Below are 60,000 nucleotides of genomic sequence, written 5' to 3' on the forward strand. Positions count from 1 at the left end.
GAGAGAGAGAGAGAGAGAGAGAGAGAGAGAGAGAGAGAGAGAGAGAGAGTACTGAATGAGGGATGTGGTATAATCTAGACGGGGAGGGAAAGAGAAAGAGTGAGAGAGCAAGTGACAGTGCAAGGTTGAGAGAGAGGGAGAGAGAGTGAATGAGAGAGAGCAAGCGAGACAGAAAGAGAGAGTGATCAGCATGCCTTGGAGATTAACTCCTTGCACGCCCTCCTTCTCCTTTTTAAAACAGAATTTACAGCTGATTAGCCCCCATTGTAAAGACAGGCACCAGCTCCCAGAAGACGCGCTGCTAAACATTTATGTAAGGCCAGATGCACAGAGCAGATGAAAAACACATGTCCAGGGGACCCCTTACAGAGAAATCTGTGAGGGGTCTGTGTGAAAAAGGCCACTGGCTGGAATTGAAGAGAATATCTTGAATGTCTGGGATATATATATATATATTTATATATGGAGATGTACATTTTATACATTGTTGATGGGACAGCAACATTAATTTGTGTTACTTACTTGGGGAATTGACCAAACATCACAAATAAGCTTTATAGTGTAAACATTTTTGGGGGATGGGAATTGTTTAGTTTTCTAATGAATAAACACAATATACTAGCAATGTTCAAGCTTATATAAATTCACCTTGATAGTGTAGTAACCAGCTAATGAATGTTTGAGACTGAAATTCATAAAATCCCTTTTTCCATCTCTTAGGGAAGTCAAAAGGAGGATTGTTTCAATTGGTAATGAAGAAGGGTGTTTCCCTTAATGAGTTTGCCATCAAATGAGGTCAGAATAGTCCATCCCACACCCACTCAGGACTGAACCGTAATATTTGATGTACAGGAAGATGTGACGTGATGAAATTGTTCCTAGTGAGCCTAAAAGATGTGTGTTATTGCCATCAGTGTTGATAAACCAACTATGACTCTTTCAATGCAAATACACTTTGAGAACCATTATCTATGCTACGCACTGATGATTCTTCCCGCCAAGGTGATGACTTACTTCCTTTCCGGAACAGGGTTTTAAGCAAATTAGTGCAGGACACGTCATCGTCTGAATGTTTCCTTCACAATTTGATTAGATCCTGCAGATTGGACCAAACACAATAGCAAAAGAGCTAGTGTTAGCTTATTTCAAGCTTTGCAATATAGGAAATGAGGCTCAGCAGAAGCTTGTTATGAAATAATGAGCTGCCTTCCAGCGCCGAAAAGTTAACATCATCACAATATTTAGGTTACATTGATTCGATTTGGAAGTAAATGAAGTAATATTTGGAACAAAATCTTTTTCCGTTGGCATACTTGAATTTTAAAGATTAATAGTATGACTGAAGTGGAAATTAGCTCACAAGGTTAAAAAGTCATTTTTCGTGTCACGTGTCATTAAGAATATCCGGGCAGATTTATCTGGCTTCAGCTGATGGCAGGAGGAACTATATAAACTATAAGCTGTATTACAAATAGGAAACTCAGAAATGAACTTCTCATAGCCCTCGTCTCACTGTGGGGCGACAGAGTGGTTCATAATCTTATCAGAGACAATTCTCATTTTCTTGAAGTTAAAAGATAAACAAACAAAATAAATAAATAAAACGTAACCAAAAAAAAATGCACATGATACAAATAAAGAAAAGTTCAACGAAAGGAAAACAAGCTAAGATAAGCTTTTACGGCTAGGATATTTCCGATGTGAAACATTGAAGAGGGTAACAGGGCTAGCAGGCCTTTCTGCTAGCCTCCAGGCCCCTTGTCGCCTGGCGATGTGAGTCGTCCCAGTATATCAGCAACGGGGGCCAAAGAGTAAACACTTAAAGGCCACAGGTATACCCCCTCACCCCTGGGTGACGCCTTTCATTGCTGGGCTTGCTGCCAGAACCTATCGGGGATCCTGTCAAGCTAACAGGAGGTGACTGAGTCTCTACTCCCAGAAAAAAAACAGCAATTACTCCATTCAAACTTCAGGGATTCACAAAGACTTCTTACCTCCCTGAGCGCAGTGTATTTTCACATTCATATTTACAGTATGCTTTTCTGGTTTCGCCGTTGTCCGTCTCTCTGGTGATCCGTTGTGTGAGTTCAGATTGTGCCACTTTGCCGCTGTGGAAAATCATCAGAAACTGTCACATGGTTACCGTTCCCTCACACCGTGGATGTGTGTATGGGTGTGTGTATGTGGGTGTGTGGCTATGTGCATGCGTGTGTCCTGACCATCTTCGACACATGGGGTTTGGTTTGGCCGACAAAGAAGCCAGTAGTGTATAAGGTGAATAAATTGCTGAGCTGTGCTCTTCAGTGCAGGCAATAGATTCAAACTGTCACTAACAGCAGGCAACGATATGAGTGGTCTGCGGGGGCCTGCCAAAGCAATCATCTATTACTCTATCAGTCATGCTGAGAATAGTGGAACTGGAAAACATGGATCGAATCTTGTGGGTGTTCGAGTATATGTGTGTGTGTGTGTGTGTCTGTGCGTGTGTGTGTGTTTGGTTGAGGGTATGGGTGCCGATGTGAATGTAAGCTTTCAACTAAATGCTTACGGAAATGTGGACAAACAATTTCAGCATTTTTTTTCTACGTTTTCTTGCAATAATATTCATTTAGTAACAGGAATAGAGTAACTATGAATTGAAAAAAAAAACATCAAATGATTGGTGACTCATTATAGTACCATAAATGCTGAGGAAAAAAATAATCATCCAACGTACATTATTTAAAGATTGCGATTCCGTTTTCAAGACAAACAGAAAAAGAGATGGGAAAATGAGTGTGGTTGAATGGTGTGTGTGGTAATCCATTCCATTCTCGGTGTTCCACGTCATCTTTTTCCCCATACTTTGGGTTCCCTCTTAAGGTTAGCTACGAGGAGCTAACCTTAAGCGTTGGCTCAGGGTTCTACAGTACTGAAATTAATCCATATCTTCCTGAATCTTTTTGAATAAACCCATATAACACTAGATCAGAATACGCATCGCAGGCCTTGAATAAACCCCAACCCGGGGGTCCTTTCTGGGGGTTCAGTTTCATAAAAAGAGGTTTGGGGGGGTGGTTAGTCTTGTGTTTGGATGTAGTTGAAGAATTGCTTGAACAAAAGTCCTGTTAAAAGATACTTCTAGGAGTATCTGGACTGGATCCTTCTAGTTAGCAGGCTGATGAAATGTATCCCATTGTTAACCTTCCATCCGAGAAAAAATCCACCAGCGAGATTTACCTTTTGACCGCAGCACCTTTTATAAACATGAGCGAATCACCTTCTGTTCACTTTGCTCTGATTTCCATCCTGAGAGAGAGAGAGCAAGAGAGAGACAGAGCGCGAGAGAGAGAGAGAGAGAGAGAGAGAGAGAGAGAGAGAGAGAGAGAGAGAGAGAGAGAGAGAGAGAGAGAGAGAGAGCGAGAGAGAGAGAGAAAGAGAGAGCGAGAGAGGCCTTGGCTCTAACAGAGATCATGGGTGGCTGGAGGGGCTGGAAAGGGGTTAAGGGGGCTGGCTCTATAGCAACCAACGCCAAAGTAAACACAGCAATTCCTTCCCAATTAGAAACGGTAAATGCATTGGATTCGGTGCTCTGCCACGACCGATCTGTGCAATTAATGCTAGCCGGGGTTTCTTTGCCGGGTCGGCCGCGGAAGGCTGAGATGGTTCAGATGGATATGGTTTCAGTTCAAGGCCAGGCAGGGGGAAGTCTGATTGGGCAGGTTGGACTCATCATGGAAGTATAAACAAAGAGGTTGGACGGAGGCTTGGTGGTCGGGGTTTTCTGTGGGTCAACCGTGAAGGGGGTGCAGGCCGGCAGCTGACCACTGAGATCCCTCCAGGAGAGGCTGCACTTTTTTTGGGCCGATGAAGGAGAGGAGGAAAATCGTTGACTGTAAAATGAATTATAAAAAAAAACACTTCCGTATTGGATATAAAATAGGGTGGAGTGCAATCAAAAGGGGGTGCAATGTCATAATGTATCATACCCCCAACATACCCCATAATTCTAAAACATGAGATTCAGTGGTGAACACAACATGTAGTGAGGCATACTACTGGATCTTTAATAGGAATCGTTGAGCAACACGCCAAACCGCTACCAGCGACTTAATGAGTTCACTGCAAGTCGCTTTGGCCAAAGGTTTCTGCAGAATGATACAATGGATTACACTTTGGGCACTCCATTTGTGACGTCATGATCAGAAATTGTTATGCTTATTTGATTAATTTGATGTACTTACATGATTCTAGCATTTTTCTGGGTTATATTTCATGGTTCAATGCACTTTTTGTAAGTCGACTTGGACTAAATGCTAATGAATATAATGTAAAAAAAAAACATATCATAATATTTATACATATAAACACGCATGCAGCAAATCATTAAAAAACATGTGTGGTGTCTTCCAATTACTGATCATTTGATCAGCATGTTCAGTGGAGATCCCATTTTGAGTAGCATCTGTTAGTTAGGGAGTGAGGTTTTTTTAAGTGTTGAGCTCCTTAAGGTAGGTGCAAACGTGTCCCTGGATCTATTGGCCCTTGAGCTGGAGAATTTCATAATAAACTGTGACATAAGCAAGTGAAGAGCCAGCAGAGTGCTGATGGAACAGGTGTTGCTGTTTCCCTGTTCTCATACTAACCAGTGGTCAGCACTGTTCTGAATACACTGCAATGCTTCTTCCGATCTTGTGTGAAGAACCCGGCTTGAAGACCAGAGACTGTGGTCAAACTTGCCGCCTATGAGGAGACATTTTTAAGGTAGATTTGTTTTTACCTTAACATTTTTTACTTCTGGTTCCTGCCAGAAGTATTGTGATCACCAATGTTTGCATCAAGTGCATCACACATACACAAATACTTTTGATTTCTTTGATTGAAACTATTGATAGAAAAAATGCTTATTACAGATGTGTAGCCTGCTGGAACGATCGGCACACCTGACCCCTGGCTGCTCATCACATGCGTTCTTTAACATGCAGAATGGCTTGAGTAAAACAATGGTAATAGGTAATACCTTAGATATAGAGGAACCAAAGAATCTAAAGCTTTGGTCCACACGGCATTGAAATCCCAAGTTGTAGCTTCTTTGGTAGAGAGTTTAACAGTGTGTTCAACATACTGTTGCTGTTGGTGGCTTGAAAGTTAATTTGATTATAGGTTAAATTGAAGTCAAATTCACCCAACCTTTTTTTGGCCTACAATAAGAACTTTAATTTAAGATGGATGAAGTCTACAGTATTTTGGAATGAGAAAGTACATTTTCTCCATAATCTAAACCTTGTAAGACTTGGTTACAGGCAGTGGTGCAAAAGGTTCAGATGCTGTTGATTATTGGCTGACATTAATATACACACATGGTGATTTTTGTGCTTAAGGTTCTAAAAAATAAAAGATCCTGTGGGAAAACCCCAAAGCATTTACAATGTGTGGTGGAAAACGATTGGTTGGAAGGTCCGAAGAAGGTCAAACCACATACATCAAACACAGCAAGAAGATCGGGAAATAGCAACAAGGAAGTGAAGCTAGCCATAGGCTTACATCAACCGGTTATTGTTTATTTTCAATGATTTCCATCGACTTTTTATATTATACTAATTAGTGGGGTTCTATTTTACCACCAGGTGTGATGTGGGAGAGTCACCTGGATGTATCTACCAGTGTACCCAGCCTACTCAGCCAATCATACATCTGGAGGGATACTAACAGGTGTGATGTCACCATAATAGGGTACCTTTTGAAATGGTTTGTGCTGGCTCATCACACGTTATTAACATTTCCTCTTATATTGTACCATGGTTTACACAATATACAGTGAATGCTGATTTTTTGTCACAAATGTAAAAATAGATTAACAAAAAAATGGCAACATAATTGCACTTTCTCTGACACAGCAGGAATACATAGAATACATTGGTGGCCCTCTTGTTTTTCCGTATTGGAAGGCCTGTTATCTCTGTGTGATCTTGTGAGCCATATCTCAGATCATCAGAAGCACTTTCTCAAACAAAGTTTACTAACACAACTACCACTCCATTTGTTCGAATGAAAATCCATACTAAACATTAAGCTCTGTGTGAGAAAGGGGGGAAACTCAATAAGACGCATAATACAATTTATAAATTACAGGAAGACATAATCGAACGAATGGCAACACAAAGGAGCAATGTGTGCATGGCTAAAGTCGTCCATCAAAATTGTTGCATATAACAGCAATGTGTTGTGACCAGAGGAAACAATGGAAATTCATATTTTTTTTATCCCGAATGGTTGATAGACGTTCAGTTTCAACATGTTTTCCGTGTAGAGTGTTAGTCAGGCCGCAACAGAGGTCTCCATTGAGGTGCCATTCCCCAAACTAATGGTCGCTCTTTGACAGGGACGTCGATGGTAAACTAATCTGCAGACCGTGAGGCACAGGAAACAGATCTCATTAGAACGCATTGCTGCTATCTTCCAAGGAAACGTTCATCTTCAGACCACTCCGACATAGGCTAGGAAAGCCATGAACTTTGTAATGTCACTTACCTTTTTGAAAGGTTTGAAAATGTATGAGCTTGTATGTGTATGTTTTATGGTTTTAATAAATATTAAATGCAATAAACTTAAACATTTCGGAAAAATATGTTGGATAAAGATTATCTAAGGGACATTGGTTTGACATTTCCCACAAATTACATTTGATTAAAGACACAACTATGTAGATATTACAATTTCAAACAGCATGTCATTGTTCATGTTCTTAGTTTCTGTATTTGTTAAGGCAACCTAAGTGTGATAAAATTATATTGATGAGCTGTCCTTCTTGTCTTATGGGGATGCCTCCGCACAGTGGCAACATCCTGAAATGACACCATAGGAAAGGAGGTAGGAAATAAAAGACACATACAGCCACCAGGGGGCGATACAGAAATAATTTAACCTATTTCCGAGTTGTACGCATTTCTTGTTTGTTTACTAACTCTGGACTTCCTGCTTGACTGGAGTTCTTCTCTTTATCAACAAACTAACCCTAACCGGTCAACAATAACCTTTTCAAAATGGGATGTGATGGTGGCACTATCCCTAAAAGACACGAATTGGTGAAAGGCCCGAAGAAAGTGGAAAAGGTGTTCGTTATTATGTTATAGTTATGAGGTTACGTAGATTGTGGACTGATGCTAGCTAATGCTAAGCTAGGTCAGTCATGACAAACTAACGTTACTTTAACTAAGTTAATTTGGGTTCTGTTGTATATTCATTTTGCTAACATTTTTGAATATTAAGCTTTGCATGTGATGTTACTAATTATGGCATTATCACTTAGTCTTAGGCTATAACATTATCACTAAGGCTAGCATTGCTATACAATATAATAACAATACAACTTACGTTATGCTAGTTGTATTTTTTTGCCAAACTGTTAACCCTTCCATTTAGCTTCCTGGTAACATACGCTGAAAATGAATGTGTAAGTTAATACTTCTATGTACCTTGCCTGGCCAGGTGGACAAGAATGCAGAACTATTTGCCAAATGGAAATATTGCGCCCTGACCCAGGAGAAACTCAAACGGCCCATCATCACGTGTGAACTGGGAAGGTAACACCACTCTAGGTTTTTCCTTTCCTGAGAAGAATGTATCAATATCATGACAAAATGAATCAATAATCAATCAAAATGAATCTTATTGGGCATGCCCAAAAAGTAACATATATTTTTTAAACATAATAATTGACTTTCCTGTAGACTCTACAACAAAGATGCTGTCATTGAGTATCTTCTTGATAAAACCGCTGAGAGACCACACGCAGACGTTGTTTCTCACATCCGTGGGATGAAGGTAATGTTTAAAGCATAGCTTGTTAAATTTTTTTTACCATTTACCAAATCCTAGAGGTTTCCTTTTATGTAGTCTATACCCCTTGTATTCATCAGGATATCCAGGAGCTGAATTTCACAGATAACCCGGAATGGGAAGGCGAAGGTAGAATCTCTAAAGGAGACCGTTACGAGGACATGCACCTTGCCATGTTCATTTGTCCCGTGGTGGGCCTGGAGATGAGCGGCAAACACAGGTCAGTGAAGATTGAGGAAAAAATACATACATTTGAATGTTTGTGGAATATATTCTCAATTATATATGTTCCATCTAGTAGAGCTGGCCCAAATACATCATTTCAAGCTTTGAATATAGCTGTTACGTTTCCAAACGAATATCCTTATATTAGGTCAAGAAAAACATAAAGAAACAATGTACATTCACAGAAAGCAGGTGGAGACGACTTCTACTGAATCAAGTTTTAAAGGTCCGCTGGCATGAAAATCCCTTTATGAGGTTTTCTAACATTAATATGAGTTCCCCTAGCCTGCCTATGGTCCCCCAGTACCTAGAAATGGCGTTAGGTATAAAACGAGCACTAGGTATCCTGCTCCGCCTTTGAAAAATGAATGCTCCGATTTCGAATTTGGCCCCATATGTCGTCATGAGGGGCAAAGGCACCTCCCCTTTCTCTGCCTAGCCCGCCCAGAGAATTTGGCCCGCCACTGAGACAATGAGCTACAACCGTGCAAGTGCCACATATATGTGTGTGTGTGAATACACACAATGTAAGGCAAGGGTTGTACACTTCTTTGTTAGTTAGATAACCGTTCTGCTGTTGTGAGGGCGCCTAACACGTTGCGATTGTCTCCCACCGGAGCCCCGCTAACCCCGCTGCCCGCTGCTGAGGCACCACTGCCGCGAGGCACCACCGTTGGAGCCCCGCTGTCCGCTGCTGAGGCACCACCGCCGCGAGGCCCCACCGCCATGGGGCGTTGGTGCCTCGGCAGTGGGCAGCAGTGCTCCGCCGGGAGACAATCGTGGGCAACAATCCCTTTCTCCTCCATGTCATGGTTCAGTCTATTCAGCTCGATTGATGTGGAAGTGGAGGATTATCTCAGCCATGGTTGAGAAGGAATTTGGGGGAAAGGAACTTTGGCTTTGGCTTTGATAATCTATATTATATGATATAGATATCTATGTATAATATGATATTATTTAGATATTGAGCTCCAGGACTCCCGCCGGAGCACCCGGAGTGTTCTAGATATTTACCGAACACGGCCAAAAGCTGTGTGGGCCTCGCCATTACGATACATCCACTATAAACACGAGCGTATGATACCGTGGCCCCAAGCTGCTCAGGGCCACACCCCCACCCTCCACCTTGACCTGCCTCTAAAACACGGCACTTTTGTGGAAAGCTCATTGGGGGACTGGCTCGTAGTGGCTGTAATCCTGCACCAAGTCTGAATTTCTTGAACGCCTTCAAGTACTGTATTAGGGGCCCACTTGCACCTATATAAAAGCATCCATAAAGTAGCATGCCATGGGACCTTTAATCAGCTGATAGTTTTTTCCATTTTTATTTCTAAAGTGGTTCAGTTGGATTCAAAAAACAAATGTGTTATTTTAATAATGCAGAATAGCAAAACAACAATATCACGTCAGTGGCTTTCGGATCCACTCATCAGGTCGCTCCCAACGTTGTGCCTCAATGCAGCCGAAACGTTTCTGACCACACATTTCCGTATTATGAGAGTAGGCCTACTTTCAATAATCACAAAGCAGAAGCTGGTTTGAGCATTGTGAAAGGTTTTGAATAAATATGACGGATTGTGTGATATAATCACACAGGTGCTACACTGCCATCTGGGGGATGGATAGCTAAAAAAGGAAAAACATGGCTACCCGTTCTATACATATTTACTGAATAACCAACACGTTATTATCAGTAGGTAGATCTTTTTGATGTGCTTTGGACTCATTTGAACATCCTCATCCTCATCGTCATCCGCTTATCCGGGGTCGGGTCGCGGGGGGAGCAGCTCAAGCAGGGGGCCCCAGACTTCCCTTTCCCGGGCCACATTGACCAGCTCTGACGGGGGGATCCCGAGGCGTTCCCAGGCCAGTGTTGAGATATAATCTCTCCAACTAATCCTGGGTCTTCCCCGAGGTCTCCTCCCCACTGGACGTGCCTGAAACACCTCCCAAGGAAGGCGCCCAGTGGGCATCCTTACCAGATGCCCGAACCACCTCAACTGACTCCTTTCTAAGTAAAGGAGCAGCGGCTCTAATCCGAGTTCCTCACGGATGGCTGAGCTTCTCACCCTATCCCTAAGGGAGACGCCAGCCACCCTTCTGAGAAAACTCATCTCGGCCGCTTGTACCCGCGATCTCGTCCTTTCGGTCATCACCCAGCCCTCATGACCATAGGTGAGGATAGGAACGAAGATCGACCGGTAGATCGAGAGCTTTGCCTTGCGGCTCAGCTCTCTTTTCGTTACAACGGTGCGGTAAAGCGAACGCAATACCGCCCCCGCTGCTCCGATTCTCCGGCCAATCTCACGCTCCATAGTACCCTCACTCGCGAACAAGACCCCGAGGTACTTGAACTCCTTCACTTGGGCTAAGGACTCATTTCCTACCCGGAGTAAGCAATCCACCGGTTTCCTGCTAAGAGTCATGGCCTCAGATTTAGCGGTGCTGATCCTCATCCCAGCCGCTTCACACTCGGCCGCCAGCCGATCCAGTGAGTGCTGAAGGTCACAGGCCGATGATCCAATGAGGACCACATCATCTGCAAAAAGCAGTGACGAGATCCTCAGACCACCGAACTGCAACCCCTCCCCACCACGACTACGCCTCGATATCCTGTCCATGTATATCACAAACAGGATTGGTGACAAGGCGCAGCCCTGGCGGAGACCAGCACCCACTGAGAACGAAACTGACTGGCTGCCGAGAACACGAACACAGCTCTCGCTTTGGGAGTACAAAGATTGGATGGCCCTGAGGATAGACCCCCTTACCCCATACTCCCGCAGCACCTCCCACAGTTTCTCCCGGGGGACCCGGTCATACGCCTTCTCCAGATCCACAAAACACATGTAGACCGGATGGGCATACTCCCAGGCCCCCTCCAGGATCCTTGCGAGAGTGAAGAGCTGGTCCGTAGTTCCACGTCCGGGGCGAAAACCGCATTGTTCCTCTTCAATCTGAGGTTCGACGATCGGCCGAACCCTCCTTTCCAGCACCTTGGAGTAGACTTTACCAGGGAGGCTGAGAAGTGTGATACCCCCACTCATTTGAACATATAACTGCTTAATTAATGTAGTATTAAAACCATTAACTGGCTGGGTGCTTCATGGATTACATATCCTCACGCTGGATGGTAGTCAAAGTGCTACCGGAATATTTGAATAATATTTGAATGGCTATCTACAAATCTAATGCTGTGTCTGAAATCACGCACTAACGTAAGTGCACTTGAGTGCAATTCATTATCCCTAGAGTACAATTTCTTATAGGCGCAGTGCTCTCATTTCTACATTACACTGTCAAAACAGCCATCGCGCACCTACCGGTTTGCAATTTTACGGTTCTAGCTTGGAATCGTGCGCTTCTTTTCAGATTCTTTAAATGTTACACGCAGTACTTTTTTAGATATTCTACTCTTAAAATACTATCTTTTTTTTAACATGGGAGAGCCGTCCTCCCATACGTCAAACTGTTTAAGGCGTAACTAAATCAATTTTCAACCGTTTATCATCGTTCAAACCATTATACAAATCTGCACACTTGTGTCTTCAATAATATCTATTCAATAATAACAGAATTTCGATATCATTTAAACTTTCTTCAGAATCACAGTTTTAGTTTCATAACGGCTTAGTTTTCAGCTGTTTTCATTGAAGACGTCTGCCCATTCTGACACTCCTACTTCTTAAGACATCATAACTCAATCATTTTTTTCAACCGTTTACCTTTGTTCAAACCATTTAACAAATCTACACACTTGTACTTGAATAATATCCAAACAGAATTTCTATATAATTTAAACTTTATTCAAATGCATTTTAGTTTCATACCGGCTTTCTTTTCAGTTGGTCTCATTGATTTACGTTGACGCTGGAGCGTGAGGACGTTCAGCAGTGTTGCCAGATTGGGCAGTTTTTCATTCAGCTGTCACTTTATTTGTTTTCGACCATTTATACTTTCTTAAATGGTGTGCATGTTTACATTGTTTACTCCATTTAGACTTTTGAACTTTTGTTCAAATTCCTTCACTTTATTTTTTTTGTAGGCCTAATTCAGCACTCACCGCATTTTCTGCAGGAAATGCATTTTCTAGTTATTATTATTAATCAAGTTATAACTTTTACCTCTAGGTTTTGCTACCTCCAGAAATGTGGCTGTGTGTTTTCAGACCGGGCCCTAAGGGAGGTAAAGTCAGAGATCTGCCACAAGGTAAGAAAAAGCTTTCTAAAACCAAAATTATGTTTTTTATCAAATGATAAACAATGGCAAAGCAATATTGTACAGGGACTGTCAGGTGCCATCTGCGGTAACCCCTTCATGCTGATGATGATTACGAGCCTTTATTAAGTTATAATTCAGTAATTTTTCCATTTCCTCATTTAGTTCTTATAATTATATTCATTCGTCATAAAGAAACGCAATGGTCCCCCTGTGGCTAGGACACAGTGTACAATGGAGGTCCAGCTTTTATCATGTTTGTGCATCGCAGAAAAATAACATCCTAGCTTAATTGATGCTCTTTGTCTGCTGATGAGATGTGATTGTCCTTGCATGGTCAGTTTGTGGCTAAAATATGGAGTCTGGCCAAATGCATAAGCCCAACATTTACCCTGACTACCCACTTGTAACACACCATAAAATGTATCGACCTACACATGCATTTATATTGCAATGCTGAGTAATGATAACTGATGAATCAATGGGCCACTAATTGATAATAGATCGACGTCCAAAGCCAATACAGTTTGCTTTTGTTACTTTTTTAATACCCCTCTACAGCATACAACAGTTTGTACACAGTATGTACCCACTAATTTTAGGTCTTCATACAACTTTAATGACATTCTTTAATTAAATTAAACAAAGATCTTGAGCAAGTAATGAATAACTTTTGTCCAGGCATGATCAGATAATGGTTTCGTGCAGTGCATGACATGTCCAAAAATAGCTATAGAACCTTGTTCCCTGAGCTTTTTGGGAGAGAGAATGTCTGGTCGCGTTTCTTTTACTGTGGGAAAATTGAAGAGTAGTAGACCGCTAAATCCCTCATGAATTGTTGGGTAAAACAAAAACAACCAAACAAAACAGAACATCGGCACCATGGGAACCAGATAGCTTGCTCTACATTTGGTCTGAAGATACTATGGGTTTCATTTAAGAGCTGACAGGAAGCGGACTATCTCCTATATTAGAGTACAGGGATTAGAGTACAATCCAATGGATCCAATACATTGACATTAAATTAACATAATATGACTCATTCCCAGTAACTAAGCAACCTCTTGGTACACAGGCAATTTACAGTGTGCATAAAAACCAAACGTACATACATATATGGAGGCGTGGCATATTATGTTGCGCTGTGGATATCCCAAGCCAACATATACCACTTAGAGCATGGACATTTCCGGCAATCACCCAAGTGCCGATACCATGCTCTCTTATTCTTTCACACAGAGACTATTTTTAATAGTTCATGCAGCTGATGAGAAACAGCTGTGTGTGTGTGTGTTCCTTGCACGCTCCATGCAGGCATTGACTACAGGTTAAGTGCTCCTCTCTGCCAGGGATTTTCCGGCAAGTGTGGCAATACCAGTAAATGCTCTGACTCTCGGATAAGAAAAATCTGTTTTCATCCAGGACCCCAAAAGCCTGGATCTTAAGGGCTCTTTATAGTTCAGAGATCATGCAACGCAAGGGGGTTACGGACCCCTTGCGGACCCTCCTTGCGTACACTGCAAGGGCTGGACGTGCGCCTCCCAAAAATTTGAACCTTCCGTCGAGGCGACGCAGCAGCAAGGGCTGTGATTAGTCCGCTAACTAAAACACGACGCAGATGCATATACGTTCACGTCTGTGCGGTCATTGCGTTGCGGGAACGTGGGACCATAAAAAGGCCTTTACTTCTCTCCTGAAATTTGCATAATCCAAGTTGAACACAGGCTAACCAGTTAAACCTGTACTCTGCAGGGTATTTACATCTGTGGTTGCAAGTGGTGTATGCATCTGCATCTTGCAGTATTGTTGGTGTATGGCAGAACAATATTTGTTTCCTTTTGTTAAGGTGAAAACATGAAGATGTTTTTCTTCTTGCTGATGTGGAAAATGATAAATCTTGGTAAATCTTAATATATGGTATTTATGAAAAATAGTTCACATTTCATGTTATTTCCCCCCCTGTTGGGTATAAAGCAGTTCAACCAAATGATAGTGATAATAATGTGTTAAGTTGGAATGGTTGGGAAATTTTCCATTTTATTACAATCTTTTTAACGAAATTTTAAAGAAGAACATTTTACATTTTAAAAGGGTAATTTTAGTGGCCAAAAAGTGTGTGTGTGTGTGTGTGTGTGTGTGTGTGTGTTCCTTGCAGCCATTGACTACAGATTAAGTGTTTCTCTTTGCTAGTGATTTTCCGGCAAGTTTGGCAACACCAGTAAATGCTCTAATTTTCGGATAAGAAAATATCTGAGTTGTGACTTGCCTTTCCCACATTTCATCCAGGACCCCAAAACCCTGGAAACTAAATTGCCAAATTTGGATCCTTCATCTCCCCTGATAAAAATTTAAATGCTAATTTTAGTGGCCAAAAAGTGGTGTGTGTGTGTGCTCTTAGGTGCATGTGAGGGAAGTAAACGCGCATGCATTCCTGTGTGACATACAATCTGTATCACCAGCACATTCTCTTTGGCCTTTGTGACACATTCTTCAGGCTATTTAAAGACTTAAAATACATAATAATATAATAATATAACGTTGAAACACAGGACACAAAAACAATATAATTTATTAAATGACATGAAATGTAATTAGTAATGTTTTATTAAGTATTGTTACAGCCAGTACATGAGGAGCAATTAGGCCACAGGGGTTGACACTAACGGTTGCCCGCTTGCCCGGGGCAAGTAAAAAAAATGTTTGGGCAAGTTGAGATTTTTTCTGGTTGCCCGAACGGGCAAGTGGATTTTGGGTGGATGTTAATATAAAAGCTATTTTTTCAAATGTTTTTAAAAACTGCAGAACAACCTTTTGTTCCGCAAAACCACACAAAATAGAAGTATTTGCAATTGATCAGCGCGCTGTCTTCTCTTCTCTCGGAAAGCGAGTTAACAGACACGCATCGCTTCAGTGCGAATATAGCCCCGCCTTCTGTCACTCACTCGCAGTGCGGTCTCTGGCAGTGATTTGCTAAAGGTTAGCCAACACAGCTAGCATCTCAAGTGCAGCACCTCCGCGAACGGTTTAGGTAGAAGTTAAATGGAGTGGTGATGGAGGAGTGCAGTTTGGAAGTACTTTGGATTGAGGCAAATTATCAAGGAAAGTCAAGAACACGGTTTTTGGTTTCATAACTGTGCACATGCACACAGCAATAGCGATCTTTTTCACGAAATTGGACCCTCACAAACTACTGTAGGCCTATATATTACATGAAAGCTGAGCCTCCACTTATTCCAACAGTCCAAACCATATCATTCTGTGACTAAAACTCGCAAATAACAACTTAAGAAACGTCCCCTTTTCTTTTAACAACCAAAAATGAAGTATTACCTTTGTGATTTGTGTCCACAAAGTTGGTTCTGATCGAATAAAACCACCATAAACAGATTATCCAGTATCTGGGCCAAATTTTGCAACTTAACATGGTGTTTTCAATCAATGAATAAGGGAAGGTTTCTTAGGAAATAGGTAAATTGCCTTCAATCAGAAACCATATTCTTCAGCGCAATCTAGTGGCCATTTATTTATTTGCGAGTTTTTGGCTTGGTGCATTCGATTTTCCTGAACTTTAAAGAGAGGCGTCAAGTGTCAAAATTGTAAGATATCTACCTTTATTTGTGTCTCATAGTAAGACAGCGCTCCCAACTGATACTGATAATTATTTCAGGTGGAAATGTTATCTTCCACTTATGCTGTGTTCCATGGCTTTATTCACTTTAACCAAGTATCATCCCCATTGAATATTTCACTTGCACAACAATCTTTCTTTTGGCCCAAAGATGACATTATCGCCCTTGCAGTTGTGGAGATATAATCTATTTACTTTGGGTATGTTCTTTCCTGAAAAAATCTTTTCCCCTGATACCGAAAATGGTATAGAATATCGATCTTTTTCCAGGAATAGTGTTGAAGTTAGAAAATCCAGTATCGTGACTGACAACCCTACTAGAAACGCGATGGTGATTATTCAGTTAGAGCTACAAGAAACTTGAAAGATAAAAAAGACATATCTTTGCTACTACCTCTGACATTTAGTTATGTACATTTGCATCAAATCATGCAGGTCTACATATAACTTGGCGATAGCTTTAATAGGTTGCAACTGTGGACTGAAATCACTTCATGGCACGATGTGACCGCTCGATAAATCAGTAAACAAAGAGAAGTTTGTTATTTTTTAAATACAACATGTGTCGAAGCTAACATTCAGCTTCCGTCTGAGCTAGGATGATTTTTCTGAGCCCCCCCTAAACCAGGCCGGGTGCCTGGCAAAAAGAGGCCCGTCCACGATTCTGATTATAATTTGGGCAAGTGAACATTACATTCGGGCAAGTTGAACCTGACCTGTACTTGCCCGATGGGCAAGTGCTTTTGAAACCTTAGGGTCAACCCCTGGGCCAAACAGAGTATAGTTATTCCAGCAACCGAGTCGGTTCGGTCTCTTTTTTTCTCTCTCTGGCTAGCTTACAAACTGTTTTTCTGAGATGCGCCTATACTCCTTGCATCTTCATTATTATTGAGGTGCCTCTCTCTTGGCCTCCGGTTTAGGGGCCTCTGTCTTGGCCTCCTTTGGCTCAGGGCCCTCTGCAGGCTTGGGAGACCTATACCGCCTCTGCCTTAGGGGCCGCCACACCACACAGTTTCTTGGCCATTTCTGAATCCGTTTGAATGAAGACACACCCTTTTCTACTAAATTGTTCTGCTTATCTAGAGAATGGAACCTCGGCTTCTGAGTTGGAATTCTTTTTTGTAAATTCCTCTTTCCTGCCATCAAGTTCAGACTCAACTGATGCCTATTCGTCCGTTATGTTTATTAGAATTCTCACAAGCTTCCACTTCAGCTTTGTTTGCTGTCTCTTTGTCCAGAACACCAGAAGCTGTTCTCTCCAGTGCCTTTATTTCCCATTGAACCTTGTTAATACGTTTTTATTTTTTTTGTATTTTCTACACCAATGCTCGTCCCCCCTGACTCTAAAAACAAAACCTACATCGAGGCTTAAAGGAATATACATTTCAGTACAATATAACTGCAGAGAAGGGAAATGGCAGCTTGCTGTTTTAAGATTGCTGAACCAATGCTATCAACACAATCCTCTATACCGGGCTAGGGAAATTAATCTGGAGCCTATTGGCTCCCCCCTCAGCCAATAAACAGCGGGGACTTCAGGGGTCAACCACAGCACTGTGCCAACTCCCTTAATGGTGACGTCAGAGTTCCCGTTGTACGGTAATTACCGGTCCTTGACCGGGAAAAAAATGAGGAGGACCGAAAATTCTAAATGTCTCCGGTCAGAATGAACGATTGGATATAAGGCCCCGTCCACACGGAGGCGAAACGGGTGAAAACGTTCCGGTTCGTTTCATGCGGAATATTCAAGGCGCTGGTTCTTTCACAGAAAAAAGTGGAGCGCATCAACCCTGCGCGCATACAGCATGCGCGCTGTATACAAACATTCAGTCACAAAGGAGATTCAACCTTTTAAATTGAGCAGCAATACTTTTGAATGTGTTCATTTGAATTGTGTTTAAATATGCTACAGTGGTCATTTGTTTAGCCAATTCATGTAAAACAATGAGGATTTTGATTGTAGCGTAGCCTGTGTGATAAAATAAATTTGTTGAAGGGTTGAAAAAAGTTGTTACATTTCTTGCACTCGTTGAAATTGATCGCTATAGACTACCGTAGGTTTATGAACTAAACGGCGGCAAGCTAGCGAAAGCCGGCGGCAAGCTTTGCGGAGTGCCGGTATTTAACAACCATGGCGACTCAAAATATGATCACACACTTCTTCTTCTTCTTTATATAGCCTGCCTATCAATTCTTTTAAGCGCAATAAACACAGACAATATCCGACCCATTTTTTTTCCAATTTCACCGGTAAAATGAAACCTTCCCGATCACATGACCGGCACCAATTTCTTCTAGTGGAAACACTGGGTGACGTAGTCAACTTCAAGCTAACGTATAGAGAATGAACCAATTTAAAGGTCCCCTGGCATGCTACTTTATGGATACCTTAATAAAGTTATTAGTGGGCCCTCAACACAGTATTTGAAGACGTTCCCGAAATTCAGCCGTGGTGCAGAATTACAGCCACTACGAGCCAGTCGCACATTGAGCTTTTCCCAAACGCGCTGTTTCGGTGTCTGTAGCTTTAATGCAAGGAGGAGAGAGGCGGGTCAGGTGGGGTGTGTGGCCCTGAGCAGCTTGCTGCAATGTTACCAGCATGCGCTCTGTTTACAGTGCATGTATCGCAATGGCGAGACGCACACAGCCTCAGCAGCAGTCAGCGCTTAGGCACCACCTTCTCCTGCAGCGGGCAGCACCGAGGCGGTGGTCCCTCGGCAGTGGGAAGCGGGAAGTTCCTTTCCCCCGATTCCTTCTCAACCATGGCTGAGAGAACCCCCACTACGAGTCTCGTTGTGGAAATACCAGAGACGAGAGTCCGACGTGTATTGCGCCATAACAGCAACAGCAGAACGGTTATCCAAATAACAAAGAGGTGTGCAACACTTGCGTAACAGTGTGTGTAATCACGCGCACGCATGCACACATGTGGAGCTCGCACGGTTGTATCTCATTGTTGGGCCAAACTCTCTGGGCTGGCAAGGCAGAGAAAGGGAAGCCAAAACGGCGCGTCTGAGCTTCGTTTTTTCAAAGGCGGAGCAGAATGCCTAGTGAATCAAGGACCCATCTTCCGCCACAGGAATCCCAGAATTGCTCAGAGCCAGGGCTACACCTTACTCTCCTAAACAGCTTCCACCTGCTCAGGTATTGCAAGCAAACCCTGAGCCACCAAACCATCCATCACACTGACTCGGATCACTCCTAAGAGAAGATTTAGGAATGTTGTAATAGGCTGCTATTAGATACAAATCTAGCCATCCAACAATTCTAAAGTTGGACTCGCAAAAAAACACAAATTACACGGTGCAATCCAAGGCACACACTACCCCTTTAGGATTGGGACTTAACTAAGACGAAACTCAGTTAAATTATTCCTGGACAAGCCCCGAATATGTTACGACCCTAAATGGGTATCAGACATGGTAGTAAGGTAACAAAGAAGAAATGGATTGAAATGACACTTTTCAACCAGGCACTGTTCAAAAAGCAAAGGGTTTATTATACATCGGCTGTATAGAATACAGGAACAAATACATTAATTAAGGATTGCTTCGGGGTACCCAAGGCCAAAATAATAACCAATAAGACCCCCTGACTTTTTAAACAAAACCCTCAGCCTAGGCTTGAACCAAAATACACTTCTAAACTATCTCTAGACAAACAGAAGAAAAAACATGAGCAGAACAAGACAAACGTGACCTTACACACCTTATCTAGGCTCTCTTCAAAAAGGTCTACAACCTGAGCTCTCCAAAAACAGAACAGCCTGTAACTAGAAATAATTTGTTGGATTTGTCAACAGCCTACTAAGGTTGGATTTTAATTTATATCTTTATCATGGCGGCATTTTATATATTGAAATTTGCATATAATTAATATGATTGATGAATAAGGAAGATGAATTTTAATTAATGATTGCTATTTTTAACAATTAATGCAAAATAAAATGTTTGGTTGATGCTAGCATTGATGATATATAGTAAATCTATGAAACTGTAATAAATAGCTGAATTCCCATGCATTAGGGACAATGACAACCAAATTGACTGGACGTTGACGGTTGCGAAATGTTGAATGAAAATGTACAAGTTAAAACAACACCTGAAAATATTTAATTAAAATATTGTTTTTAATAAAAACTGTACAAATGAAAACACAAAACAATTTGACATTTAATTTGATCGACAGTATCTATTGGCAGTGTTTGGGCTTGGTGTGGCAAAACTAATCCCCTATGGAATGTAAGAATAGCTTTGACTCTGCATTGTCAGGGCCCACTTCTTAGTAGTCAAATCTCTTCTAATATGTTTTCAGTTGCCATAAGCCTGTACAAGACATTTACAAATCCTATGAGTTTTTGACATCACAAGTGGGAGTGTCTACCAAGCTTCAACACCCTGGTGGATGTTAAAAGGGGACAGATTTCTTAATGAATAATTGTCCTCAAACCTTTTGAAATGGTAAAAGATAATCTCAAATACAAGTTTATTTACTAAGCATTTTCAACACAAATTCTATCTCTTTTCTATCCCATTTTCTTTCAGGATAGGGCTTAGGTTGACCCTGCAAATATTTGTTTTTATTCATGGTTGCAGGCAACTCATGCAAAGTTCCTGCACCTCCGAAAAGCCTAAAGCACACTCTGCTTGGTTAGTAGAAAATGTGGTGCTTAGGCGGTCGAGCGTTTTTTGCTAAAACAACTAAATGAAACCACCCTTTCAGAGTGCCATTATGAACCATCCTCATTTGTGAGATGTATACATTTATATTTCCGTTGTTAAACTATTAATCCACGTACATCTTCATGTTCGCTGAAACTTCGATTCAATGTATTTCCCTGTCCACCACTGCTGTTGGTCTTTGAAGTGGGTATTGGATACGGTACGGCCAATAGCCATTCCGGATCTATGGGTACTGTTGCCTGCCTCAGCACCTTTCTTCTGTGCCACTGCTCCAGACAGTCCAGGGACTCGGGAAATGTACTGCTCTCAAACTTGTTGGCAAACATGCTGTTCCTTTTGATGATCCATGGAAGATCTTCTATTCCATAAATGCAGATGTTTCTAACATAACGTCCTGTGAGATGATAGAAGCATATGTACAACTTTCAACCATAATGTTAAGAATAACAAAACAAAAAACAAATTGGTACTCTTTATTTATTTGATACTTTGTAGCTGGGCTCTTGGATACATAGGGTTTCCGTTTATTTTGGGTGACTACCTTTAAAAACTTATTCTTTATCCCCTGTTGAGTAAATATCATATGGAAGGTCAGGTCTCATACATAACACATAACACAGCCAAGAGAATAGGGACATAATCTGTTCTGTCGCCTAGATGATGAAATCAAAGGGTCACCAGGGGATTAGTTTTCTCTGGCGTAACACATATGTTGGTACTACTGGATGCATTTTAGTTGAAACAATACTAATATCCATTTTACCTTTGCAACCACTATGTACTGTTCCCTCTTGGTCTTGCCACTTGATTGCTCGTATATCGCCTTCCCATCCTCCATCAACGTGGTTGCCAGGAGCTTCTAAACACAACAACACACCTGAATTAATACTGTGACAATACATTCCTCAAGTTATAAAAAAGGAAATGCTAAAACCGTATCTTAAAATATTAAGACTTTCTCACACTTATGACAATTTCCAATGATGCACCACATGTTCCCACGCTTTGTTAAATGTAAATGACGATTGGAATATATACTGTCTTTGGTGTACAATATGACACATACCTTTTAGATGGTTCAATGTTGCCCAGTAATGCTCATCTGGACTGTAGGTGTCTTTGGACCATTCCAACAGGTCTTGGGCCACTCTGCTTTTCAATACAAAGTTCACAAACCCTCTTGTGAGAGCATAGTAGGCTGTGCCAAAGTATAGTTGCATATTTTGGGGGGGATGACCCTTCTTCTTGCCCCACCCTTTGAGGCCCACATGGGACCCTGTGATTTCCTTGTGCTGGAGTTGTGTCCGGTGCCTCATGCTCGCAGGCTGCTTGATCCCAGGGGTCATGTTCCGGTCCTTCCACATTTTGCTCTGCATGTAGCGCACAAGCTCAAGGTTGCTCTGCACCGGGAAGTCCTGTCCGCACAGATTGATGAGCTTTTTCCAACCCACCTTGGAATGCTCTAGGTCCCTCATGCAGTGTATGTCCGCTTGTAACCGGGAGAACCCTGCGTATGTCACCGTCTCACTTTGGCTGGAGAGGAAAACGTTTGGGAGGCAGGCAACCAGCCGTCGAACCATCTGTTGATAGTCTTGTGGGGCCTTGGCATCTATGTGAATGCAGTAGACATTTTGTGGGGCATAGATGGCTCGCAACAAACGGAGAAGCAACTGTAGTTCCTTGTGGACAGTCAGAATAAAGGCTAATGGGTAGTCTAGCTCTTCCTGGCTCAATGGTTTTGTGATGAAGTGTAGATCAGCAATCAATTGCGAACAAGTAAGATGGTTATTATGAATGTAACTGTCCACCTAAAGATGAAATAAAAGAATTGTTACTACATTTATTTATTTTTAAAGGGAGAATATTTTAGCAATAATGATCGATCGGCTTATTGTGTTTCCAGACTAGGCTTTTATTTGAAAAGTAGGTAAACGTATAGTATGTAAACAGTATGCTAATCTATACAGGGTGTGGGGTACGGTATTTTTTATTTAATCAATGCAAAATGCCAACATAGCATGCTCAACACAATGATTACCCGAGTAAATCAATTACCTAAATGATTACCTAAAATCAACACTAATGCAAAGCTTACCATTAGTGCTGTATTGTACACAGTACTCGTAGCCTTATCAAATATAGATTGATTGATTGAAAACTTTTTTGAATTAACAGTTTTGTTCAAAAGGATTAGAAAACACAATAAAGCCCAAATGCTTGTATCCATTGTGGTCCTTTTGGTCCTATGGCTTGGCACAATCTGGAAACGTCATCACAATAATAGCATCGACAGAATGTACCCTTTATTAGCAGAACCTACCGCATCATAATGCATGAAATGACATTTGTAATAATGACATTTAATGGTTCTGATTTGGTAGGGCACTCCTATATATGGATTTGACTTTGAGTTCAGTTGCTTGTCAATATGAAATCTTAATGGAGACATAGGGATTGTTTCTGTTTGCGGACTCCTGGAGCTCTATATAATATAATATAATATAATATAATATAATATAAATAATATTATGTACAGGTATTTCTATTAGGGATCGACCGATTATCGGTGCCGATATTCGGCCTTTTGATGCATATCGGCATCAGCCTTTTTTTTTGATCCGACGGCCGATAAGAGATCAATTTAAAACGGGGTTACTTTGGCTCTGATGCAGCCGCGCCTCTCTGTCTGCTGTCTCTACGCTGTCTCCAGCATTGTCCCTACCACAGCACCATCTGATTGGTTACACGCTCTGGTTACATGCAGAGCCACAACGGGTATCAGCCAATCAGCAGTGAAAGCTGTGCAACTGCGTAACCACGGAGCCCCTCGAGCCCTTATTGCAGGGAAGCACGATGAGTGGATGGCTAGAGGGTGTGTGTGTGTGTGTGTGTGTGTGTGTGTGCGTGTGTTTGTGTGTGTGTGTGTGTGCCACATGAGAAGTTGCAGAAACTCACAGCAAAAGACTGTCTGAGAGAACTGTCAGGCAATAACGGCTGTTTAACTAGGGATCTATTTATTTATTTAAATGTTCAGTTAATTTCATTAGAAAACCCTACACTTTTTGTTTTTGTTTGAACTTAAAAGAAATGTAAGTTAAAGATTAACTTTTCAGTTCAGGAAAAGTTTAGGGAGCCATTTATTTGTTTGAATTGTGTTATGTTGCAAATCTGATAAGCTGTTGTGTTTATTATACATATGCTTAAAGGCATTTAAATGAAGTTAAGTGTTCGAGTTTGTATTATTCAATAATATGTATTGAATATTTTCCCTTTTTCTGTAAATTAATATCGGCTCCAAATATTGGTTGTCGGCCCTCTTAACTACTAATAATCGGAATCAGCCCTGAAAAAAACATATCGGTCTATTTCTAATTTCTATTACTATTATAGCTAATGTCACGGCCAAAAGCAATGTGCGCATCAGATGATATTATGAATCATAAAGACTGCGTCTAACGACTCTGGTACTTCCACAACAAGTAAAGACTCGTAGTGGGGGATATCTCGGCCATGGTTGAGAAGAATTCGGGGTAAATAATTGGGGGAAAGTAACTTTGGCCTTGACTCTCCGAAGTCCATGAACCGCGACTTTGAGGAGAAAGCTTCGAAGCTTCGGCGACAGTCCGGCAGCTCCGGCGGTGTTCTCCGGGAGCTGAAGTGCCGCCGAAGCTTTCCGTCTGCTCCGGCGGGTGTCCTCCGGGAGCTGAAAAGTCCGGCGGGGGTACCTCGGCGGCAGTCCGGCAGCTCAGCTCCTTGAGTACTTCCCTTTCTCCTCCATGTCTCCTCCTCCGGACTGCCGCCGAAGCTTCGGTGGCAGTCCGGCAGCTCCGGCGGGGGCAGCTCGGCGGCAGTCCAGCAGAGAAAAGGATTGTACTCCCGGAGCTGAGCTGCCACCGAGTTCCACCCGCCGGAGCTGCTCGTCCGCTGGTCCACAAAATCTTGGCTATGCTCTGATTGGAGGGGAGTAGGGAAGTGGGAGGTAACATTCAACTGTGCCCCCTTCCTACGTAGGAGGGGGCGTCGAAACTGACTCGCTTGTTTGGTAACTAGGTGGGGTACTTTCAGAAATGCATAACTCGCTCAAAAAATCATGTACAGACTTTTTTCAAAGTTTCTATGCGTGTGGGAGCACCAGAGACCCAAAGCAACACCAACAACAAATCCCAGGAAAATTGTTGTTTTCATAATATGTCCCCTTTAAGTATTTTACTTCCAGAGGCCTGGCAGCTTGTGTTTTGGTGGTGGTAAAGGGGGCTGCTAAGCTTGAGGGAGGCAGGGGAACTAAAAAAAACTTTATTAAAGGTTGTATCAGCGATGTTGGGTGGCGTCACTTCTGTATTTGAAACGAGATCACAAACAAACAGAGCCTGCTCGCCCCTCCCTTCCTTGTTTCGTTCATCCGGTAAAAACTCATTACAGCGCGATCTCGGGGCATAGGGTTACGCGTTTTTTTAACGGCCTGTTTATGGGGCGGGCAGTTAGCGGAATCTGAGGAAAGATCAGATGAATGTGATCATTTATGTTTCGGCCTTGAATCGCTAATACAACCTTTTAAGAGTGAGATGAAGAGAGGTTGTGTTGTACTTAGTCACTATGTTTCATGGATTTATTAATACTTATTTGGACAATAGTAAAAGTATATTGCCAAGAAGTGTTGCCAAGAAATGACCGGTACTTCGGTCATTTTTTTTAACATTACCTTATTTGATGCTCCACAAAAACCAATAAGACTAAAAAAATATCATACCTGGCAGTCACGGTTACGCCATATGAGTCCCTCCTCAACTCTGGGCAGGAAGGCTTCACATCTATCAGAGAAGGATCTGCAACCGTTAGCCCCGACCTGGGGCTGCAACTCTGTCTGTGTCCAGGCCCTCAAGTAGATTAGGGAACAGATCAAAGTGCTGATCCCAAGGCAAACTAGGAAGCTGCCTTTGGCCCCTCCAAGAGGGATCATAATAGTCCAACACCCTGCAATACAAACATCTTTGTTAATGTACAGAAGTCTCTCTGACTCCCAAATTAATGTTAAGTGAAGTCAGATTAAGCCTATTAACGCTAATGGTGGCAAGCAGCTTCCAGAATCATTTCTGTAATGGCTTGTTACTGAATATGCCAGAAATTGACTCAATTTTGATTGTATAAAGTGTGTTTGCTTTATCTGTTGGTCAAAAACTCTAAGTCCAGTTTCTGTTAACTGATTGAGCACAAATCTTTATTCAGACATTTGATACTTTGATTAAAATCCTCGCCCGTCGAAAAGCACACTACTGTAACTGAGTACTGGGATCTCCAGTCTTTCGGAAGCGTTTCAGTTCTTCAAATCAAATGTATTATCAAAAAAACAAAAAAAGCAAAACTACAACATTACATATGATTGCTGCATGGACTACAGTGGCTTTCAGATCCATTCATTAGTCCTAGTCAGATTCTGCTAAGAGCTTCAGTGTAGCCTAACATTTTCCGAGGCACATGGCTTCCATCGTAAGTCCGTAAAAATGATATGCTTTCATCAGTATTAAATTGCAAGGCTTGAATTTTGGTACCTTTTTGCCTTAGTTTAAACATTGAAATAGCTCCTTTATACTATCATTATTATGATTTATTGAAACCATTAATAACAATTGCTTGCCGCAACCTTATTTCTGTTGCCAAAACTAAATAGTGGGAGCGCAAGCATGGAGAACCTGTGGAGAACCCTAGACTGTTGAATACATATTATTATGATGAGAACCAGTTGGTCTTAAGTCTGTTCTGTCGGTCTTGCAAATCCATATACTGGATGGCAGCTGTCAGAGGACCGGGTTAAATGTTTTCTTGACTTCAGCAACAACTAATGCTAGGTCTTTGTTACACACACACACACACAGACACACAGACACAGACACACACACAGACCCACACACAGGCTCTAGGTCGTTGGCAGGTAACTATGTTTGGGGCGATAACGGGGTTCTGAGGCCAATATGCTCGCTGGGACAGCCTTTTCTCAGCCTGTCGAGGCTGTGTCGGTTCTGTAAATCAGCAAATATGGTCTGTGATTCATAACGCAAGCAGCGCCCACATCCTGTTTCATTGCTACGCCTGGGATTCCGAGAAAACACCTTTGCGTTATCACATGGCTGAAATATTTTCACACACACAGAAACAAACTAACTTTGTACACATGTTAATGGAGAAGTCCTCTATGTTCTTGGCAAGTTTCAAATTCCTAACTTGCAATGGAGAAGGAGCATAAGCGCTTACCTAAGAATTTTTTGTTTTTCCAAATTGGTCCAGTGACTTTATTTTAACTATTGACACACAAGTTTTAAACGTATCTTCAGGAAGCCGGCCTCTGTCTTCATGGCACGTTGTGGTAGCATGCACTGCATTTTTATCTATTTTAATTTCTTTTTCAAATTCAATACCAATTCCTGGTCACAGGGCTCAAGACTTATTTTTTTCACTAGGAGCACTGTGGCCGCTAACTGAAAATTTTAGGGGCGCAACAAGAAATTTTAGGGGCACACACCGTTAATCAACATTTTCACTGTATTAGTAATAACATTTTTTATAAAAGATGCAGAAATTACAATGTGCTCTTTTAAATGCAGTGTCACATTTCATTGTGATTCTCATCTATCCCAACGGTTTCCAGGTTTGCGCATGCATGCGTTCGACAAGTACGGAAGTGACAGTTTCACGGGAGTGCGCCCGCTTGTCGTGCTGCTTGACAGGACGCTGAGCCTCCTCTCTGCCCGCTCGCCTCTCCATTGAGATTGCATTATCAGGCCCGACAAACGCCTCCCGTGTGAAAAGCCCTTTATGGCACCTGAAGCAGAGTCCTGCACTGGTTCGGGTGACCCGCACAATTCGATGAAACGAGTCGGGTCGGACAACTAAACAGCGCGGGTCGGGCGCGGGTTTTGCGATTGCGAGCGAGACTTCACCGGTGCTAGATATGTCAATCAGGAGCGGAGGAGTCAACTCAAACCGTCAACAGTGGATGATGTGTTTTTTTTGCAAAAACAATCCAAAGCACCAAGTCAAACACCAGACAGTGTTATTCCCATCTAATGTTTCTAATTTTCCATCGGGTGCGGGTCGGGTGTCGATATCAATTTATAGCGGGTCTGGTCGGGCTTCTGTCGGATGCGGTTTGAAGTATTGGGGGTGCGGGGTTTGTAAAATAAAACCCGTCAGGACTGACTTGCACTACCACACTAGCCGAAGGTCGGAAGAACGAGTCAATCGTTTGCTTGCTCATTGTAAACGCACGTAGCAGGTTGTGATATCTTTTTCCTTCGCACAAACGTTTACGCACGCTCATAATCTCTAGGACCCTCCCCCTCCACACATTAGCCACTTACAGTGGCCATTCCCTATCCTTCTTACACTCATTGGCCTGCTAAAGATTCCGGATTCATTGACCCTTCCACGTTTAAAATGTAAAAAAAAAAAAGGGCAAAATTACTTGTCGCACTTGCGCGACCAGATGGAAAATTCGGTCGCACACTCTCAAATTTTTGTCGCAAAGTCTGGAGCCCTGGGTAATCAAAAGTGACAGACTTTATGGGTCCCTATGGCCAAAATGTTCAGCATGCAAAGGCATGCACTCCAAGTTTCGGAACTGTCCATCCATCGGGGAGGACATGCCGAGCATTTAAATGCAACTGGAAGTTATGAAAGAGGTTGAGATATGGGCCGTTTGAATAAATTATATGGAATATATCAACCTCTAGAATAACAATAGGTATCCACAGTAAACAGTGAATACCTAAATAACGATAATTGCACACTAGCAGCCTCTCTACTCAGGGGTAGCCTGAGTAGAGAGGTTGTCAGGCCCAAGATTCATACTAGATTGGGATGCTCTCCTTGTTGATGGGGTAGCGTTTGTTATGAGAACGTGAGCGCCAGACAACCCTTTGTTGACTTTTTTTATCCAGAGATCCACTTACGTAGACAAGCAGAGAGTAAAACATAGTGTACCCCCACTCCACCAAGAGGACCAAATGAAGGGATGGCTTGTGTAGATTCAGAATATATTTTCAAGATTACATATGCTTCCATGCTGCGTTATTTTTTTGCCTGTTTGTAAAAAGGAATGTTGCAACACACAGAAGTCACCAAACCATATATTGACTTTCACTAGTCAATGATACATTTTTACTAGTAAGTGAGTAACTTTTTCTGAATCATAGATCCATAGGCCAGTTACCTTGCAGTGCAGCGGAGCTTCTGGTCCTCAAACTGGACATGGGGGTTAAACATTAGCCTCTCTCGTGCCCTTGTGGATACGGTGTCCGTTTCTAGAAAGGGTCCTTCGAGAAAGCCAGCGCTGAATTAGCTTCGGATGGGTGGCATCCTTCACTAAGTGCAGAGATGGGGAGCAAAAGCTACCAAACGTCAAACGTGACGGTACCAAGTCGCCAGGCCAGCCAGGTTTGTTTGGTTTTGGCAGAGCGTAGAGCTTTGCTTACCGTCTGTGTCAGAGGCAGAGAGACGGACGGAGAGAGAGAGAACAAATGTTTGTCGATGTGATTTGTTCCTTTTGTTGCTTCGTTGATCGAGCCGTTCTGCCGGCATCCTCTTGAGACATAGACTCTTCCTGCATGGTTACCGGCACTCGTATACAGATGCACTCTTTCTCTCTCTCTCTCTCTTTCCCTCTCACTACATCAATCAGTCTCCTCCCCCCCCCCTCCCTCTCGCTCGCTCTCTCTCTCGCTCACTGTGCCAGTTATTCCTGTACAATTTCCATGTTCACTCTTCTTTCTTTTAATCCATCATCTTTATCTTCCTTTCGTCTTGTCTTTTCTTCCACCCAATTTGTTTTCCCCCGCTCAGCCCATGACTCCCTCCCTTATTCCCCGCCCTACGTCACTGTCCTCTTCTCTCCTGAGGGTTGGCAGAGAGTTAGAGGTGCTAAGAATAGAGTGTCAACGCTTTGTGTGTCCTTATCTCTCTCTCTCTCTCACTGTTAGGTCTCAAGGGACCTCGTTTCAGTGCTAAACACGGGCTCTCTGGCTCGCCGGGAGCCCGGCCTGTGCTGTCGTCAGAGCAGGGCACAGAGAGCAGCTTTGAGAGTAGCGTGTGCTGGGTTTGTCTGCTGCCTGCCTGGTCAGCTACTGAGATTAGACCTCTTGTGTTAACAGAGCACATTGCCACGGTTCACACCCACTAGGCACGCACAATAGATCCCCTGCTGGTGGTGGGGGGTGTGGGGGGGGGGGGGGGGGTGGGGGTGTGTGTGTGTGTGTGTGTGTGTGTGTGTGTGTGTGTGTGTGTGTGTGTGTGTGTGTGTGTGTGTGTGTGTGTGTGCGCGCCTTTAGGAACGATTAGCAATATAATAAAACAATGACCGATTGGACAGAATGGTTGAAGAGGCAAATTCGCACACACTTTGGAGCATTGAAACACATTTTTTTTAACTAGTAAAACAATGTTAACTTGTTCTCTTGTTGTAAGTTCTTGTCTAACACTTGTCTCACACCAACAGGCAGTTTATAAAGTGTGCGATTTAGATATACCATATCCTGTGGTATTTCAAATCCGGTCTTGTTTTACATAGGAACAGGTGTTTCTGTGCTTTCCTCCCCGCATTTCACTCACCCCGACATAAAAATGTAGAGTGAGGTAAAACGCATCCATAGCTATTTTTGTAAATGGTCATCTGACTTTGATATTGTTAACACATTTTACACTAAAAGGTATGTTGATTTTAAGCAACCTGTTTAATGATTATACTAACTCACTTTTCCCCTTCTTAAATGTTCTCTGAAAATGTAGCCCAGGAAGTCATTGAGCTTTATGGCATTGGATCGACGGGAACTGTGCATATCCTATGGCTCACTATGTGATTTCTCTCTATTCCAGTGTGGAGAGCAATTCAAAGCTGAAGATATAGTGGTGCTCAACGGCACTAAGGAGGATGTAGAGAAGCTCAAGCAGAGGATGGAGGCGAAGAGGGCTCAAGCAAAAAAAACTAAGGTGAGGAGGTTTCAGGCTTGGTATTTTACTACTTATTTTACTACTTTAAACTGTAGCATTTGCTACAGCAAACACTCCAAAAAGCATTATATTTGTGTCCAGCAGCTCATCTTTGCCCGATATAATGTGTTTGTCCTTTTAGTTCTTCAGCGATTTGCATTTGCTTTCATATGTTTGAATGTTATTCAAATCTTAACTACAAGTTATGGGTCACCATTGGCTCATCAGTGACCTGTCAAGTTCGTTTGTCCTGTTTGCATAGGTTTTTGTCCTGTATGCGTAATTTGTTTGTTTAGATTGTGTTTGTGTTACCCCCCCCTATAGAAATCCAAGAAGAGCAAAGTTGCTGAGACTGTGGCCGGAGTATCTGAGTTAAAAGGTAAGCAATTGTCAAATGCCTCTTAAACTCGCACATCTTCCGAAAATCAATGGGGTGAGTAAGTGTTACCTTCAATAACACCTGTAGTTTAACGCAACGGTGTACGTGGATGGTGAAACTCTTTCTTTTACACCTGTGCTCATTAGAACACTCATACACAACAGCGGTTGTGTATCACTACACTACAGTGATCCCACGCAACCAGGGGCTACAAAGTCAAAAACAAATAACTCTTAATGGCGGCATTTGAGAAAGGCACTCCATATGACAGGACAGGTGAACTGATGAAGGGAAGTTTACTTGGCCAATGACAAGTCCAAACTTTGGACAAATTTGCATTTCCTAATATTTCTCATGATTGTTGATCCACGTTAGGAGATACCCGGCTGCAAATATTTCTAATAACACATTAATTAAGACATTTAGAGAAAACAGGATTAAAATCCTGTGTTTTCACAAGTTTTTACCAATCCGTTTTTTTTGTGTTTATTTTTTGTATATAATATGTGTAGATAAATGTGTGTGTATATTATACAATGAATTCCATTCATCTTGGCAATTGGGGACATCCAAATATAAAGTCTATTCTGCCAAGGAAAAGTATTTTTTTATTTGATTGACATGCTCATCTGAGAAAGAATACAAAGACTTGATTAGTCAAATTGAATCACTAAGAACGCTTTATGAGCAAACAAATGAGAGCCTAATGTTAAGAAAAATCTTACTGTTGGCCTCATGTAATCATTACTAATTGGTGTACATGGATTGCAAAGGACAAAGTTGATTGTCATATTGTCTGTGTTTGGCCTCTTGAAGTTGAATCCCATGAGGAGATCTCGCAGGTCCATTCATCAGTATCTGACTCGTCTTTCTTGTTCCAGAGAAAACAACTTCCGGACCGGACTCTCAGGGAACTTGCTCAACACAAGAGGGCAGTGAAAGCACAGGTATGATATTAACACAACAAATACAGAGTTTGAGAAACACTAGATGCTTTCCAATAGCCTCTTTAGCTGTTTACAGAAACTGAAACATAATAGTATCCGTATTTAACCCCAGATATGCCACTACATTAACTGGTTTGGATTTTCAAGTTTGAAGTATTCAGTTGTTTGCTATATGTACGTGTAAACCCACTGTTACTGGGATCGGTTTGCCAATACCATCGATCAACATGTTTCTGTGGCCTGTTAAGTAAACACTCAAACTGTAGTCACGTTTCCAACTAAAGGTGAAGCGAATCTTTAGAAAGTTCGCAAAAAAGAAATTCGAATTAGGTGCGTTTCCATCAAGTGGTTGGAGCGGAAAACTACACGCATTCCAGGGCTTGTCGTATCATTTTGATAACATGCTCTCTCTCAGGTCCTGATGTATAGTGGAATTGGATTGTTGTTTTCAATCTAAAATAGCTGTAATTATTTTTTCTTCGATGAGAGCAAGGAAAAGTTTTACCTCTTCATCGGTCCACGCATATCTTTTGTTCACATTGGCCATTTGTTCCATGGCCGTATTTAAAGGATACATTGTACATATTTATAATTAGAAATTCGTCCCAGCCTTTATACCACAAATTTACATTTAACCGCGTTGTCTGATTACAGTTTAATTAATTTTACACAATTTACCAGCTCTCGTTTTGACAAGTTGACTGGAACTACTTAGTGTCCATATATCAGGGATTAATGGACAACCTGTCAATCAGAATCTAATATTTCCCCAGACCATGCAGTGGCGCAGCGCCACAGAATCAACACTGAGCCACAAATTGATTCTGCTTTTTTTTATTTAACTATTTCTCTTCAGCCAATCACAGCACAGAACAACTTGTACGTCACGGCCTTACTCCGTCCCGGTACCGTACTGTCCACTCCAGCGTAAAAATATCCGATTGAAATATCCGATATCCGGAGAATGACAAATCACAGTAACTCTAGCCTACTCTCAAGCAAAATAAATATAAAACTAATTGCAAACCTAACTAATCGCAAACCTAACTAATCTAACCTACGCAAATGATGCTGTCGCGGCTCTCCGCTGTGCCAGAGCGTTCACAGTTGCTAGGGAAACCAGCTAGCGTCGCAGCGCGTTGCGGCCAGTGTGAACGGCCCAGTTTTAGACCGTCGCAGCCTGTCTCGTCGCAAGGAGTTGCGAGTTGCAAGCCGTTGCAAGGTGAATCTTTGGTCTGAACTGGGCTTAAGGGAACCCCACGAACAGTTGGAGCTCACGCACAGTGTTTACCAACTGACTTCACTGCACTACGCTGAGTACACAGTAACTACTACAAAAATGAATACGATCAATAGCAAGAAGAAGAATGCTAATAAAGAAAACGAGAGAAAATGGAGCAACGTAATGGAGACAACTTTGGTTGAAATGTGGCAGCAACGTCCCTGTATTTTCGACGTGTTCACAAAGGAGATCCACGATAGGGTGAAAAGGGATACAGCCTGGCGAGAAATAGCCAACGCCCTTGACCCTTCCCGGTAAGTTTGGAGCCAACAGCTGTTGACGTGCTAATAGCTATCATAACCTATCATAAACCTCAATCCGCCAGCATAATGCCTAGTGCTAGGTACTCGGGATCCATTGTTGACGCTTTGTTGCTAGGCTATGTTGTTGCTGCGGGTGCTTTGTATCGCTCATGTCACGTGTAAGGCAACTACTGTGAAGAGTTGCTGCATTGAGCAGATATAAAAGCTACTGGAACCTTTGACAAAAATGTAAAAAGCATTTATGTCCGTTCTAAACCTTCGATTTTCAAAATATCTTGTGATCGTAAATTTAAATGGACTGTCAGGGTTAGGTTCCTTGCTCAAGGACACCTCGACACTCTAGGAGGCTAGGAGGAGCCGGGGATCGAACCAACAATCTTCAGGTTACCAGCCAACCCGCTCTACCTCTTGATTACTAATAGCAAACACCAAAACGTTCCCACATGTGTTTCATTGGGCCGTGTGCATTTTATAGCATTCAGTTTCACAGATACAAACAACGGATCAAAATAAACAAACCTGCTTTGTTCCACTTGTTAGTCGAACCTTGAAGGCAAGGTAGAAGGAGACCTAACCAATGGCGTTATTCACAGCCCCTGTTCCTGCCCCTGTTCCGGCGCCAGAGGTGGCGGGGCCCTCTGTATCCAGCGGCTCCTCCATCGCCAAGGGGGCCAAAGCCGCCGCGGCCTCCATCTCCAAGAGGTCCTACCAGGAGATGGGCGAGAAGTCTGAGGTCTTCAAGTCTCTCTTCACTACTCACACCTCCGCCAAGCGAACCAAGGACCAGACCTCCAACTGGGTCACCCACACGCCCTATCACTTCTAGGGGTCTCCACACCTGGAGGGAAGAACAACGCAAACAAATACAGAGGGTTTCTCTTGGCTTTTTATGGGATTCTTTTGTTTCTCTCTCTCTCTCTCTCTCTCTCTCTCTCTCTCTCTCTCTCTCTCTCTCTCTCTCTCTCTCTCTCTCTCTCTCTCTCTCTCTCTCTCTCTCTCTCTCTCTCTCTCTCTCTCTCTCTCTCTCTCTCTCTCTCTCTCTCTCTCTCTCTCTCAGGTGTCTTCTGACCCTTGAGGCTATATAGGGACATGATCCAAGTATTCCTTGTAGACACTTTGCTCTTTGTTTACAATGTATGCCCACTTTGTTAATCAGTCCCTCAGCTGTCTTATTACCGTCCATGGTTGAATCCCTGGGATATTTCATGTTGTAACAGCAAAGGCCCATTGAGAGTTGAGGCTTGAGAGTGATGTGGATGTTGGTGTTCATGTATATATATATACAGATATTCTATGTATCTGTATACGTATGGGATTTTTCTGTTTTCAATCTCTAAATTTCAGATGTACCAAGTCAAACAAAATAAATAGGCTGCTTTTCAGAAATTATTATTGGAGTTTCTTTATCCTTATTTCATGACTGTTTCATTCATCTGCTCTGTCACAGGGAAAATACACAATCCATAGCGGTTACAATTGCTGTTGTAGGAAAATTAACCATTAGTTACTTGATGTACCTTGTGTACATCAAGTACAGCCAGATGTACCCAAGTTTAGAAAATAGCCTGCTGAATTGTGCCAACAAATAAGAAAACCAAGCTTGCAAGCCTATATGCCAAGCCCCCCTGGCGCTGGTGTTCCGGGTTTTGATTAAGAGTATTTATTTGGCAGTCTCTAGGTTTAGATGTGTAACAGGACATGATCCACCCACTCTCCACATCTGGCTCCAAGGGAAAGAAACGTGCACTTCTGGCTGATAGCCACAGAACTATTAATGAAGTCCTCACACCGCTCTAACAATGACTGTGTGGGCGCTCTTTGTTTAGGAGGGGATGGCAGCTTCTATATGAGGTTAAAATAATTGAATTAACTAGATATTCTTAACAAATGTGGATATACACAAACATGACAGGATAGATGCGTGAGACAATGTTTTTTGTTATTTATGTCGCAATGTCTAGTTTACTTTACTTTCGTATTTTTGAGACATATTTAGGCTATATAAATACACCTATAGTGTGGATATGCCGATATAATAAAGGCTATCATTTATTTATTCAGCCAGAAGGTGGCAGCAGAGACGATCTCGCTGCAGAGCACAGCTCTGTTACACATTAAATGAAAGTTACACCATAAATAATCCAATCAACATGGCTTAAGAAAATTATCATGTTTTTTTCCATCCAGTTAATTTTTACCTTTTATCATTCGGTGTGTTGAAATGCTACATTTGTGCAAGATATGTATTATTGTATATATTCCAGAAAAACGTGCATGACTTTCTCAAACGTAATGCAAGAAGCCGTAGAACTAGGCCACTAGACACAAGGTGCATTTTCAAGACGCATAGGCTTTCAGCGACAAAGTAAGTTAAATGAGTGAGTCTCCTTATTGGCCGAGCGAGGTCCTTTAAGGATCATCAACACTCTGGCGCAGCTATGTTCATAAGCATAGAGCACGGGGGGGGGGCATGTCGTTATAGGCCCATGTCGTCAGTATAGGCCCATAACGTTATAGGCATATTCCATTTGCGGGAAAAACACTATGTCTTTTTAAAAGTCGTTTCATGAGTGATCACCTCTTTACTGGAGCACAGGACGGGAACACCACAGAGCCTTCTGAGCGCTTCAGATCAAACCGTCTTCAGCAGATTATTCTCACGGCCAGGTGGTTTTGGAATAACTCGCATCGAATTAGTCCGCTTCATTAGGCCTAACAACTCCGAAGGACTTGAATTCATATACCGGTTTTTTTTATTTATTATGGAAACGAAACCATCGGGTTATTCAACGAACAATATGACCGGGCCACATTGGGTGCTATTCTGTAAATGCTTATTCGAGGTGAGGTGAAGAGGCCTATTTAAAAGAATCATTCACAGGCCTATGATGCGGTTTATGTCAGCTGGTCTGGTCATCAAAGCTCTTTAGTTATCGAAGTTAGCTCAGGGATTTATTTATTTATATTTGTATGGGGGGAATAATGGGAGACTAGTGGCAAGTACTGGAGAGTTTGGATGGTAATAATTTAGCATATTCAGCCTAATAAAAATACAGTCATTACACGTTGAAATGTAAAACAATTAAAACCCTTGTTCAACAAATTGGAAAAGGTCATTGGATGACCCTATTCTCATCATGGTTTGAGGCCTTGATCTTAAACATCAAAGCGATTGTCTAAATAAAAGCATGTTATTCCTCTAATGTATACCTATCTGAAATGCCAGCCTATTTATTAGGCTGAAACGATGTAATCCCCTCTTTCTTGTAACCTATGTGCATGTGGTCTGTACATGTCATTAGGAATTCGGGAAAGATGTTCCGAATTGAGGCTACGTTATTTTCACAAATGTATAAAAGTGAGGCAAGATTTTCAGACGAATAGCCAAGAAACTTTGATGTGTCCATTAGTTTGAGCTTAAGTAGGCCTATTTGGGAGATCAGATAACAACAGTCATTTAAGTCCTATCTCGGGTGACTTCTGAGATTCTCCTGGTCCGCCCGGGGCTCTGCAGCTCTTAGAGGGTGGGATTACTGCACCTTGTGCTGCTTCTTCCCTTATTGCAAAGAATGTTTCGGCTTGTTAAATGCTCACGTCATTCTGTAACCTAAATATCTCTTCCAGAAAACCATATATTAGTTCAAATTAATCAAACTGATGTCCGCCTATGATCCCTTAAAATAAATATGTGAGAGTAACAAATCATAGAAAAAATGGTGTCCGTTTGTTTATTTCAATAAAAATATAGCCTACATAATATAAATGTCAGACTTCTTTTTTGTCGAAAACTTTTCAAAAGTTGCCCATACAGGACCCTAGCCTATTAGTGTCTTTTGTTATTTTAATAAGGTGGGGTGGGTAGGCCTCTCACATTGTAGGCTACTATAGGACTCCTTTGACGTCTCAGGTATGGGCCCTATGATGCACGCCAGGGCGCATGCGCGCCGTGTAGCCACCAGGTGAAGGGAGCGTCGACCTCCAGACTCCACAGTTTGCACTCGTTCGTTGCGCCGCGCTGGATTTACTGCAGCAGCAGCCTTTCACATGTCTTTACTGGAGCGGATTGACTGGAGGGTGAGTTCGTTTGTTCTTCCCGTTTCAATGTAGCCTAATATAAGTGTAACGATTGCCTTGCATGCTATTATCTGTTCTAACGCCTCCGAAACAATATTTATTAATCACATAATCTATCGATCGTCGGGGATCAATACGAACGCTGGCGACAGTCACTTATAAATTGCTCAAACACTGCCGAAAAACTACAAAACTATTAAATATTCGGCCAAAACTACAGAATAGGCCTTCTTATAAATCAGCTTTAACTATAATTTTCTTAGTAAAGCACATTCTCCATTATTTTAATACGAAATTAAAAGTGAATGCAGCGCAGCACAGTGGTTAAGTTTAAGTCTAGTCCTATTTCTTCAACTTATTGATTGGTTCTTAAATTGATTGCATTGCATTATTGGTTATTTGACGCTTTAGCTGACCCAACATTAAGATCACATCTTTTTTTCTTCATTCGACCTGGCATGTCACCGTTTCATTTGAAACACCAGTTAAACGAAACGCCACTGCCCTTGATTGTCATTGAAGTGACACAAAGCGTTATTCCTCAGCTCTGTTAGAAATATAAATACGCGGCCAAGCGTGCCTAACCTGCTCTACATCCCGGGCCCCTGTGCCATCCCAACCTAAAAGATTATTTAATCAGCCAGCGTTTGTTTCTGCTTCAACTCACACCAGGGCAAGGACGCGCATCCTGCTCTAATCCAGTGCGTCTGTTCGTTGCAGGCTATGCATTAGGAAGTCGAACTCTTGTTTCTATCCAGCGGAGCCCCAGATCTTTGCTTGATGCAACAGGCTGCTCTGTCCTCCAGTACCGCAGCCCGCTCTCTAACGCAAACGTTCAGAAACCAGGGCCTGTACAGTCAGAAGTCAGGGCCTGTACAGTCAGAAGCCAGGTTCTTTATATTCAGGCGCCAGGGCCACATACAGGCCATTCAGTGAGATATTGCAATCCGATGATTTACAAATCTACTTTAGGAAGACGGTTTGTATTTTTCTTCATAAGGAGGAATCTCCCTAAAATACACTTCGGCAGGCAGTTTGCAAATCTTACATATAATAGGCCATATAAACCAATGATGTAGGCTATTTATTATTTTTGCTTTAATGTAAAATTCAGCCGGTAGATATTTTTTACTTTATTTTTGGTTTTGCTACACCTCTGATGCCATGCATATCAACGCTATAGCCTGCTTTAAAACGTTGTAAAACCAACCAAAAATGTTAGGCCTCATAAAGCCTGACGGGGAAGTGATGTTTAAGTGAGAGAGAATAGCGAGAGAGAGAGAGCGAGAGAGAGAGTGAACTTTTTTACATTATTTACACAAAATAAGGCTTTTTTGACATTCTCCGTAGAAAAAGTATATACGATTGATAACATAATAATAATAATAATAATAATAATAATAATAATAATAATAATAATAATAATAATAATAATAATAAACCATTGTGATAATAATACCAATCATTAAAATAATAATAAGAGTAGGATACAAATTCCCAATAATAACTGCTATTCCCCCCCTTTTACGACAGCATGCCTTTATGTTTCCCTGTCTCCACTCATGATAAATACATGCGTCGACTCTCGCGCTCCGACGTGCAGGCGGACAGGCCGTTTATTGGCCCGCTCGTCAGGCGATAACCAATCGACACGGTTTTTCATTTTCATTTTTCAATGACATCATCACAGAGTGGTGACGCCCCCATAAATATACCTACAGTAGGAGCCTCTGCCCACGCTGCACCAGGGCTCACAGAGTACATGGAGGACTTGGAGTCTTGATCGTCGGACTGAACATCACGACTTTGTCCGAAAGAGGGAGTCGAGCTTCTTATATGGGGACGCCTGAACCTCGTATCCAGTACACGACCACGTCTACCTTATCGGGTGGAGATACTGGGCTCACACAGCAACTCTTTTCCTCTCCTAGTTCCTGAGCAGACCTATGTCTGTAAGCTGCCTGAACAGACGACCAGTTTCGGACGTCCCGTCAGTCATTGTTCCTCTTCAATCACTGAAAACGATCCGCATACCAGAGTGTGTTTTCATGATTTCCAGGAAGCGTTTCGTTGGGCTCTTGGATTAACTCGCTGACATATATTTTTTAAATAGGCCTACTTTTTGTTCCGCTGAGGTCTTTTTTTTTTTCTGTCAGTAACAATGTTGTGGAAACTGGCAGACAACGTGAAATATGAGGATGACTGCGAGGTAGGTTTGGATGGTGGGAATGAGAAATGTACGTCTTACTGAATGACATGATGTAACAACCGCTCAAAACGAACCAGAAGCATTGATTCGCCTTCGTCTCATACGAAGAATGTGTTTGGGAATTAGGCAAGGCAAGGCAACTTTATTTATATAGCACTATGTTGGCCCTATTAGGCCAAAATAGTGGAAATAATATAAATCCACCGTTTATAATGTGGAGTTGTGGAGAAGAGAGCCTGCAAGGATTTGACAGCGCTAAAAATCAAACTGCAATTGAAGGAGATATGGCCTCTCTGTCATGTGTCCACAGACAGTAAGGAACAGAACCAGGTCTACTTTAGCTTTTTAATTCAGGACCAACATCAATTATTTAATTATTATTATTATGATTATTATTATGACAATAATAATAGTAACAATTATTATCATAATAAAATCCATAATAATTACCATAATAGAATTCATAATAATTACAATAATAATGATAATAATAACTATATAGATATTATTATTAATATTAATAATAACAATCATAATAGGCTACTTTAGGCATTTATTCAATTAGATTAATTTAAAAAGTTTCGGCCTATTTTGTCAATATTTGTGCCTGTTAAGAACAGGGGTCCGATTTTAAAGTTGCTGCAGGTTAGTGCCAGCCATGTCGTCGACATATTTGAAGTAGGCCTACTTTTTATCAAACATTCTTCCTCTTGTTTCAGGAAAGACACGATGGCAGCAGCAACGGCAACCCGAGGCTGCCCCACCTGCCAGCCGTCAGTCAGCACCTGTACAGCCCGTCCCCCTCACTCTCACACTCGGCTGGCTCAGACTTTCAGCCCCCGTATTTCCCACCGCCCTACCAGCCCATCTCATACCCACAATCCAGCGACCCTTATTCTCACATCGACCCGTTCAACATCAACTCCATACACCAGTCCCAGTCGTCGAACCAGCAGCAGTCGTGGCCCGGTCGTCAGAGTCAGGAGGGCCTGGGAGCGCATCCCCGGAGCGGTCTGGCCAGTCAGATACTGGGCCTGGAAGGCGGTTCCTCGGGGATCAGGAGAGAAGGTTTCCGACGGCCGGAGTTGCTGCCTGCACACGTACACAACCTGGATTCTTCGGTGATTGGCGATAACATGGGGATGCACGAAATGGGCCATGGGCTAGATGATGTCCAGGTAAGCTATTTTAAAAAGAAAATGTAGCAAAGTGACGTAGTGATAGAGGAAAGCGACGTAGTAGGCCTACATACAATATAAATGTTGTGTATGCATAGATCTATATGTTATAAATATATTATTATTATAAGTAAAATGTTGTCTTAACTAATAATATTTAACAGTTATTGTGATTTTACGAATAATTCCAAAATCATACTTGTGTTTTGTTTTTATCAGCATGTAGATGACCACAGTATTATAATGGCAGACCAGACAGTAATTAAAAAAGGTGAGTTAATTTCTATGATTACATTTACTAAACTTCCAAACATGTATGTGTTTTGGGAAATTACCAGGAGGTTTATGTACACTTGATTATCTCTCAATGAGTAACAGAAACGGACAATGTATTGCAAGGATAATAACACAATAACAATACTTCCACAATCTATAACTAAAGATCTTGATTAGTATTTGTATTGTGGCGGGTCGGAACCTCCAGTTGGAGAGGAAGACAGCAGCATTGGTATATAGCTATCTGTGCTCACACTGCACAATGCTAATCCTCACAGCCACTAGTTGCACTTTAACTAAGCTCAGCTTGATCCGGAGTCTATGCCAAAGGTGTTTGAAAGGAAAGGCCCGTTCTGACAACAAGATCTTGAATGTGGAGCAAACTCGCTGCACTGACTCTATGAATACAAGGGGGAAAAGCCTTGGCTAATCCTAAGGTCGGCCGAGATGGCCATTTTGTAGCTGAAACCTGGAAGCATGGCTTGCAACGTTGCAAAACCAGCTTCTGGCGGGGTGTGGCATTGGGCTGTGCATGTCATGGACTACTCAACACTCCCGTCACGACATGAACTAAACTGGGCTGGAGGAATATTTGCTGTGAATGTCTTGTCATTAAAACTACAAATATGAAACGTCCATAAGAAAACTTGAGATGACGAGATAGATGTAGACGTAGATTGATAGATGTATGATCATGGATAGACGACGGGTTTGTTGTGGGACACATCAACTGCTTGCTCATCTCATTTGCCTTGCTTGCGTGATTTTTGTCTCAGTATTAGGCTTGCGAGGGGGCAGGAACCTCGATCGCTTACAGAGGACATATTATCAGGGGGGCATTCTCGCGGGTGAGGACCAAGACAGCTGCTGTTGTTCTAGTGTGCGCTGTTGTTGTTGTTTGTTTGTGAAGTGATCTTGTCGGTGTATGGTTAGAGTTTACACACACACACACACACACACACACACACACACACGGGCACACGCACACGCACACACACACACACACACACACACACACACACACACACACACACACACACGTATATGTGAGCATGCATGCACCAACATACACACACAGACACTGGGATCTGAAAAGTAGGGTTGAATGACTGAATACATAAATGGCCTACAGATCAGGAGAAGATAGAAAAGCATGGTTTTGTGCGGTTGATTAGATAAGGGAGACTTTTGTGTGTGTGTGTGTGTGTGTGTGTGTGTGTGTGTGTGTGTGTGTGTGTGTGTGTGTGTGTGTGTGTGTGTGTGTGTGTGTGTGCATGTGTATGCGTGTGTGCAAGTGAGTTTGTGTGTGTGTGTGTGTGTTTGTGTGTGTGTCTGTGTCTTCGTCGTGTGTGATTGAGTGTATGCTTGTGTGTAACGATGGAATTTAAGCTCTTCAAACATTAGGAGTTCTTTGCTTGGAAACCATAAATCTCCAAAAGATTGATGGACCCAGTTTTTCCAGTGCAGGACTCATTTGTGTTTTAAAGAAACACAGATGCAGCAGTCGATATAACTACTATTTCTACAAAATCAACAACACTTTTAATGTTAGAATTGTGCAGCAAATACCAATGTAAACACCAATGGACAAAATGGAAACAGAAACTTTCCTGGTCAGGCTATTTTAATTAACAAAAAACACGTTCCTCTTCACGCTGCATTCCCCATCGCCGGAACTACGATCCATTACATACTTAACTTGCTTCACAGTTAGAAATAAAGCCAGTAATATATATATAACTAATAGAACTGCTCCCTTCTCAAGGGAACCGTGGGGAAGTCAATCACCTAAACGCCTTTGTTGGTCCATCTCTCTAGGTCCCGTTGCTCTGCCCAAAGGCAACGCGCTGGGCCTGCCCTTCCAGAAGGACACCCTGCTGGGCATGGTGTCCAACCCCACCGAGGTGTTCTGCTCCGTGCCCGGCCGCCTCTCCCTGCTCAGCTCCACCTCCAAGTACAAGGTGACCGTGGCCGAGGTGCAGCGCCGCCTCTCGCCCCCAGAGTGCCTCAACGCCTCGCTGCTCGGGGGAGTCCTGCGCAGGTCAGAGTTCAAACTCACTGTCTCACTCACTGATTCATGTGTTGTTGTTGTTATTGCTGTTGTTGTTGTTGTTGTGGCTGAGATGAGCCATTCAGCCCATCGTCCTTGGAGAGAATCATCTGAGCCATTCGTTCATCGTGTCCTTTCCCTCGAATGGAAACACGTTGGGAACAAATGTTCGAAAAAACATGTTTTCTTTCTCTTGACCAACCTCGTTGGTTTGATGTTGTTGTATAAATATTTGGTTGTAATGACAATGATTGTTCTGTAGTTGTAGATACAGATTGACTCAAGTAATAATGGCAAATACTGGTTCGGTAATTTGAAGGAACATTGCTAGCAACAACAGCTTTGCTAGAAGTGTTGTTTAGTTACTGTTAATGGTAAATTAATAGTCCAAATTGGAGTTAAACTCTGTTATATTAGGGATCAGATCTAAATGATGAGTAACATTTTTTTTTTTGCTGTTCTGTACACTTTATTTCAATGTAGTTGGGGAAAATGATTTTTTCACTTGAAGCATAGTGTAGCTTATCTTCTCTGGCTCATCACTTTTGTCTGTGGCGGTTCGCAACGTACTTTTGTATGTTCTGCAATTTTGTCTCTCCTTGTATTCTTTTGGGATGGCTTGTTTACATCAAAGCAGCGCTGCATCAAGCCGGGGAGGGCTTTTTCTGCTGTGTACTTTCATTCTGTTTTGGTGTCGGGTGAGGCTGGCCCGTCCTCACGGGGGGTTCAGAGGTTCTTATTGTGCTGGGAGTGCAGGTTTGACACTTCCCATGTGTTTCCTTCTGAAAAATCTGTAAAAAATAGTGACACGCACATGAGCACACACACGCAGACACAGACACACACACTGACACAAATCGGGGTAGATTTAATGTAGGTCATCGCAGTGGGCTGTGTGGGTAGCAGAGAGGGGGGAAAGAGAAAAGGGTGATGGTGTGTGTGCGTGTGTGTGTGTGTGTGTGTGTGTGTGTGTGTGTGTGTGTGTGTGTGTGTGTGTGTGTGTGTGTGTGTGTGTGTGTGTGTGTTTTGGCCCCCCCCAGAAGATGCTCCCTCTGTCCCCCGCCACGACGATATTGGGGGGGGTCGGGGGTTAGCGGTGTCAGTCATGCGGAAAACAAAATAAGTAATGGCAAGAAGGGATTTCCAGTGTTCCAGTATGTGCACGCGCAATCATGTGTGTGTGTGGCTGTGCGTGTGTGTGGCTGTGTGTGTGTGGCTGTGCGTGTCTGTGTGTGTCAGCGGCGAAGAGTTTGTTTGCATTAGATTTATATGGTTTCTTAAATGTATGATGCGAGTTCCTTCAGGGATGAAGGCTCTGGGCGAGGCTCTGCCCCAGTGATTCTAAGCACAATACACTCAGGAGATTGGACTGATGGCTGGGAGTGGTAGTGACTCCCTTTATCTCTTTATCTCTCTGCCAGAAACTGCACTGACAAACTGTTTGTGTATCTATCTATCTATCTTTGTATTTTTTTTTAATAATCAATCTGTCTTTCTGTCTTTCTATCTATGTGTCTGACTGTCAGTCTATTTGTCCGTCCTATTGTCTGTCTATTTGCCTGTCTGTCTGTAGCACTTTATAATAAATGTGCAGCAGTAAGAAACTTTTAGTAAATAGTGAATTTATCATTTATAAAGCCTTAAGATGATTATTTAAAAACGATTTACAATGTTTTAATAAAAACAGACTTTGTAAACAATTAATAAGGCTGCAATTCAGATTTGTTCAGGTAGTAAGAAAGCATTTGGAAAGTTTTTTAGTCCTAAATTGAGGATTATCTATGACTTACTTCTTGTTACTACTTTTTATATCTGGTAATGCTGCAATGGTACCTGACGCAGTTCCAGTTTTTAATTCATGATATGCTTAGTGAGGCACCTCACTTTAATTGAGCTTCCACAAAAGTCTTACATGTAGCTTTCTAAGTACCTCAATTGATTAATTCCCCTGTTAAATGTAAATTATAAATGCTTCGTAAGGTACAGATAATCCTCACTTGAGGTTACCTCACACAAAAGTAGTTAACTAATGCTTTCTAACTCTGTGAACAAATCATGAATGGCAGCATTTTCAAGTGTTTATTGAGCATCATTATGTAAAACATCCTAAATAATGTGTTAACCATCAGATTACACTTTAAAAGCAAACTTATGAACGATTATCTCATTACCTGAATAATATTTTTTTTAATGCTTATGAAATGCTTCCGACTGGGTATTAACGTATGAACAATGCTTTGTAAATAATGAAAAGCTTAAAAGTTGCAGTTATTCTACAATGCTACCCATCTGTCTGCCTGTCCGTCTGTCTGTCCATCTATCCATCTCTGTCCATCTTATAATGACTAGCTCTCTGTAATAAAAATCAATCCTTATCAATCACTGAACAGCATGTTGTCTTCCTCCTCTTCTTCCATCTCTGCAGGGCCAAGTCAAAGAACGGAGGGCGTTCTCTGAGGGAGAAGCTGGACAAGATTGGCCTCAACCTGCCAGCCGGCCGGAGGAAAGCAGCCAACGTGACCCTGCTCACCGCGCTAGTCGAAGGTACGGGGACCAGCGCTCTGCTCTCTGTTGTTGGAATGCTGCCCGCTGCACTGTTGTTGAACTGGGCGAACATCACGTGTGCAGGGACCTTTTATTATTTTCCGTTGCATGATTCACACTTAAAAGTGCATCGGGACTGGGCTTTAAGTTCCTTTGGTATCAGCTGTATCCATGGAGATTCCCGTGAGTCACGTTGTTTTGAGTCACGGTGGATCGGGCTGCACTTTGAAGGCGTGGTGCTGGGTGCTTCTTGTCTTTGACTATCGAAGACAGCGCTTGCATAACCGCGTGTGACTCGCTGTGGGGCGTTCTGCTTTATTCTACTCTGCGGAAGGCCTACCAGGAGGAAGAGCTTAGAGCAAATAACGTTTTTTGCTTAGCAACGATGCCAAGTTTTGAACATGAACATTTCAGGGTAATACAGCCTACCTGAGGAGTGGGGAGTGAGGAGTGTGTGAGTCACTTGATTAAAAAGGGCCTCAAATTTGACTTTGTTCATAAAATATGTCCCGGGTTGTTCGTACAGTACAGCACAATATAGCGGGGACGTTTGACGTAACACCACGTCTGTTAGCCGCCAACAACGGGGGAAGCTTCGTCGCAGCTCCACTGCACATCGGCTCGGTGGTAATATCACTTTAATCACAGCCACCTGCCCTCGGGCTCAACATGAATATTCCCTCTTCCCCTATGCATGTCTAATCTTCATAAAACGGACCGATGGTTCTGAGCAGGAGAATGACTCGGGGCCCATATTATTTAGAGACCTTTAAAGCTGTATTAAGGCTTGTTATCTGGCGTAGGACTTGGCCGAGAGGCTGCGCTGACCTTAAAGCTTGTGCGGCTGCAGTCCAGCCAGTGATGCACACACGTCCATCAATACGCCATGCAGATGCCGAGGGCAGCCTTTGCATTTATTCGCATAAGCCTATTATGACCGTGCAAGTGAAGTCGCACCACAGCTTGTTGGGGGGAGAGGGGGGGCGGGGGGGGGGGATACATATTCATCTCACAAGCAGCAGCCCCCCCACCCCCCCCCCCCCTCCCCACCAACCACCACTCTCCCCTTGAGCTAGAGTGTTGAGAACAGCTGATTAAAGTGTGTTGCTCAACTGCTTCTCTTGATGTGCATGAATGCCGCCTTATGAATGTGTGCTTGTGTGTTTGTGGTTGGTTGTGTGTGAGTTTGGGTGTGTGTGCGTGCGTGCGTTTGTCTGGTGTGTGTGTGTGTGTGTGTGTGTGTGTGTGTGTGTGTGTGTGTGTGTGTGTGTGTGTGTGTGTGTGTAGGGGTTGGTGTGTGCATTTGGGTGGACATCAAAATAGCCTTGCTATGTACTGTTGTACTGCACCCAAATGAATGACATCGGTATTTTGTCTGCGTTGTTGCCAGGCACTTGGCTCTCCTCTTAATAGCTTATGGTCTGGTTCTGTATAATTACTCTCAGTTTATTCATGTGTTCATTCATTAATTCAGTCACACATCCGGTCATATGTAGTCTTCTTAATTATTTTTTTCCAGTATCAGCTGTGGTTTCCCACAAGTTTCCTTCACAGTGCAGAACTCACTGTTGATCTAGAAACAATTGAGCTTGCAGAAGTACATTTATCTTTTCTTAGCTTTGTTTTATCTCTCTGTGTTTGAACGCATTTCCTCAATTCTCATCGGTCCTTTTTTTCATTAGGTGAAGCTGTTCATCTCGCAAGAGACTTTGGATACGTGTGTGAGACGGAGTTCCCGGCAAAAGCCATAGCTGATTATCTGGGCAGACCTCATGTGGAGCGTAACGAAGTCAACTCTCGCAAAAACATGCTCCTCGCAGCCAAGTAAGTTTCCAGCTCTCAGTAACTCTACAAACGAAATGCCTGCATCTTTTGCTTATAGCAACAAAAAAGTATATAATGATCACCATAATCAAGCAAACATGCAGATTGATATGCTTTGGAGTCATCTGCATATTCAATCCACCTTCTAACTATTGTTTTGTGAACGTTTTTTGGTTTCATGATTTTAAAACCCAGTTTGCATCTCAGCCTCATACCGTGCTGTTTTGACCCCCTCTCTCAGGCAGATCTGCAAGGAGTTCACCGACCTGCTGACCCAAGACCGCTCACCCCTCGGCAACTCTCGGCCGGCCCCTATCCTGGAGCCGGGCATCCAGGGCTGCCTGACCCACTTCAGCCTCATCACCCATGGCTTCGGCTCGCCCGCCATCTGCGCCGCCATGACCTCGCTGCAGAACTACCTGAACGAGGCCCTGAAGCAGGTGGACAAGATGTACCTGAGCTCCGGCAGCGACACCCAGGGATCCTCCGACAGCGGCGGCAAATCCACCGACAAAATGGAGAAGCACAGGAAATGAGAGAACCTCCAGGCAAAGAGAACTCTCCCTCTCTCTCCCTCTCTCTCCCTCTCTCTCTTTCTCTCTGTCTCTCGCTGTCTTGCCCCCAGAAAAAAAGAAATGAGGAGATTAAATCGACTCTTACCTAATACTTTCTTGGTCCCTGCCCTGTCTGGACGATTGAAAACAAAAAAATAACATGTTCCCCGTATAGTATTGTTTTTGGGTTGGTCCTTTTTTGTGGTTTTATGAAAACAGTTTTTTTACTTTTGATGTATTGGAGTATTGGAGTGTCATCCTTTTGAGTTCACGCTGTGTTCAAACCGAGTCATTTTAGTGAGGCGACTGGTGCTGAACGGTTCGCGGACTTCCTGCTTCCTGTTTAGAGTTTAAACCAACCCAAACCACCATAAAAAGAAAAACTAAAAAGATACACAGACTTTACACATCCAAGGAAAGAGGAAAACAGTGGCTGTGCGGCCGGGACACTGACGCCACAGACATAAGAACGGGGTTATGCTGACCAAAGGAGGGAGAAAAAAGAGAGAGAGAGAGAGAGAGAGAGAATGCAGACTTTGTCGTTGTCTTTCTTCTCCCTAGAGGAAACCATTTCTTTTGAGGATTCACCATGTCGGCCATGTCTGTGAATTCCTCTATGCATCCCCCCAGTCTCCCCCTTCTCCCCCCCGTCTCCCACCACTGCTCACCCTGTCTGGAGGCAAATCCACTGATTTCCTGTGTGTCTTCCGCAGTGGTCGGATCCCACTGGATTTTCAAAAAAGACTCCTTTTATATGGGAAAAAACCAGAGATGAAAATCTGATTAGTTTTTGCTCTTTTTTTTTTTCCTTAAAAAAATACAAAGACTCTGAAACGGGTCCAGTGTTATTGTGAGTCGTCATTGGGAGTCCGCTCGGATATCGCTTTTGTAGGCTTTAATAAAAGTTATGGAGTTAATGACATGTTCGTCTGCCTCTTACTGTCGGTCATTGTATGATATAAGGAGAGAAGAATGTGAGCCCTTTCAGTGTTTATTTGATTTCTAAAGCATAGCAATACTTTTATTTTTCCTTAATCATGAAACCACTTTGTAAGACTGCATAGACGTTGGGTGTGCTACCATGTTAGGTATCCCTTAGTACTGAACACTTCCATGTTGTATATCCAACAACCACAAGCCAATTCAATCCTTCCAGCATGTATGTTGTGAGAATGTTTGTGTAAATGTAAATATTCCTTTCTTTTGGAAAAAAAAAGTGTTTTTAATTCAATATTGAAAAACAAACATAGGATTTTATCCATTGTCTTTCCTGAATGTAAATACTTTCTAATTTATGTTGTAATTTAATGGGTTGTGTAAATACTGGTTTCATTTGGGTGTCTGGCTTCACTTTTTATGATGTGTTCAACTTTTATAAATGGGTTAGTTTTTTATCACGTCAAGATTAGAAAGTGGGTATTATATGCTTTTTTGAAAATGTGTAAGAAAAAAAAACATTTTAAATATAACAGGAAAAAAAAACGAATAAAAGACCCAACCCTGATTGTGTGATTCTGGGAATTTGTGAATTTGTTTTACACCCATACACACGTGCAGACACGCACACCACCCCCACACACACACCAGCCCACACACACCCACACAAAGACACACACACATACATATAAACCACGCACACACACACACACACACACACACACACACACACACACACACACACACACACACACACACACACACACACACACACACACACACACACACACACACACACACACACACATGAACGCATCCAGACTCAAGCCCTAAAATCGTGCATTACCCTTCCCTTTGCTATTGGCTTGGAGAAGAGCTGTGTATCCTTTTGTTAGCAGCGCTTCACAGATGACCATCATGTGTTGGAAGATCTTCCTATTAATACCAGGCGTGGAAACAGTGGCCTCCATTATCTGCTCTTTCTTCAGCTGAGAGGCCAAAAACGGGTCAAGTGATTTGAGCGATGCCGCTGAGTTGCAAACAAAAGCAAAGAAAAATAAACAAATTTCATGTTCTGTATTCATGGATATACTTTTCATGGCCAAGGCTTCCGATTTTGTGTTGGTCCTTTACGGTTACCTTTGCGTGTCCTCTCAACAGGTGTATTCTAGCATGTTATTAATTCCCCCCCCCCTCAACACACACACACAAGCACACACATCTGACGTCAAGAGTGTAAGGTCACATGCTGCATTTTCGCAGCCCGCAAAGGTCAAGAGCTTTGATGTGCCAGCGAGAATAGAGACGGTTACACAATTTGGATGGACTTAACATGTCAGGCAAGATTGCTTAATCACCACTTGTGAAGCCCATCCCTGCTAATGCTGTGCACCTTTCTTTGTTTGTGTTTGAGGAACTCACAACAGAAGCTCTTTATACAGCTCTTTCCACTCCAACTGCTGGAGTCCCCGACACGTAAGTGCATGTTCGCGCTGGGACACAGAACTGAGATTCTGGGGGGGGTGGGGGGGGGTTAATTAAAAGCTGCACAGTATATATACGGCATTCACAAGACCAGTATAAAGTTCCACTGTACTTAGAACATAACACACATATTGTGTTGATGTGCCAAAATGTCAGCACATACATCCGATGATACTCAAATGATACTCAAGCCCTTTCATCTCTCTTAGTCCCCCCCCCCGACACGGCCTCTCTATGTAAAAAGGAGGAGGAGGAGAAGGAGGAGAAGGAGGAGGAGGTGGAGGAGGAGGAGGAGGAGGAGGAGGAGGAGGAGGCGGAGGCGGAGGCAGAGGAGGAGGAGGAGGAGGAGGAGGAGGTGGAGGAGGAGAAGGAGGAGGAGGAGGAGGAGGAGGAGGAGGAGGTGGAGGAGGAGAAGGAGGAGGTGGAGGAGGAGGAGGAGGTGGAGGAGGAGAAGGAGGAGAAGGAGGAGGAGGTGGAGGAGGTGGCGGAAGCACCTGCATCTGAGTGGAGTGTGTCATACTCAGGTAGTTTTGGTAGCTCCCCCCCCCCCACCCCCACCACCCCAGCTCTGCAGAACCTGTCTAACCAGACCTGTCAGGGTTTATGGTGTGTTGCACCACGGCCAGCGGTTAGCCCTAACTGCCTTCGCTTGCTCAGCCCGGCTCACTCAGGGTGCTGAGAGAGGAGATAATAGGAGGAGGAGCAGGAGGTGAGGGAGGGAGAGGAGGAGGAGGAGGTGCAGGAGGAGGTGACAAGACAAGGTGGATGGGCGAGGAGGAAGTGGACGAAGACTGAGGGGAGGTGGTGACAAGATAAGGTGTTGTCGTGCAGGTGGAGGTATCAGGAGGCGCGAGGTGGGGAAGAGAAGTGAGAGGGACGAGCCTTTGATGACCGGTTGGACGCGGTTGAGACACAGAGCTTCTGCGTCTGTGACATTTTGTCTGAAGTCATTGACGTTCCTTACTGTTGTTTGTTTGTCTCTCTCTCCCTCTCTCTCTCCCTCTCCGACGGCCACCTATCGTGTCAGTGTGTGTCACTCCGTAGCAGTGCTTTGTTATGAACCTGTAGCCGTGAGCGGATTCTGTTTTAACTTCCACATTTCTTATTGTCTGCAGATAGGATCCCTTCGAGCTAGGTTTTGTCTTTCGTATGGTCATCTTGACTGAGTTAACGTTTAAATCAATCACCTCACTTCCTCAGCGATGCGTCGAAGTAAAGATATATACGAAGTTAACACTAAGCCCAAATTTAAATATTATCCGTAAAGTATAATAATGCTGTTCACATTGTGATTGTAATGTCCTGCACTGATACCCACGTCTGGTTTCGCTAATAAGTCCTTAATACCCCTGAAGAGTGATGGGCGCGATGGTGATCCAGTTTTTCTGGTTTCACCTCAAAATGAATGCAACGGAGCGCCTAATATGCACTTGCAAGTCACTGTAGGGAATTTGACTTTGCAGCTCACAATGAGTATGTAAGTATCCAGTATCTACTGCAGCTTAAGTGTGAGTGGTGAAACAGGGCTTTAGTGTACTAAAGCTCCAACTTTAAAGGTCATGTTCCCATTCATGAAACAACTACGCAAGATTACTATGATACTGTCCTTTATTTTCCTGTAACATACTCCTAACAGCCACCATACTGAAAATGTGGAGCAGATCACACACCTACACTCACACAGATACACATACGCAGACACACACAAATGCACACAAACACACACAGGTTTCTCTCTCTCAATGGTGGGACCTCGTGAGTCACCACTTCTCGCTAGACACGCCTAATAAATCAAAAAAAAAAGACAAAAATATTACATTCGAATGCAGGCTTCGACTTGCTCTGCTTACTGATTTTTTTTAAACAAATCTTATGCTTTCATTTATTACTTCATTTTTTTATATCTGACATGCTAATACATCATATACATATCATATTTTGATGTCATGGTGTTGCCCTAGGCGACTTGTCATCTCTGGATCCTGGAGCTGGCATCCTCTGTGGTTCGTGCTCTGACTGCCTCCGTGACCATCCTATGGAGGTCAGAGAGGTCAGCGGTGTGTTTTTACTTTGCTTCATTAGTAGAAGGTTGTTTAGGAACACATGAAGGTAATCGACCATCTGGCAGATGAAGCAGAAACCAATACATACATACATACATCAGGCATACATGCAAACATATATACATATGTACAAACATACATATAAACATACATAAATACATACTGTACATAAATTCATACGGACATAATACATACCTACATGCATACATACATACATACACTGTAAATATATATTTACATTAATACATTCATACAAGCAAACATAATTACACACTGTACATAGATAAATATAAACAAACAAACACACATACATATAATCATACAAACATACACATACAAACAAACATACAAACAAACATACAAACAAACATACATACACAGTGTCCACACACACTAACACACACACAAACACACAAGCAGTCCAGAACAACCATAGTGTTCATGCTGTACATCCAATACGTATGCCATGTACTGCCATGTTCCCAGGTATTTAGCTCATTTTCGCCCAGGCCATTTAGCTCACTTCCTTTCAACAAATGCCTCCTCAATCTGGTGCACATTAGTGCTCATTTGCAGTTTCTCTAATCGTTGCTTGCCGCGCTACTCGCCGCTGAAACCACTTTATGAGTAAGGACGTGGTCTCCACATCCCATGTCACAAGTCACAAGTCATGTTCATTACAGTGGTTTCTTGTGCAGCAGCAGCAACCAGACGTTGAGGCATCCCCTGCAATGCCAGAATTGAGAAGACAAACAAAAGGGATGAAAATATGACGTGAGATTACTTTTAAAGTTTATTGACGTTTTTACGGAGAATTTATTGAGAGACACCGGAACGCTGTTCAAGAGGCTGCCACCTTTCTGTGTGTGTGTGTGTGTATGTTTGTGTGTGTGTGTGCTCATGGAAGGATCAACGAGGGCGCCGACATTATGAAGAGTAGGTAGGAGCCTAAAGTAGGAAGTGGAAAAGAGTGGAGGGTAAACACAAACAGGGGGCCGGGGGGGGGTGGAGGGGGGTTGTGGGGCAATTGGTTAGGGGGGAGGGGGTTGGTATGGTGGGGTCTTGAGCCTAATCCCTGTGGAAAATGTGGAAGAAATTAATCTAAATTACAAGGACGAAGCTAGTCTGGGGCTGAGGCTGTGTGTGTGTGTGTGTGTGTGTGTGTGTGTGTGTGTGTGTGTGTGTCTGTGTGTGTGTATGTGTGTGCACGTGCGTGTGTGTTTGTGTGTGTATATACATGTGTGTGTGTGTGTGTTTGTGTGTGTGTATGTGTGTCTATGCGTGTGTGTGTGTGTGTGTGTTTGTCTGTGTGCGTGTAGGTGTGGTTGTGTGTGCATGTTAATATGTGTGTGTGAGGGTGTGTGTGTGTCTGTGTGTGTCTCTGCATGTCTCTGCATGTTAATGTGTGTGAGGGTGTGTGTATGTGTGTGTGAGTGCTGTGTGGGGGGGGACACTGGGGGATAAGGGACTGTACTTGGTGGGGTTGGTTGGATGGAGGAGAGACTGGACGAGGCGCGAGAGGAGAGGGAACCACTGGGGCAGTGGGACTCACTGTTATTGGTTCTTCTCTCTCTCCCGTCTTTGTTCTGTTGTTTTTTTGTCTTGTTTCTGTGTGTGCGTGTGTGTGTTGTTCTTTTCCTTTTTTGTTCCACTCTGTCCTCATCCTGTGGGAATGTGGTGGCCTGCGCTGCTTCCTCCCCCCGCTTTGCCCAGAGAGACCCCCTGCCCTACCCCCCCTGCCCTCCCCCCTCCCCCCTCCCTCCCCCTCCCCCCCCCCCCCCTGCCCTCCTTCCGGCCCTCCCGGATTCAATCAATTAACCCGCAGTCCAGCCTGTACTTATGAACATAACTGTAATAGACCTCCCCCACTCCCCCCCACCACCAATCAGCCAACCTCTCTCCCTCTCCCTGTCCCTCTCCCTCTGTCTCTGTCTCTGTCTCTGTCTCTCTCTCTCTCCCCTCTCTTTCTCTCTCTCTCTCTCTCTCTCTCTCTCTCTCTCTCTCTCTCTCTCTCTCTCTCTCTCTCTCTTTCTCTCTCTCTCTCTCTCTCTCTCTCCTCTCTCTTTCTGTCTTGGTACAGACAACAGATGTCAAGGTTTCTCAGGGAACTCGCTCCTCTTCGCTAGCTCTCTCAGTCCGTGCCACATTGCTGACGTCCCCCCCTCCCCCTCAACCCCTCCTGCCCTCCCTTCCCCACTACTCCACAAGTTTTTTTTTTAATGAAAACTGTGATTTGCCGCTAAAAAGACAGAACAATAAATATTGCATTGCCCCCTCCAACTCTTTTCCGTTTACTTCTCTCCTCTCTTCTCTCTTCAGGTCTAATTTGTCCTGACACAAAAACATATAAATTACACAGGATGCACGATGCAGCGCATCTTCGGCTAAATAAAAAGCATCTGTGGTCTTTGTCGTCTAACGGACACACAAGCGAGTGTTGTTCACCTAGCCCAGAACACAGTAATTGGAACAAGCTGCTCAGTCAACAACAGCACTGTAAACACATGCTGTAGTAGTCTATACAGAACGTAGCTATCGTCAGAAGAGGTTAGCATTAACAGAGCTAATAGACTACAAGAATTAATGTTCTTCATCTGGTTTGTATAGGCCTTGGTTTTTGCCTTTATTAAAGGCTCAAGTGGAAATTAAATATTATTGCAGTTTACAAAATGGATACAGATGAGGGTGGTGAAAAAATTGTATTTCTCACGTATTTGTGTCATTGTAAATGTCACGATGGATTATGGGGGATTATTGATTTTGTGTAACGCTTTAGTGTTTGTCTTTAAGTAGCACATGGTGGGTTCCCAAGAAGCTGTGCTATTGGCCATCCTGGTCTGGTTGAGGTTAATACCACAGTCATGACCGTCCTTCACATTAGCATAGTTTGAGGGCTGGAGTCCTGTAAGAAACCACCTGCTGGTCTTCCAGTGCATCATGGGACAGCTTGTCGACCCCTACCGATGGTCCACCCTGAACAAATATGGATGCAGTGTCCACACTGCTTCAAAACAATATCCGATATTTGTTTAGCTTTGCAAATTATAAATATAATAAGGAAGGTATTTATAAAAAAAAAAATTGGATGCATGATTATAATGTTGATTTTAATGTTCATTATATATATATATATATATATATATATATATATATATATATATAAATAAAGAGAGAGAGTGATAATTAATCACTCTCTCTCAATTAAAAATGAATTTTACAACATACCAATAACACAATAGCAATAATGTTTATGCACATGTAAATGGCATCATCATTTGCCTGATTGGAATGGCAGCAGATCAATGTCCATTCTCACTTCTTTCCGAGTCACATGGTACAACCCACGCATGTCAACGCAAACCGAGGAGCCACGGCAAACCGAGGAGCCACGGCAGACACAGGGGACATCTGCACTAAAAGACCTTGTCAGTGCAGCCCTGACATCACACTTGCTTGTGGAGATCAAGCCCCTGTGTGTTGCCGTCATGAGACCCTGGTTGTGGCTGTTGTGCGACATGTCATCATACATAGTTGCAAGAACATGCGTTTATTGTTTTCCAGATCACATGGGGTCGTTTATATCTCTTTTCTTGGACCCCTGGAGCGACAGTTAGTACTGTGGTATGTGGTGTGGCTGATCAATTATTTGTTGCTTCTTAGGTCAGAGCAAATTGGACCAGAGACCGGGACCCCTGTTGCGGTTATGTGTGTTTCCTCACAACCAGATGCTTGAGAGCAAAGCATTTGCATCGCAGGCCTTCCGAGAAAGTCCCTTGCTAAATCACTCTTCCCTCGCGTCAATGATATACCATTAAACGTATACGATATTTGTTATTAATAAATAAATATATAGAGATATATATTTCTTTGCGTACAGTGTATCTGTGTGTGCACGCATGTGTGCATCTCCGTGTCCTCACTTGAGAGGCAGAATGCCTCTGGGCAAGGCACCAGCCTTTCTGGTTCAGCTAAAGGTAAGGCTCATTACTCTGTCCGTCCGACAGTCCCTAACCAGCTGTACTGCATGGTTGAACCCCAGGCCCCCGGGGGCTCTTAGGGCTCCGTGCTAATAACCATAGCATAGCACAGAGCAGAAAAATGCACAAATACAGACTTCTGCACTGCAGAGCAGCGGGGGGAAGGGTCAGGCTCTAGTATTAGAGAAGGAGAGGGGGAGAGAGAGAGAGAGAGAGAGAGAGAGGGAGAGACAGAGACGGAGAGAGAGGCAAGAGATATGTAGAGAGGCAGTCAAAAAAATTGGTTCTATTTCATCCGTTTTATTGTATTCATTTAGTTTTCACCAGAGAAAAATACTTAATCGTGTACGTAATCTTGACTCCAAAGAACTAAAGTAAAAGTTAAGTCGTTACTCTAAGTCAACGTTATGAGGCTTTTTTTTTAAGGGAACAAACATGTCCCCTGCAAAGACGCGAAAACAAAGCTAACTGCTAAATGAAACAAAGATACATATCTGACGAGGGAAAAGGGAAAATAGTAAACACGTGAAGCCAAAGCTGCCTTGAATGGATTTCTTTGACAGCAAATGCTTCCAGTATGGAGTGAATCATTGTAAAACCACATTCATTTCCTGCCTGTGTTTATCGAAAGGGGGATGAGATACAAAGCTGTCCAGACTTGTCTGCAGTGTGCCGGGCCGGCGTATAGAGTTGGAGATGCACAGCGTTTCCCTGCGAGGGGGCTGGATACACCTCCAGGCGGGCAGTGGAGCTAGTCCTAAGGATCACTTCACATTTGACAGCCCCATGGCTACTGGATGATGCGCTCGTGGAAATTATAAAATAGGCTGTTTATTTATTCCCGAGATTTATGATTTGAGCTTACTGATTATTATACATAGGTACCGTGGCCGATGGAATGTGAGTTTAGATTATTTTACGAGATTCTTTTCTTGTGTTTCTTGGAAGAAGTTTGAAAGCTTGAAAGTTTTAGCGCTTAGCTTTCATCCTTCTTGGTAGGATTATATCAAGTTTGAAAGTCCATTGGCTACAGTACAAAATGTCCATAAAACAATGAAAAGTCTATCAAGATTGATGTTTTCGACACATAAATTATGTTTAGTACGCCATAATTATTTAAGTGAGCCGTATAATATCTTAAATGACTGACCACATATCACCAGAACGTTACCTTACATAACCCCTGTCTCTACACACCCGTTCGCACACACATAAACACACTCACACACACACACACACACACACACATATACACACCCATGGAGGATCTCTATGACTGCGCTGTGTGTTTGCCTGCCCGCTGCTATTGTGTAGGAAACGCGGCGCAGAGAAAGCAAGCCAGTGTTTACAGGACCTGCTCTGGCATCCTGCCACGCTGCCGCGCTCTGAGGACAAGGAACGAGGACGGTGACGAAAGGTGTCTGCAACTGCCTGTCAGGCCAGCGTACCTCCTCTTCAAACAAAGGACAGGGGGAATGGGTTAGAGACTGGTAGAGAAAGAGAGAGAGAGAGAGAGAGAGAGAGAGAGAGAGAGAGAGAGAGAGAGAGAGAGAGAGAGAGAGAGAGAGAGAGAGAGAGAGAGAGAGCAAGAGAGAGAGAGAGAGAGAGAGAGAGAGAGAGAGAGAGAGAGAGAGAGAGAGAGAGAGAGAGAGAGAGAGAGAGAGAGAGAGAGAGAGCAAGAGAGAGAGAGAGAGAGAGAGAGAGAGAGAGAGAGAGAGAGAGAGAGAGAGAGCATGAGAGAGAGAGAGAGGATGCTTCTCAATGGTGTTGCTAAACTTCGTGGTTGTTACTGTACTGTAAGTGAATGTAAAGTAATGGATTAAAGTGCAGGTTACAACTGGTCACAGTGGTATAGCGCTACAATCAGACAGTACGACAATACGACAGCAACCTACAGTAACACGAGATTATAAAATGTTAAAATGAAAGTGTTTGGGAGCTCTGTGAATGGAATCCGTGTCTTCAGGCTGTTTGTCTAATCTGTGTGCATGTTGTTGCGGCAGACCGGGCAAACATAGATTTAAAGATGTTTGATCAAGCTGAGCAGGGATCCTCTCATGCGTTGTGTTGCGTTCTTTGAGAGAATTGAACCATACAACTGGGGATAAAGTTGTTGAATACACAAATGCTTTAATATTCTAAATAGACCGTAAGAAGAAGGAATAAAATCAGTACCCCTAACTATTGGAATGAGTGGATGTGTGTGCCTTTACCCATGTATGTGTGGGTGAAAGTGTTAATGTGCTTGAATGTGCATTTGTGTAACCATGAACCTGCCTGTTCAATTAAATAGAACCATAAATCTAAAGATGTATAACTGGCAGAGAATGCTGTTGGGGCAACTCCCGGAATAACTGGCCTATCATAGGGGGCGGGAAGTGGAATGAACTATATTCAAATCAAAGTGAGTGTAAGGTGAGAGAGAGAGAGAGAGAGAGAGAGAGAGAGAGAGAGAGAGAGAGAGAGAGAGAGAGAGAGAGAGAGAGAGAGAGAGAGAGAGAGACAGAGAGAGAGAGAGAGAGAGAGAGAGAGGGGGAGAGAGAGAGAGAGAGAGAAGAAAGTATGTGAGAGGGAGACATAGAGAAAGAAAGAGAGAGATAGAAAGAGAAAGAGCGATCCCAGAGGCCCGAGATATGAGGGTGATTAAGCTCTTATCTCAGCATGTTTACACTAACTGAATGGCGGTGATGCTGCCTGTAATTGTTTAGCGGGCAACACAAGTGTCTTGCTTATAGGGGCATCTGGCAAGAATCCTCCCAACGAAACACAACAACTTCTCTGCCGTCACTGGTCACAGACTAACAGCATTTCAGACATACCACTGGAAGACTAGTAGATGCACCAAAAGTGGCTATGACGTTTGTTTGAATATTGGTTGGTGGAATGTGGTATTCGTCAGCACATTTTGAAACAAAAGAATAAAGAGGGAAAAATATTCCGTTAAATATGACACAATATGATCAAATCATGAAACGTATAAAATGGCTAAGACGATAATGCAACTAAGGGATGAGGTAAACCACAGTAATGTGGAAGATAAGTGGAAATGGATGCAACCCTCCCTTGTTTTCATCCTGTCAGAAACGGTGTGGTCAGAGCTGATTTTATAACCATGGACCTGTTGTGGATTTTGGAAAAGTTATATGAAAACATATTTATTGACCGCTGTCATTCTGAACACTAAGTGATACCGTCCCTGAAAAGTGCTGTTTTGCGTCGCGTGTAAGTCTCTTTTTACGTGTGTGCATACCTATTTATTTATGTATATGTGCATGTATATGCATGTGTCCTGACAGTTGTATAAGCTATCAGGATTATATCTTTGTTTTAGCTTCAGTGTACTTAAGTGCTTTGGGGGCCTGTTTGCATAGGAGTGCAGAAGTGTGTGACTATCTGCATACATGTGCACATAC

At 42.9% G+C, this 60,000-nt stretch overlaps 3 protein-coding genes across 9 annotated transcripts; 2 read left to right on the top strand and 1 right to left on the bottom strand.

The window, feature by feature from the left end:
• The first annotated feature begins 6,909 nt into the window (after positions 1-6,909).
• rtf2 (replication termination factor 2) lies at positions 6,910-34,809 on the top strand. Its single transcript, XM_030374328.1, has 9 exons — positions 6,910-7,091; positions 7,468-7,562; positions 7,710-7,803; positions 7,899-8,038; positions 12,174-12,252; positions 30,433-30,546; positions 30,871-30,925; positions 31,807-31,872; positions 34,011-34,809. Exons 1-9 carry the CDS (start codon positions 7,023-7,025, stop codon positions 34,241-34,243), a joined length of 945 nt encoding a protein of 314 aa, XP_030230188.1. The 5' UTR covers positions 6,910-7,022; the 3' UTR covers positions 34,244-34,809.
• On the bottom strand, positions 20,000-29,384 carry gcnt7 (glucosaminyl (N-acetyl) transferase family member 7). 4 transcript variants are annotated; one of them, XM_030374326.1, is made up of 6 exons: positions 29,037-29,379; positions 28,775-28,877; positions 25,319-25,542; positions 21,638-22,379; positions 21,335-21,430; positions 20,000-20,965 (listed from the first exon to the last, which is right to left on the bottom strand). In XM_030374326.1, exons 2-6 carry the CDS (start codon positions 28,812-28,814, stop codon positions 20,667-20,669), a joined length of 1,401 nt encoding a protein of 466 aa, XP_030230186.1. In that variant the 5' UTR covers positions 28,815-28,877; positions 29,037-29,379; the 3' UTR covers positions 20,000-20,666. The 4 variants fall into 4 exon arrangements, with proteins under 4 accessions (XP_030230186.1, XP_030230185.1, XP_030230187.1 ...); XM_030374325.1 differs by having other exon boundaries at positions 28,775-28,926; XM_030374327.1 differs by having other exon boundaries at positions 21,335-21,427; positions 28,775-29,384.
• Positions 34,810-37,390: 2,581 nt separating the features above from the next.
• tfap2c (transcription factor AP-2 gamma (activating enhancer binding protein 2 gamma)) lies at positions 37,391-49,638 on the top strand. Of its 4 annotated transcripts, none has more exons than XM_030375793.1 (8): positions 37,391-37,491; positions 40,420-40,878; positions 41,098-41,149; positions 41,931-42,002; positions 42,973-43,195; positions 45,630-45,748; positions 47,431-47,572; positions 47,814-49,638. In XM_030375793.1, exons 1-8 carry the CDS (start codon positions 37,462-37,464, stop codon positions 48,106-48,108), a joined length of 1,392 nt encoding a protein of 463 aa, XP_030231653.1. In that variant the 5' UTR covers positions 37,391-37,461; the 3' UTR covers positions 48,109-49,638. The 4 variants fall into 4 exon arrangements, with proteins under 4 accessions (XP_030231653.1, XP_030231655.1, XP_030231652.1 ...); XM_030375792.1 differs by lacking the exon at positions 37,391-37,491 and adding an exon at positions 39,205-39,700; XM_030375795.1 differs by lacking the exon at positions 41,931-42,002.
• The last annotated feature ends 10,362 nt before the right edge of the window (positions 49,639-60,000 follow it).

Source organism: Gadus morhua, chromosome 13, assembly GCF_902167405.1.
Source record: "Gadus morhua chromosome 13, gadMor3.0, whole genome shotgun sequence".
Lineage (NCBI taxonomy): Eukaryota > Metazoa > Chordata > Actinopteri > Gadiformes > Gadidae > Gadus > Gadus morhua.

Excerpts from the sequence above, each read along its gene's own strand:
- gcnt7 (XM_030374326.1), bottom strand. The coding sequence starts at position 28,814 with ATGTCCAGTTTGAGGACCAGAAGCTCCGCTGCACTGCAAG. Across the intron at positions 25,543-28,774 it reads AAGCTCCGCTGCACTGCAAG|GGTGTTGGACTATTATGATC; the intron begins GTAACTGGCCTA and ends TTTGTATTGCAG. Across the intron at positions 22,380-25,318 it reads GGCGTAACCGTGACTGCCAG|GTGGACAGTTACATTCATAA; the intron begins GTATGATATTTT and ends TTTCATCTTTAG.
- rtf2 (XM_030374328.1), top strand. The coding sequence starts at position 7,023 with ATGGGATGTGATGGTGGCACTATCCCTAAAAGACACGAATTGGTGAAA. Across the intron at positions 7,563-7,709 it reads ATCACGTGTGAACTGGGAAG|ACTCTACAACAAAGATGCTG; the intron begins GTAACACCACTC and ends ACTTTCCTGTAG. Across the intron at positions 7,804-7,898 it reads CTCACATCCGTGGGATGAAG|GATATCCAGGAGCTGAATTT; the intron begins GTAATGTTTAAA and ends TGTATTCATCAG.
- tfap2c (XM_030375792.1), top strand. The coding sequence starts at position 39,653 with ATGTTGTGGAAACTGGCAGACAACGTGAAATATGAGGATGACTGCGAG. Across the intron at positions 39,701-40,419 it reads AATATGAGGATGACTGCGAG|GAAAGACACGATGGCAGCAG; the intron begins GTAGGTTTGGAT and ends CTCTTGTTTCAG. Across the intron at positions 41,150-41,930 it reads CCAGACAGTAATTAAAAAAG|TATTAGGCTTGCGAGGGGGC; the intron begins GTGAGTTAATTT and ends TTTTTGTCTCAG.